At 37.0% G+C, this 72,089-nt stretch overlaps 1 pseudogene; it reads left to right on the top strand.

Moving 5' to 3' along the window:
• Positions 1-39,718: 39,718 nt before the first annotated feature.
• On the top strand, positions 39,719-67,328 carry LOC123939289 (annotated as a pseudogene).
• Positions 67,329-72,089: the final 4,761 nt, after the last annotated feature.

The following is a 72,089-nucleotide window of genomic DNA, read 5'->3' as shown; positions in this document are numbered from 1 at the left end:
TTTTCAGAAGCATGTAGCCTTTACACGCTGAAATCTTCTTCTTATTTTCATGTTCCCTGATTTCACTCGATGTGTTCGTTGGGCTTCTTTTCAAGTGTATTTGTTTGTGTTGGGCAAGAAGCCAGTGGTATTAGTGCATGGAAACCAGGTAGCTGTCAGAAGGACTGTGGCAGCATGTCTAATTTTGCTATATTAAACCTGTCACAAAGCGTTAAGTAAGAGATTATAGGAAGTATGCATAAAGCACATGGTTTATAAATTCATAAACTTGTAGTATTGGGAACAAGCTAAAACCACTCTCTTTTATCTTCTTTTCCATTTGGTTTCACCAATCTCTTTAAACCACTACCAGAAGAATGGGTGAAACTATAAAAATTTTTCATGACCACAAGAAAGCTCATTCCCAAGTAATAGCCATACCAAGAGTTAGTCAGAAATACTCGAGAAGCTAACAAGGATTTTCTTTTCAATCCACACAAATATCTATTTTGTATGCCATGAAAGTGTGTTGAATCCTTATAATTGCTGATGTCCAAATATATTTTTAATGTCTTAGAAATCATATTATTTTTATAGCTAGCAGTTTCTGTTGCAGAAACTAAAGGATATCCCAATAGTTTTTTCTTTGTTTGCTTGTTGCTGTTTTTTCATATTTTTGTTTTGTTTTGTTTTTAGAACAGAAACTCTTGAACTTTGAACTGAGTAGTACTTGCTAATTGTTTTTCTAAATGAGCACAGGCAGATTAAATGTTATGGTGCCTGAAGCATGTACCATTGGGATGACACTACTGAAAAAACAGAAAAAATAATTTAGTGGTTCAAAATCAGTTACAAGAATGAATATGTAATTAGAGTGTGAAAGAAATCACAAGTTACAAAGCCTAAAAAGCTGAAAACACCACAAACATCACAAAAACAACACACTATTCTTTGAAGTAGCTATCTCACATATCCTTGGTCATGTACTTCAGTACCTACTATGTGACAGGCTCTATACCAGGAACTTGGAATGGTTAAGACTCACCTTGTTTTCTCCAATTTTTTCAGAGGCTCTTTGTATCCTTGAAAGTCTAGCACAGAATAGGTACAAAGAAATATTTGTAAAATCAAAGTGGTCTAAGAAATGAATTAAGATTTTAAAAAGATGACTCTTCCTGTCCAGGAGGAAGGAATCTTATAAATTCATAGGTTCATCAAGGCCACAAAGAATAACTAAAACAGCCAAAGCATTTTTGAATTGGATTAATACATGACATTATGCATAATATGAGGAAGAATTTTTCCACACTGGGAAAGCAAAAGCTAATGAAGACATATTATCAAAGCCATTTAAAGTAATTTAGCCTCTGAAGAAAAGATGATGCAAGAAGGAAAATGATTGTGTGACCCCCTTTTCAATAATGTGTTTGCTCTTGAAAAATATGAATGAGGCCAGAGCCTCCATCCTCCACTTGGGAATCCTAAAAGCAAATGTCAGATATCGCAATTAGGAGCCACGATGCATCCAGAAGGCAGATATTGACACAGAATGTTCAAATGTGGAAAAGTAGTTAAAAGGTGGTCAGGTCAGTTGGAATGCAAGTAGGGGAAATTCACCATAGGCTGTCTGATGGGCAATAGGGAGAAGATCAAAGACAGAAATGGACCAAGGTCAGGTTTAGTAAAAACAGAAGAGGCAAAGCAAGCAGGTGAGGCATAGAAGGGGATGTAGAACCATGTAATCCTAAAGGTAGAGAGGTCTGTGCTGTCTGGTATGTATCTTTTAGCAAGTTAACATCTCTGGAGTGGTTCAAACTGGACTGGATTCAGGGAAGTTCAGTCCCAGAATTGTAGATGTCACACGGTCTTTAGTTTGGCAACATTTGTAAGTAATCGTTCCTCTTTGGGGTAGCTCAAGAATCTTCTAGAAGTCCAAAATGATGTGAATATTTCCAGGATTTCAGTCCATTACTGTTTAAGTCATTCCACTTCATCTCCTCTCCCAAGCTAAGGCACAGGACTCTCCATGTTCCCTTCCTTTACTGGGTGACTGCAGGGGTTCCTCAGATGCAGGACTTTGAGTTTCAAAATTAGGACTGTCTCATCAAACCAGGATGAGTTGATAACCCCAGCTGTGGTCCAGGTAATTTTGCAACTTAGCCCTAATTTCACAACAGAGTGGTGGTAGGGGCTAACTCATGCTCCCAACACTAAACTTCCAATCCAGAGCACCTTTCATTACAATTTGTCCTTAGAAGATATTAATTTAATCAATGTGCTGGAATTTATTTTCACATTTGCAGTTGCAATGTATATACAAAACCCTAGGTTGAAAACAAAAATATATTCTTTTAGGAAAGAAAGGTTTGGGATGCTAATATTGAGATTTTTGTTTTTATTTCACAATAGTATTGTGTGTGTGTGTGTGTGTGTGTGTGTGTGTGTGTGTTTAAATTATAATGCTCCGAATGGGGCAGGATGAAATTTATTACTAGATACTCAGACACCATAGAACAAAAATTTTCATTCTGATAACTAGTCAATTTTCTTGGAGTGGCACTTCCATGGAAATTGAGCCATCGAGCTACTGAGAAAAAAACAGTTTCTGAGCTCTAAAGCAAAGTAGATCTTATGAAACCCATAAATTAACATTTGGAATAAGATTAATGCATCATAATCTCACTCTATTTTACAAATTCGACTCTCTATTTCAAGAAAGAAATAACGAAGAGCGTCAAAAAGCCCATCTCACCTTAGAAATGCTAAGCTGATGGTATTATTTTATGCCAGCATTTACGACTCTATGTGTGTGATGCAGGGTGAAAGAAATGGAAGACACATGGATGGCAACTTGGACTTCTTAAGGGGTGAGAAGCAAATTATGCATTTTGAATCTGCTTGGATATGTGCAAATATCCAAGGGGCTCAGCATTTTGGGGATCTTAGCATTTCAAATGTGAACATTTTGTGTTGAGATTTCATTGAGTAGTTCTCTTACATTTCTTTGTCAATCTTGTTTATTGTTAGGGAAAAAAAATGCAATCCTGCACATTAAAACGTGCTGAAATATTTCGGAGAGAATAAGAGTTATGAAGTTATCATGAAATACTGACTGATAATCCACAGTCCAGTAAATGATGTATAGAAGCTATGGAGATTAAGGCATATATTCATCGTGTGTTGACTTCTAGGTCCTCAGCATAATATTAGGGAGGAGCATTGAGATGGACAATGGAGGACATGACTGCTCTCTGTTCATACTGAATGAGAGTTTGCTCCATTTGAGATGTTGTACTAAATGCTTTAATAATAATTATTTTATCTCATTCCCAGAATAACTCTATTAAGTGGTATTTCCCCATTTACAAAAGAGAATATGGAAGGTTAAAGAGTTTAAACACAAGCCAAGCCAGGATTCATTTGCAGGCCACACAGTCCAGTATTCTTTCTCTGAAAATGAATCCCTGACTGCCTCCTGTGGGGCTACATGTTTGTTAGCCTACACATCTCGTGCTGTGTGAACATGACATTTGCTAACCCTAGAGCTTGGAGAGAGATCATTTTAAATGATGAACACATTTAATAGAAACTTTAAAAGGCATCATAATGACTGGCTTGGAAAAAATATAGTTTTTTTTTTTTTTTTTGTTTTTTTGTTTTTTTTTTCCCCCTTTTATTAATTTTTTCAGCGTAACAGTATTCATTCTTTTTGCACAACACCCAGTGCTCCATGCAAAACGTGCCCTCCCCATCACCCACCACCTGTTCCCCCAACCTCCCACCCCTGATCCTTCAAAACCCTCAGGTTGTTTTTCAGAGTCCATAGTCTCTTATGGTTCGCCTCCCCTCCCCAATGTCCATAGCCCGCTCCCCCTCTCCCAATCCCACCTCCCCCCAGCAACCCCCAGTTTGTTTTGTGAGATTAAGAGAAGAATAAATGAAACAAGATGGGATTGGGAGGGAGACAAACCGAAAAAATATAGTTTTTAATCAAGATTAGTGAAAAAAAGAGGCCACAAAAGTATATTTATACTTGATTAGAATTTAGTGAAATAACAAATTTATATGAATGGAACCCAAACATGTAAAATATCAGTATTATAACACTATCACTTTAGAATGGTAGAATTATGAATGCCTTTTCTGAATTTTCTATAATGTGATATTGTTTTAATGACAATAAATTTTCAAAATTAAAAAAATGTAGGAACACATTAGAAACATAAAATGTAATGATTATTACAAGCAAAGCCCTATTAGAAATTAAACCTATAATAGAGTATTCAATTTCTGAAATGATATCTCTTTCAAGTGCCAGGTGAACCACAGAATTATGTGTTTTAGTCCAGAAATTAAAAAAAAACCAAAACCATTATCATTAGTCCCTTTCAGTCTCACCAGTGATGTATATTTAATTTGGGTTGTGGTCCATTCACACATGAAAAAGTAGGCCCTCTGTAAAGATTAATATTGAGTGACTGGCCATGTAACACATTTACCTTTTTTTCTAAAACATGCATCTACCACCTGTCTTCTTAGAAGAGGTCAAAGCCCAGAGCAGTTATTGTATCTGTGTGAGATTATTATTTCCTCCCAGAAAAAAAATTAATCAATTGTGTGTGTTTACTGTTTCATCTTTTCTCCCTCTCCTAACCTGGGAATCATAGAAGACTCTTTGTTAACATCTGTAATTTACCATGATTAATATTTCAAAGGAAATATCACCGGGCACCTTGTTAACTATGACTACTCAGGCTAATATGATTCTCTAATAACAAGTTGGCCACAAAAATAAGACCCTGGAGAAACATTTTGAGGTTTAAGTGATCCGTTAAACTAGATTAACAATTTGATTATCACACATTAGAAGTAGATGAGCTGGACAAGAAATTTAAACTGAGTTTATAGCGCAACAGATATTTCAAAACTTTACCCATCTATGTCATCTTTTGATAATATAATTAAAAATAACTAGCTGTCTGAGGAAGGAATGATTATCCTCATTTAAGGATGAAGAAACTGATGCTCAAGCAACTCAGGTACATCTAGCTTTGATGTAAAGGCTCTTACCTGCAGCTCGGTGTCGCCTCTAAAGCAGTCATTGTGGAACCTAGTGAAATTGTGTTGCCGTTACTCTAAATAGTGCTCTTATTTGAGTTGCTTTCATAGAACCTTAGGAGGAACACCAAAAATTAAATTCTGTTCCTATATAGGAAGGCCCACTTCTCTACGTTAGTCAGCTTTCCTCAAACCTTTGCCTACTTTCCAAAAATCGGGTCTACCCTTGGAGAACAAAGATCCTATCTCGGTAGATAGAGAAACTACTCTAAAGTCCAACCCAAAAGATAATGTTAAATATTTTGAATACTGTTAATAGTGTTAAAGTAGATGTACAGTCTCTAAAGGTGGACAATGATGGCAGTAAACACACTTGGGAGTTTCTGTTTGATTTGTGGAGTGGAGAGATGGTTGCCATAAATGCTTGTACAAGCTTCAGAAGCTTGAAGTTTTGGTGCTGGACCCCTTTGAGTATATAGATGTTAAGATTCCCTGTGATGAGGGATACACTGAGATTAGTCTTATTTGAAATCCTGTATGGAATACGCTAAATACATGATTTGTATTTAAACTAAATATGCACTTCAGTAACATTGCTGTTAACGTTCATCCCACGGATCATTCCGCTATGGATCCATTATCTGTACTATTGCCCTCTCTGCATTTCTCTATCTTGGGTCCAGAGATTTTATAAGATACTTAGGAAAAACCGAGTCGATATCCTAATGAACTTGCTTTTCAGAATATTTCTGGTACACCCCTGTGTAAAAACTTGTTTATGCATTAAGTACTAGAAGTGCTTAGGAAAGAAAACAAACACTATTAACTGAAATTGTTCTGAAGGAAGTTTTGAAGAACTTGGGGCTTAAATTGCACTTGGAAGGATTTGAAGAACTAGGAAATTTATGAATTACCAATAAAAGAGTTAACACAGTACCATGTATTTAAAACTGGGTGTGAATTTACAGAGATTTGTCTTTAATTTCTTCAATATTTATGCTATCCTCAAACTTCTGAACAAAAAAGTAAAGCTAAGATCTGTTTGACACAGTCTTCAGGGTCCAACTTAATTCTCAATGTCTTAGCAAGGATTTCTTCAATTAAAACAACTCTGATTGTCTTTCCTTCTCTAAAGGCCTAATGGGGCATCCTTTGAAACTCTCATTTTGGCATTCTATCAAATACCATTTTTTAAAAGAGCTTTTATTTGTTTATTTGAGAGAGAGAGCACATGTGCAAAGGAGCGGAGGGGCAGAGGGAGAAGGAGAAGCTGGCTCCCTGATGAGCAGGGAGTGGGTATGAGACTCCAGGGAGGGAGCGGGCTGTGGGACTTGACCTCAGGAACCTGAGATCATAACCTGAGACAAAGGAAGATGCTTAACTGAGTAAGCCAACCAGGTGCCCCTCAAACATCATCTTTAAAATGTCACTGGATTTTTAATTATGTTTTCCACCTCCTCAAGATAGACGGTTAAGTGTCCCGAGAAAGGTGGATGTATTACATACCTTTTTGGATTCCCCACAGAGCAGCTATTGGAAGACTAGGTTCTGAATATATACTCTGAATAGATGAGAACAGCCAATATAGTTGTTTTCTGACTATACTAAAGGTTTTGTGTACAGAAATGCAGGTGTGTAGATGTGCGTATGTGCATATTTGTGCATGTCTATTAAAATTTATGGTTTCCCAGTGTGACTTTTTAGCAGCAATTTAAATGCAGAAAACAAAAATAGAAGTTTGATTAACACCATGTATATAACCAATTATGTAAATATGTAAACCATCAGCTTTATGTATGCAATACTAAATGTCATTAGATTAATTCTAACATCATCGTATTCATTTACACTTCAGGTGTAAGTTAGATTTTTGTGTGTGTGCTTTATTATGTTTATCCTATCCCTGTAATAAGTTATAAAGTTATTAGGAACAAAAGTTGGTCTCCAATATATAAGTAAATTTTCAGAACATGCAACAACGTTTTCTACTTTCAAAGTATCCTAAAAGCATTCACTTAGCTGCTGTGATTATGAGGATTAAATAGAAAAGAGACTCCTGCTCCCTTCACCAGTGACAAAGTCAACCTGGAATCCACCCATGCTTTGCTTTTTTAAGCTGGAGTTTGCTGATTTATCAGTCTGTTTATTTTTAGTCTATCTAAGCAATAGTCACTTTCAGTGTAGCAGCATTCCCTCTTTCTCCTTGAATTATACCTTACAGTTCTTTAGTAGAGGTTATCAGCAGGAGGAATGTTGCTGAGAATTATTCTTCAGAATTAACTCAAGAAGTGATACTTTCCCACAGCTGGAAGGCAGACATCATGATGTCAATATGAAGAACTTCCTGAGTTAGGTTCTATTTCTGGCTTCACCATGAATTAGCATATGACCTTGGATAAGTCACTTTGCCTGTTTTAACCTAATTTTCCATAAAGTGAGGAGGTTAGATTGGATTGCTTTTGACAGCCTTTAGCGGTCTAAAACCCTATGAAGCTGGTTCACAGGTGAAATTGCTCCTTGAGGGAACCCAGACAGACTTAAAAGAAAATATTCAATATGCATGAAAAATCAGTATTGCTTTTTCTTTTTAAATGGCATAAGACCTGTTCTACCTCCTTTGGTTTTCATATTTTTTTTTTTGAAAATGATGAAGCCTGAGAGCTTTTCGGAAGGAAAGAGCTTATAGTTTTCCCCTATAACAATAAACAAGCAAACAAACAAAGTGCCTGAATCCACTAAGAACATGGCAGTCCACCACCCTAGAATTACCAGGTATATTGGAGAGAACGTAAATCCTCAGTTCATGCATTTACATGTAAGGATGAAGATAGAATTACCAGGTATATTGGAGAGAACGTAAATCCTCAGTTCATGTATTTACATGTAAGGATGAAGATTTAGTCTTTGCTTTTGTTACTAAAAATTAGAAATAACTATTGAAATGGTACAAAATTGTAGGACTGGGGATATCTCCAAAACTTCTCCTAAATACAACTATAAAACAAAATTTTATATTTAAAAAAGTGTGCTCAGACGTCAAGCTCTGTTACAAAGCTGGAATGATCAAGACAGTATGATACCGGCACAAAAACAGACACATAGATCAATGGAACAGAACAGAGAGCCCAGAAATGGACCCTTAACTCTGGTCAACTAATCTTCGACAAGGCAGGAAAGAATGTCGAGTGGAAAAAAGACAGTCTCTTCAACAAATGATGTTAGGAAAATTGAACAGCCACATGCACAAGAATGAAATTGGACCATTTCCTTACATCATACACAAAAATAGACTCAAAATAGATGAAAGACCCCAATGTGAGACAGGAGTCCATCAAAATCCTTGAGTAGAACACAGGCAGCAACCTCTTTGACCTCAGCTACAGCGACTTCTTCCTAGAAACATCATCAAAGGCAAGGGAAGCAAGGGCAAAAATGAACTATTGGGACTTCATCAAGATCAAAAGCTTTTGCACAGCAAAGGAAACAGTCAACAAAACCAAAAGACAACTGACAGAATGGGAGAAGATATTTGCAAACGACGTATCAGATAAACGGCTAGTATCCAAAATATATAAAGAACTTATCAAACTCAATACCCAAAGAACACAGAACCCAGTCAAGAAATGAACAGAAGACATGAACAGACATTTCTACAAAGAAGACATACAAATGGCCAAGAGACAAATAAAAATGTGCTCCACATCACTCAGCATCAGGGAAATACAAATCAAAACCACAATGAGATACCACCTCACACCAGTCAGAATGACTAAAATTAACCAGTCAGGAAACGACAGATGTTGGTGAGGATGCAGAGAAAGGGGAACCCTCCTACACTGTTGTTGGGAATGCAAGCTGGTGCAGCCACTCTGGAAAACAGCGTGGAAGTTCCTCAAAAAGTTGAAAATAGAGCTATCCTATGACCCAGTAATTGTACTACTGGGCAGTTACCCTAAAGATACAAATGTAGTGATCCAAAGGGGCCCATGCACCCGAATGTTTACAGCAGCAATGTCTACAATAGTCAAACTGTGGAAAGAACCTAGATGTCCATCAACAGATGAATGGATAAAGAAGAGGTGAGGTATATATATGATGGAATACTATGCGGCCATAAAAAACTCCCAAATCTTGCCATTTGCAATGACTTGGATGGAACTACAGGGTATAATGCTAAACCAAATAAATCAATCAGAGAAAGACAATTATCATATGATCTCACTGATATGAGGAATTTGAGAAACAAGACAGAGGATCATAGGGGAAGGGAGGGAAAAATGAAACAAGATGAAACTAGAAAGGGAGAAAACCCATAAGGGACCCTTAATCCCAGGAAACAAACTGAGGGTTGCTAGATGGGGGGTGTGGGAAGGATGGAGTGGCTGGGAGATGGACACTGGAGAAGGTACGTGTTATGGTGAGTGCTGTGAATTGTGCAAAGCTGATGAATCACAGACCTGCACCCCTGAAACAAATAATACATTATATATGAATTTTAAAAGTTAAAAAATAATTAATTTATAAAAAAGTGTGCTTATAATTAGGGCACATGTCCCAGTCTGACTGTCACAGTTTTGATTAAGTTTTACACTTGGGTAAAGCAAATGGGCTGCATCCAAGCTGTCACGCCGAATGTCATGCTATATCCCCAAAGAGGATGCTGCTATTTGACACACTGGAAACTTCTCCCGTGAGAAGGATGCTACTATATTGAGTTGCAATGTAATTCAACATTTTGGTTTGGTTTGGTTTGGGTTGGTTAACTACTCGATTCACCTCCCGGGTTGTCACCAACATCTCCGCTTCGTCAGTTTGGTTAGCTGCATATCGAGCAGGAAGAAAAAATGTCATCGGAATCATTTCGACCGCTGGGAAAACCGGAGCAACGCTGACTGTTAAAAGCTGTTAATTGCAGTTTACAAAAGAGAAATCCCTTATCTTTGAAAGTTCACTTGCTTGAGTGACTCATTCTTCCTGGGAGGGATTAATGCTTAATTAGAAAAAGATGCTAAACAATCTGATGTGCTTCCTGTACGAAAACCTTACCTTAGGTTTAAAGATTCTTAACAAGGTAACATGTTAATTATTTAATGACTGATTTGCGCTGAGAACTAGAGATATGTGTTAAAATCGCAGTGCTTATCACGTTTGGCACAGCTCCCAGAAATCAGTGCCCTGACTGTTCTAGGTTTTGGTGCCAAGCCTGTTTTTTGTTGTGGTTGGTGCTTGGTTTTGTTTTCCTACCTCTGGGTGTAAACATGTTTGTCAAAGTAACACGTTTGGGAGGGGTGCGGCCAGGACCAGGGTGCGTAAGCCTGGTGGTCAAGAAGGCGAGGGCGGGAAAGGAGCAGCCAAGACGGGGGAAAGGCAGCCAGGTTTGGAGTGCGACTGCCTTCTTTTTCCAGATGCCTGGAAATAGCTGTACTCCAACCTCACTGTGGGATACAAGGAAGGCAGAAGGGGTAGCATGTACCTTCAGAGGAAGGCAACACGGCATTGCAAGCCCAACTTCACACGTTGCTTGTCTGTCAGGGAGTTTTCTCCTTCGCAACAATACCCCAATGTTTTGGTAGGCAGACTCCAGCTCACTTAGTAAGTGAGAGGCACGGGTGGAATGCCAGGTATGTCTACAGAGCAAAGCAGTGCAGGCAGGCTGACGCCAGGAGAGAATAGGCAGGTACCTATTGAGTTACAGGATTTCTACAAATCTAATCCGCATGTAATGTGAGACTTATTACAGAGCCAGCCTCTGCTAGGGCTGCGAAGTCTGAGGATATGCACAGTCTCTGAAGCAATGATCCCAGTTAACCCATTGAAACCCAGCTTCCCTTGTCCAAAACCGAAGAGCCTCCTAGTGATGCTGTTTAAGGGGGATAGTGGTTACAAGACGCTTACTAATTATACGAGAAATACTCAAAAGTAAGATATTATTGAACTGCAACAGAGATATTTAATATGCCTGCAAACAGTGAACACACAACTACAGCCACAGTACCTAGGGCTATTTTAAGGTACTCTCTATTTAATATGTCTGACACTGGATAGTCCATACATTACTGATGATGGGTATCTACAATTTATGGAACATTTTTTCTCACGTGATAAATTTGTTATGAAAATTTTAAATAGCAAAATTATTTATTAGTATCTAAAAAGCATCTGCTTAAGGGAAACATTTTCTTCCTAAGTCATCTTCATTAATTATCATAATAAATTGGTGATAATTTGATTAAGGAAGGAAATCAGAATTGCTAATGCTACTAGGAAAGAGACCCAGGTACTAGAGTCTCAAATATTCATGATGTATGTTATAGACTTTTCTTGATCAGCAGCTAACGAACCTCCTTGGAAAGTGGGCAAAAGAAGTGAAAGCGTGGTTTCTATACCTAATATATGATCATAAAGAGTCTCTAAATCAGGCTTGAAAGATTAAAAATGACCAGTCTTCCAGCAATCCCATAATTACACAAAGAAAAGAAAATTAAGATAATAGTTCTTACCTTATCAATGTAATTGGGGTAAAATCCAACCTAACCCCCCAAATTCACATTATAAACTATTCTTAGGACTGGTTCATGAAGGGGCACCTGGGTGGCTCCATCAGTGAAGTGTCCAGTTCTTGATTTCGACACAGATCCTGGTCTCATGGGTCCTGAGATTGATTCCTGTGTCAGTCTCTGCGCCCAGAGGGGACTCTGCTCAAGATTCTCTTTCTCCTTGGCTCTCTGCCCCACCCCTCTTGTAGGCGCTTGTTCTCTCCCTCTCAAATAAATAAAATAAGTCTTTAGCCAAAGACACTGATTCGCTAATAAATAATGTTTAATCACAGAAATATTCTATGAGGGCATGGCTCCAAATGACCTTTATCTGGTTTTTACATATTGATACCCTCCCTCTCCACAGGTTCTTTATCTCAGTTACCATATTCAGATGCCAGGAATACACCTGCGACATCGACTCTCGAGTTTTACTTATTCACACAAAGATGCCAAAATCAAGGCTTTCAAGGTCTGTGCACTGATATGAGAATTCATATTTGCTGAGCATCTCTGTCGTCCACATATAACGATACTTTACGTACGTTAATTTATCTGTACATTTTTATGATTCCTACTTTTCGGATGAAGAGAAGGAAGCTCAGATCAACTAGCCAGTAAGAGACAGATGCAGAATTGAACCCAGGACTGGTGGATTCAAAGCACTTGTAGAGTGATCTACAATGGAATGGAAGGTGGGCGATAAGATAGCACTCCCCCAAAGAGGAGAAAGGTCTAAGAGTGAAAAGAACATTCGTATTGTGAACTGAAGCTCTGGGATGAAAAATGGCTCTGCTCCTTCCTTGTTTCTGAACTGACACAAACTGCTGAGTTTCTATGTGCCTAAATGGGCTCACGTTTGAGGAGGCATAGGGCAGCGTCATGGTTTCGCGAGGTCTGAAAAGACAAGTGACCACGAGCATAGAGATGTGTGGTGGTCGATACTAAGGTTAGCTTAGCTCTAACATACCACACAAGTCTCTCTGTGCCTTAAACCATGTGCTTTTCTATATATGCTCAGTGCACCGCCAAAGTGATTATTTTGAATGTGGTGGGAGAGAAAACGATAAAAAATGAGACTGTTCCACACTCCCCTCCCCCCGCCCCCCGCCCTCCTGAATTGTACAGCTCAGACAGAACGTACTGAAGGAGCTTGCCTCTGAACAATATTGGAAAGTTTGCTTTTAAGTTGATCTGTGACATTAAAGCCAACCCAGTCCTAAATTTGTTCACTCCCCTGTGCTGCTTATTTCTTTTAAGCTATTGCCAACTTTATCCCTGTTTAACCTTTGTGGTAGATAAGTAGATGCTATTAAATGTTGGACTACTGAGTAGGCCTCTTGAAAACAGCAGTCAGGTTTTGAAAAAAGCAGATAGAGCAATATTCCAAGCAGCTTTTTAAGAAGCATAAAACACTGATTACAACACGAAAGACTGATTAAAACACTGAATAAAACATTTGCAGAAATAGCATCATTTTGATGTTGCTCCTAATCCCCAAGTTATTAATATCTTTAATATTTGGTAAAAATAAGAATCCTCTAGTGAGAATGAATGATTTTACAGGGTGATTCTATCCTATATTAATTGCAGCTCTGACTTTGGTTTTAACACGGCATGGAACATTTTTCTTTTTTTTAGGCCAGATACATATTTGAAAAATGAAAATATCTCCATATTTAGGTACATATCCATATTTTTATAGGTTGCATTTAAAATTACTAATAAACGTGGCTTAGAAGACTTCCTTTCTACAATAAACAAAGCAGCATCAATGCTTGCAAATTAATTTTTCAAAGACATGCTCTAAAAATTTAAAAGCAAACATTAAACAGCTTAATAAGTAAGATCTAAATCTGAATTGTTCAAAATTCAATTTCTTAGTATATTTTCTGTGTGCACCTTAAAAATGTGTATGTTACTGTTACTGGGTGGGCGTTTTACAAATATTAAGATAGTGGGAAGCATTCAAATTTATCACATGCTTGTTGACATTTTGTCTACCCCTTCTATCAATTATTAAGGGCAATTTTGAAATCTATCACTGTACTTGTGGATTTATCTATTCATTCTTGCAGTTTTATCAGGTTTTTTAACATATCTTTTCAAACTCTCTTATTGGGCACATGACTGTTTCAGACGGTTATGAACTGATGCATTTTCATTACAAAATGAGCAGTTTAATCCTGGAAATATTCTTTGGTCTAAAATCTACTTTGTCATATACTGATATAGCTACTCTAAGCTTTCATTGTATTAGGGTGGACATAAGTATAATTTCTTTTACATCTTTTTTTTTTTTTTTGATCTATTTGTTTCCTTATATTTTAAGTGCTCTTCTTACAGGCGGCATACAGTTGGCCTTGATTTTGGTATTTAATCTGACAACACCTGTTGATCCATTGTTTAAACCACTTACGGTTATGGTTCGCCTCCCCTCCCCAATGTCCATAGCCCGCTCCCCCTCTCCCAATCCCACCTCCCCCCAGCAACCCCCAGTTTGTTTTGTGAGATTAAGAGTCATTTATGGTTTGTCTCCCTCCCAATCCCATCTTGTTTCATTTATTCTTCTCCTATCCCCCTACCCCCCCATGTTGCTTCTCCATGTCCTCATATCAGGGAGATCATATGATAGTTGTCCTTCTCCGATTGACTTATTTCACTAAGCATGATACGCTCTAGTTCCATCCACGTCGTCGCAAATGGCAAGATTTCATTTCTTTTGATGGCTGCATAGTATTCCATTGTGTATATATACCACATCTTCTTTATCCATTCATCTGTTGATGGACATCTAGGTTCTTTCCACAGTCTGGCTATTGTAGACACTGCTGCTATAAACATTCGGGTACACGTGCCCCTTCGGATCACTATAAGAGACTATGGACTCTGAAAAACAACCTGAGGGTTTTGAAGGGTCAGGGGTGGGAGGTTGGGGGAACAGGTGGTGGGTAATGGGGAGGGCACGTTTTGCATGGAGCACTGGGTGTTGTGCAAAAAGAATGAATACTGTTACGCTGAAAAAATAAATAAAATGAAAAAAAAAAAAAACTAAACCACTTACGGTTAATGTGATTACTAATATGGTTAGGTTGATATACATCATATTCCTATTAATTTAATACATCCCATCTCTTCTTTATTTCTTCTTTTCTCTTTATCTGGCTTCTCTTAGGCTGGGTATTTTGATGATGTCATTTTATCCTCTTGGTTTATTAATTATGGCTCTTTGTTAATTCCGTTAGGTTGTGTAGTGCCTATCTAACTTACAACAAGCTACATTCAAGTGATAATTTCCTACCTCGTGTATCCATCCTTTCCCAGTTTGTATGCTCTTTCTTATTTATATTATAAACTCTAGAATATATTTTTTGATTAGACAGTCAATTATATTTTAAAGTGATTTAAGTAATAAGAAAACAGTCATCTATTATATTTACCTGGAAACCGTTTCCAATATTCTTCATTTCTTTGTATAGCTCCGCAGAGGATTTCATCGAGAATTATTCATCTGTATTTCATCCCATATCATTTTCTTCTGCTCGAAGGACTCCTTGAACATTCCTTGCAGTGCAGTTTTGCCGGGGGTTCATTCTTTCAGCTTTTACTTGCCTGTGTTACCTTAGTATTTGAAAGATATTTTTGCTGAATAGAATTCTAAGTTGACAAATTTGTTTTTCAGTACTTCAAAGATGTTGTTGTACAATCTGCACATTTTCATTGTTTCCAATGAGAAAACTGCTTTCTTCTTTTCGTTCCTCTGTATATAATATATCTTTTTTTCCCTCCTCTGGCTGCTTTTAAGATGTTCTCTCTTCGATTATCGTTGCCTTAGTGTAGTTTTTTTGGTGTTTGTTGTGCTTGGAGTTCATTGTCTTAGATATATGGATTTATTGTTTTCATCAGATTTAGAATGATTTTGGCCATTATATATTTTTTTAAATTTTCCTTCCTCCCTCCCCATTTTCTTCAGGGACTCCAAGCACACTCAATATTAGGTGGCTTGAAGTTACACTTCAGGGCACTGAGGCTATGCTAATTTTTGAAATTTATTCTCTTTTCTTCTGTGTTTCATTTTGGATGGTTTCTATTGGCATGTTCATTAACCTTCTCTTCTGTAATACTCAATCTGCTGTTAATCACATCCAGTTTATTATTTTTTTAAATCTCACCCATTGTAGTTTTCATCTCAAAAATTTGATTTGGTTCTTTTTATATTTTCCATAATCTCTAGTTAACTTTTGAACATATAAAATGCAGTTAAAATCATGGTTCTAATGGTTTTTTCTGCTACCCACTTGATGTCTCATTTTATAATTTTTGAGGTAGGTGTGGCTCAGTGCTTGTTTTAGGGATAATTATCCTTCACTTCTCAGCAAGATCTTAGTGAGTACTTGCCCCAGAGCCCCTTGAATTATAAACTTTTCTAGGTTATATGGTAGAAACAGGCATTCTCCAGGCCCTGAGTGAGCTGTTTCCATCCTTGAAACTTTTTAGGTCGTTCTTTACTTGGGCCACAAGTAGTTTCTTTATATACATGTGTTGATCAGTATGATGCTAAATATTTAGGTAACCTCTCTAAGTTTCTCAGTTTCTTTTTCTGTCTAGTGTTCTCTCCAGTACTTGCCCTATGAACTCTTGTTCCCTTGGTCTTCCCAGATCCGCTCCTCTGTTCAATTCAGGGAGATCCCCAGACTCCACGTGGTTTCCCCTTCCCTGTAGTGCAGCCTTGAATCTCTCTGAAGATAAAAAGCTTAGATGATCTGTTGATGGACATCTAGGTTCTTTCCATAGTCTGGCTATTGTAGACATTGCTGCTATAAACATTCGGGTACACGTGCCCCTTCGGATCACTATGTTTGTATCTTTAGGGTAAATACCCAGTAGTGCAATTGCTGGGTCATAGGGTAGTTCTATTTTCAACATTTTGAGGAACCTCCATGCTGTTTTCCAGAGTGGTTGCACCAGCTTGCATTCCCACCAACAGTGGAGGAGGGTTCCCCTTTCTCCACATCCTCTCCAGCATCTGTCATTTCCTGACTTGTTAATTTTAGCCATTCTGACTGGTGTGAGGTGATATCTCATTGTGGTTTTGATTTGTATTTCCCTGATGCCGAGTGACGTGGAGCACTTTTTCATGTGTCTGTTGGCCATCTGGATGTCTTCTTTGCAGAAATGTCTGTTCATGTCCTCTGCCCATTTCTTGATTGGATTGTTTGTTCTTTGGGTGTTGAGTTTGCTAAGTTCCTTATAGATTTTGGATACTAGCCCTTTATCTGACAGATGAATGGATCAAGAAGATGTGGTATATATACACAATGGAATACTATGCAGCCATCAAAAGAAATGAAATCTTGCCATTTGCGACGACGTGGATGGAACTAGAGCGTATCATGCTTAGTGAAATAAGTCAATCGGAGAAAGACAACTATCATATGATCTCCCTGATATGAGGACATGGAGAAGCAACATGGGGGGGTAGGGGGATAGGAGAAGAATAAATGAAACAAGATGGGATTGGGAGGGAGACAAACCATAAATGACTCTTAATCTCACAAAACAAACTGGGGGTTGCTGGGGGGAGGTGGGATTGGGAGAGGGGGTGCGGGCTATGGACATTGGGGAGGGGAGGCGAACCATAAGAGACTATGGACTCTGAAAAACAACCTGAGGGTTTTGAAGGGTCAGGGGTGGGAGGTTGGGGGAACAGGTGGTGGGTGATGGGGAGGGCACGTTTTGCATGGAGCACTGGGTGTTGTGCAAAAAGAATGAATACTGTTACGCTGAAAAAAAAATAAATAAAAAGGGAAAAAAAAAAAAAAAAAAAAAAAAAAAAAGCTTAGATGATCATAAGGTTCACCTCACGCTCTCTCTCTTAAGGATTACTATAAGTTGTTTAGTGTCAGGTATCTTGAAAACCGCTGTTTTTTGTTTTGTTTTGTTTTTTTTTCCATTTTATTTATTTTTTCAGCGTAACAGTATTCATTCTTTTTGCACAACACCCAGTGCTCCATGCAAAACGTGCCCTCCCCATTACCCACCACCTGTTCCCCCAACCTCCCACCCCTGACCCTTCAAAACCCTCAGGTTGTTTTCCAGAGTCCATAGTCTCTTATGGTTCGCCTCCCCTTCCAATTTTTTTTTTTTTAATAAACATATAATGTATTTTTATCCCCAGGGGTACAGGTCTGTGAATCGCCAGGTTTACACGCTTCACAGCACTCACGATAGCACTTACCCTCCCCAATGTCCACAGCCCCCTCCCCCCTCCCAATCCCACCTCCCCCCAGCAACCCCCAGTTTGTTTTGTGAGATTAAGAGTCATTTATGGTTTGTCTCCCTCCCAATCCCATCTTGTTTCATTTATTCTTCTCCTATCCCCCTACCCCCCCATGTTGCTTCTCCATGTCCTCATATCAGGGAGATCATATGATAGTTGTCTTTCTCCGATTGACTTATTTCACTAAGCATGATACGCTCTAGTTCCATCCACGTCGTCGCAAATGGCATGATTTCATTTCTTTTGATGGCTGCATAGTATTCCATTGTGTATATATACCACATCTTCTTTATCCATTCATCTGTTGATGGACATCTAGGTTCTTTCCATAGTTTGGCTATTGTAGACATTGCTGCTATAAACATTCGGGTACACGTGCCCCTTCGGATCACTATGTTTGTATCTTTAGGGTAAATACCCAGTAGTGCAATTGCTGGGTCATAGGGTAGTTCTATTTTCAACATTTTGAGGAAAACCGCTGTTTTATTTCATGTGTTTTGTCTTTTTATTATTGTTGTTTCATTCTGGAAGTGAAGGCTAGTCGCTGTTTCTTCATTTTGGCCAGAAACAAGTAAAACTCAATTTCTAAACCAGAGAGAGAAATTTAGTAATTCTAGGTACTGGAAATGTTCTTACCAATTTTTAGTTTCTCACTGAATAGTTGAGGACATTAATGCACCAAAAAATAAGTAAAGTTTATAATATCATACAACAAGTTATAGTGACAGTATTAAGAATTAATGTTTTCTTATGCCTATATTCTAGAATTAATCTGTATGTGTTTTAGTCACAGACACATTTGAAAAGAATCACAAAAGTCATTTTTTTTCCATTCTCACTTCTTAATTTTCACATAATGAAACTGAGAACCAAAGAGGTTATCATATCGTGCAGAACCCAGAGGCTACTGTGGATCTGGACAAAGAAAGAGAACTAGTTTAACTAATTGTTTCTTCTGGTTCCTGATCTGCCCAAACTGAAAGCAGAACACTGAAGGTTAGCCATGGAAAGTGGCTCACTGTGCTGATTCCCCTTTAATCACAGTTCAAAACTAAAACAAAGAAAAACAAGAAACCTGCTTTGTAAAGAGAAAGCTCGAGAGAACTTTTAGCCTTAAGGGACTTAGAAAGTTAGAGTCTATGTGATCAATTAACAATGGCATTGCCCAAGACAGTCAATAGCTCTCCAAGGAAAGGCCCACATTAACCACATGGAAAGGTTAAGTATAGATGGCAGCTGAACAAGTGAATAAGAAATTTTTGGACAATGCTCATGCTCGAAAACTAGTCCTTTTCATAGCTTGCTATTCCTTCAATTCTTTCTTCTAGAATACCACAAATATAAAACAAACAAATGACCTCGAGGAGGTACTGATTCGTACTACAGATTAAATCTCTGATAGATAAACAATGGACGTTATCCTGCCTAAGGTATTTATAATTTAAAGAAATAATCTTGGGGACTCTAAGACATTGTTTTTGAAAGTATATGCCATGATCACTAATAAATGGTCATAGAATAAAACCTTTCTGAGTTGAGTATTTGACTTCTCAAAGTTAGGCAACTTTATTGTGATTTCACTCTTTAAGTCACTGATGGCCAAATACACATCTCTAAGAGAGCAAATTTCCCAAATTTGTTCATGGAACCATTGTTTCAATACTAGTATTCTATAAAAATATGCCGGAAAACGTTAGCCTAAGAAATAAATCCTATGGTTACATTTTTAGGTGTTATAGTAGTTCTGTGGGAAATTATTTTTGAGGCTAAGAACTATTTTTCCAGATATAATAGAGTTAACAACCTCAGTCCTTCCAAAGGTCACCTTCTGAATTTTCCAAAGTAATGTGCTGAATGCTCCCTTTCTAGGAGGTTTGCATAGAAACTATGCTCAAACAAGAGAAATTGACTGAAATTTTCTACTCATGATACTTCCCAAGCAGGAACCATTACCCTTTAATTACAGAACACTGAAATTGTATTTTGGGGAACAAAGAGGAAAAAAAACCTTAGATGGGTGGCATAAGGAGGAGGAATTAGGGGTTCATTTTCATTTCCTTCCAAACTAATTGCCTAAAGAGCTTTTTATTTCATCAGGAAGTACACTAACAAATGGCCTCCTTGACTTTTGCTAATCACTTTATTAATGCTTTAGCCAGATTTTAAAATATGCAGTAGTATTAATATCTGAGGAGAAAAACCTTTATTGTGCATAAATTACAAATTTACTCTCTCAATTGCAGTTGAGTTTTAATGTTTCCTTTCCAGAAAAGCCCTAGTGCATATTCTTCAGGGAGCAATTCTGCACTCTTAAGGGAATGAACTGAATGACCTAATAGGGCCTTCCATCTTTAATTTCTGTAATTCAGGAAAGCCTCATAAAACACAAGCTTCCTTTGTGAATTAACTTTTCTCTGAAAGTATTGAAACCACTTTCTTGCTTTCTTTGGAAGTACTTTAAAATGTTTAACAATATTAGAAATATTTACTAGACCCATATTGAAAAATATCAGCTAAGTTATACTTGATGCTTCAAGTATAATTCTTCTGAAAGACACAAAAATGGCACATGACCTCTTCATTTCTTTTCCAATTATAGGAAGCTTTCCACTCATAACACCAAGAAAATAATTTGGGGGAGAAAGAATCTAAAACAAAAATCAAATGAAACTAACAACAAATTATGGAATATTTTTATGCATAAAGGGTTAAAACATCATTGTTAAAAGAGCAAAGGCATTTATGAAAACTGAAAAGAGGTATTATATCCCTGTTTTAAACTTTCGAGTAAGTGTAATAAAAATATGTGATTATTTTTTATTGAAAATCATGTGTGCTAGAGAACATGAAAAATCTAGGAGATATATGAGTCTTGACTGTTTACTATAAATGTTTGCAATTTAAGAGGGAAAACAAAACCTACCATAATAGAATAATTAGCCACAACATAATGAGTCATGAACTTTAAGCGTATGAGGGTTCTGGTGGAGCTCTGATGGTGGCAGAATGCACAAAAAATGAGTTGGAAGGTCATTTGCAACTCCTATCTCTACCTCTCAGACCTTTTGGTCAAATATTCATCAAGATTAGAATTCTTTACCTTAGAATGCTAATTTTGGAAGGGCTTGGGTTTCCATGAAACACAATATCATATGCAAAATTGTGTGTGTGCCTGTGTGTTACCAAATTTTATGACTTATTCATAGGCTTTTGTGAACCTAGCATGTTTAAAGAGAGCAGCTATTGTCTTTCTTGGTTATAATTCTAAACTAGCATGAAAATTCATTTTAGTAACAAATTATAACATTCAAAATAAAATCTATATAGACAATATCAATAAATTGATTGTAGCCCCATTTTGTGACTTACTTGGTAGAAAATGTGAACTGATTTCCAATGACATATTGCAGAATAATTTTTAATATCATCTGATAGTGGTACAGCATGCATTAACTTTATTTTTAGCCTGTATCTTCCTAAAGTTCAGGTAATAAGCTACACCAAATAGACATCAATTTTGATATTGACTTTGGAAATGATATAATACCAGTGAATGACATTTCCAGATTTCAAAAATAATCAAGTCAATCAGCAGATGAATAGATAAACAAAATGTAACATATAGATAAAATAGAACATTATTCAACCATTAAAATTAATGAAGTTGTGATGCACAACATGGATGAAACTTGAAAACATTATGCCATGTGAAATAAGCCAGACACAAAAGGACACATATTGTATGATCTCATTTTTATAGAATAGGTAAATTCATAGAAACAACAAATACTTTAGAGGATACTCGGGACTGGAGAAAGGAAGAAATAGAAAGTTACTGCTCAATTGATACAGATTTTCATTTTGGGGTGAGGAAAGTATTCTAGAAATAATGATAGTGCTTGTATAGCTCTAAATATAATTAACACCACTGACTTCTTAAAATGGTTAAAATGACAAATTTTATATTATGTGTATTTTACCAAAAAAAGTTTAAAAATAATTGAGAACATTTTCTTGCTTTACTTTTCTTTTCAGGACTTTAAAGAGTTTAATGATCTCAACCTGAGAATCTAGAAGGTTACAAAACATTTATAAAAGCCACTTACTCTGCAGATAGTGACATTGAGAGTCGTTTGTTTAGATTAGTAGCCTATGTTTGGGAAAGAAAAGATGAAATGTTGAACAAAATATGAGTATTGATGAAAAATGAAACAGAAGACAAGCAAGCAAAAGACCTTTGATCCATATTAGCAGTGGACGAAAGCACCACAGTTTTACCATTTTCTGGGATATTGAGATCTTTGGTAGAAAGAGGAGAAATGAGGTTGATGGAGAAGAAAAGGCTCCAGGATGAGAATCAGAAGATCTACAATCTAGTTTTGATTCCATTGCTTTCTATATATGGTAATTCTGGAAGCTTACTTATCTGTCTTTTTTCTTTTGAAAAATGGAAGGGCTAGATGAATATTTTTAGGTCTCCTTCTAGTTGTAAAATTATGTAGGTGTCTAAGTTCAGGCATTGTAATTCAATGCTAGAACAATTATTGAAGCCAATTCTTTAAATTCAAATTTTGACAATTTTTATAATTATTGTTCTTATTTTATCATTATCAGTACTGTCTACATATTTGACATTGTCATTTGGATTTAACAAGTTAATTTGTGTGTGTGTGTGTGTGTGTGTATACATTTCACAATTTAAAATAAAAGATGCTCTCATGAAATGTTCTATCAACATACTCCTCTAAGAACGGTGTAGTATTTAAGCTTGGAGACTACAGAATATAACCAAACTATATACCATAAGCTCAATTTGTACTTCTGACCATGCTACTAATCAATCTGAAAAATAATTGTTGACTTCAAAGCTCAATGGCAATTAAGTTCTAATAAAGTTAAAGTTTCCCCTCTTGTTATATGTTATATAATTTTCTTGTTTTTCACAAAAGAACTACAAATAATATTCCTTTTGACTAGATCATCCATTTTGTGTAGCTACTATCTTCCATATTCTTTCATTTCCATCTAAAATCCTTCCCTGGAAACTTTTCAAAACTCTTCCAAATTGAACAGTTACAGAAGGTGGAAGCTAAGATGTGTTTTCAGGGGTAGGGCATGACAGTAGACAGCATATATTTTTTACGTATATGCATACAAAAGCGTACAACTTTTACAAAGGTCACGTGGTTTTGAGGTTGAATGTGGCAATGGCAAGAACAACAATCTCATAAAAATTCTTAACACAATTTTAAAAATTTGTTCTTTGAATATATATTGTTAATGTGTAAAATTGATTATTGCCATTTAAAATATTTTACATCTTTTAGATAAATTGCTTTGTTTAGATGTTGGATTCCCCCAACAATATTTCTAAAGGAAGGAAAAGGTGCCTTCTAATTATTATTTGATTCCATCCTAATATAGTAGTCATGAAATTACATGATAGGCATTATTTTTGTTGTTCCATCTTTTTTCCCTGTGCTATCTTTGCTTTCCCCAGCTTCTTATAGCTATTTCTTATGAGACCGCGTGGCAAAAATGAATTTGTAGTATATAAGGTATATTAGCAAACTCACAACAACTATGGGTTACAGCTTAATTTTGGGTCATGTAACAGCAATCCGAGGATCTAGGTTCTCCAACTTCCCAAAATCCACTGTGCTATCGAACATATCTGGGGTTAAGTATGCCTAAATGACCTCCAAGTCATGATTTAGCGTGGTATTGGGACCCAGATGACCCAGTTAATAATCTTCATTGATTTATGTCCCAGAATTTCTCCACCCTCTTTGAGACCAAAGTTTTGCCTTTACTACCCCTGGGGATTCTTGAACACCATTAACTCCTGCTAGACTCCTCCATCATTGATTCCATTACCTATCTTTCATCAAGAGCACCCTTGGGGTAATATGGGCAGATTCTCTATTGAATAAACACTAACATTTTTTCTTCCAAATTACAGTATTCAATTATATCCTTCACTATAACTCACTCAAAACTTTAACCCTCCTAGAATATATGGTAACTGGTGTAGAGTCATTGTTCATTCACTGTGCAATAAACAGATATACCTAACAATGTATGTACAGACCTTTAAATTTCTTCCAAAATTATGTTCTTTTGACGACACAAGAAAAGTGTGAATTATTGTTCTTATTGGGACAAAAAAGAGGTGCAAAACAACTTAGAATTAAAGAACTTAGCAATAGATATTTTAAAAGGTTAAAAAAAAATTAAAAGTTATTGCTTTAAACAACCCAGTAACATATTGGAAAAATGTTAGTCATCCAGACACAAAATGTCATCAAAGGGCCTTTCCATTTAGTAGATACATTGTTACAGGGAAACTACATTTCTAGGGACATTACCAACAAATGTTTCCCAGAAAAAAGACAAAGAAAGCCATTCATTTTTGAAATAAATATGGCTTCTCACTGGTCCTCTCCTGAGCCTTACATTAGATAATCAACAACTGTGTAAAATTTCAGATTTGTCTTAAAAATCATATGCCCTATGGTAATCAGCTTACAACATGGTTTATAAGCACTGAGAAGGGAGAAGGAAAAGGTAGAGAGAATGCATTTTCAGCTTGCTGTGAATACACTATGTCATTCCATTCAGCACTCGGATACAGCCTCATACTTCAAAGTGCAAAACCACAACCTGGGAAGTCTTTCAAATCCATTTTTATAAAGAGGAAGCACTTGCCAGGACACAGGAAGTACTCAACACAGTACTGGTAGTTTGTTGTGTTGTTTCAGCAAGCATTGCCAGAACTCTCCAAGAAAGTTTAGTAATGACAAATAATGGGAAATTTGAAATTTAAAATACTATCTTAGCCCAATTCCAATGAGCTATTTTTTCCCTGGAGGTTGATAGGTCTTCTGTCAAATATAAAATGAAAGATTCTTAGGAAAATGAGGGCATTCATGGGTATAAGATCAGATCCTGAGAAGTCTATGATGATCTGTGTTAAATTTCCTGTTTAGTTTCAACAGAATGGCTGGAATATTAGGTTTATGAGAAGTTTAAAATTGAGTTTTTGTGTTTTTGTCTAATTTCTAACTCTTCACAGACTTTGGAGAAATATCTTTGATAAAATTTTAAATAACTAAATCTAATATGGTTTTACTAGATGTTAACTTAACTAGTTTATGATTATCTTACTATTTAACAAAATTTGTAATTAACTATTGCATTCATTGTATCCTGTGTTCAGTGTTATTGGGAAACTTAAAAACTTAAAACTATGGGCTCCTTGTCCTCAAAATATAGACAGCCTTTCTACTTTTAAGGAAGAATTTTGATTTCTTTATGCAAAATCATCATATATTATTATTATTATTTAGTAGTATTAGTAGTAGCAGCAGCAGTAGTATTAGTATATTCTTAACAGTAAGGCCTAAGGAAGTAAGTTTATGTGCAAAATAAGGTTAAAGGGAAGATGAGGTTATTAGCATTCCATTGAGTTTAATGATGTAATTTTTGTCTTTTGCAACCCCTATAGTAAATGTAGCTTTTGTCCATACAACTGAGCATCAAAATTTGTGGGGCCAAAGTGATTGGCTTGTACTTTTTTTGAGAGAAGCCAAAGACTGCAGGTAATATAAATTAGGTAATCATTTTTTGTTGATTTTTTTTCTTATATATGATGGAATTTGGAAATGGTTCCAGAAATACTAAATTTATGAAATGTAGTTACAAAAGAGGAACGTCGTCTATTCAGAAAATAAATTAACATAGTAATGAAAAGTCTACACGGCTTAGCTGGAATATTAAGAGGGTTGAAATTAAAACCATCTGCATTTGCCTGAATTTTAGTAATTCTTTTATAACCGATTTCTTACTTGATACTTTCTTCCCATTCAACCTCTCATTGCAACTTGACCAATTCAGACCCATATTACTTCATACACAGACTACTGCACAAGGCCTAGTCTTTGTTACCTCGATCCATCTTGCACAGTATTGTTAGAGTAAACTTCTGCAACATCACCAATGTTCTTGTCACACTCTGACTCAAAAATATTCAATTGTTTTACCTATTAATTTGATTTCAATCTATCAAATATTTTTGAAAACTCTTTTAAAATAAGCCTCTACTTTAATTGGTCCATTCAACTTCTATCCCCTGAATGCTCTTTATATTTATATTACTCATCTTGATGTGCTTGTTTATAGTGGCCATTTGAATAATGCCTTTTACCCTATACATAACCAATAAAATGATAATTAAATTCATAGGAATAATAATAAAATATATATCTTTAATAATTCAACTCAAACATTGCTTTTTTTATGAGGAGTTCTATGATATGCTCAACTGGTACTAGTCTTTCCTGAACTCCTTTTAAGCACCTAATGCATATAGCATTCTTATGTGTTAATGATAACCTGAATCTCTGTCCTAGAAAATAGTTTAAAGGTGTTATTGTTCCTTCAACTGCCTCGGTATTGCTGCCCTGCATCTTAGGGTAAATGGAATGACAAAAACAGTTATCAAGGTAGTTGAGGCAGAGAGGGCATGTCAGAGATGTTCTCTCTGATTCAACAGCTGATCACAGACATGTTGAAATGTGCCCTGATTGCCCCACAGCTGAGCGATTATGGATTGTCTCCCTGATTCTTAATTTGATACAAACAAATAGAAAGCCAAGAAAATCCTCCAAGGATTTTTTTTAGAACCCTTAGGAATCTATAAAGACATTCAAAAGAGCTTAAAGTTAAATCCTTTCATAAGCAACTTACACGGACAACAAATTTTGCTCCAGCAAATCTCAGTGGAAAATGTTAAGCTTAGTCCTTAGAACCAAAAATGGTTTTGCGTTATGGTTGCTCATAAAATGGATTCAACGTAGGGAGACAACTAGGGAGGTACAAATTACCTCAAAATGGTTTGAAGTATTTATCTCAATTTAATAGCCATCAATTTAATAGCAAACTTGAAGAAGATTATTAGAGGGATTTTAGTAAAGAGACTATTTGCAGAGATCAGAGGTTTACAGCACCAACAAGGAATGGGGCAGCACCCCAGATGCAGCCATCTCAGAGATCCTTACCCATCTCCAGGCCTGAAGAGGTAAGTGGAGGGAGCTGTTACCATGACCTGGCAAGAACCACAGCTGTAACTGTAAGGAAGGAGGGACTGTCTCCCAGAAAGTGTGGCCTATAGAAGAATACAGTCACTGACAAATTGAGGACAAGCAAGAAGGAAATAATTTCCTTGACCTTTCCCTCTTTCCACCCACCATTTTGGGCGGAGAGAACCAAAACTGATGAAGATTATGGTGTTCAACCTTTGGGGCACAGGATAAAGTGAAGAACAGATCTGAAGGGACAGACAGAAAATATCCAATATATCCCCAGAAGCCATGCCAAATAGACACCAATTATCCCAGTCATCATATCACATCTGACTAATCACTTTAAGTTGAAAGGCCATAAGGCCCAATCTACTGAACCCATTTAAAATCTCCTCTGTGATATGGACACTCATAACCTACATACCTCTTTATACTAAGTTCTTTGTGTGAAGTCTTACGTTCAAAATGCAGGTTCTTCAAAGTTAGGATGCAGAATTTTGCTGGATAGCATCATAAAAATCTACCTGCCAGTACTATTCAGTGAACCACTCTTTAATTTACTAGTCTGTATGATTATTAGATTTCACAATTTTAGAGCTATGTTCCTATTGCTGTATTCTATTGTATACAGTTAAGAAAATGGATAGAAGTATTTTAATATTTTGGTAGCATTGATTGATTTACTAGACTTTGATTCTATGACTTTTGGGGGGAAGTATCTGTCCTTGAGCTCAATGGAATGAGCACTCTATGGGTTCCAGGCTTTCCATGAAGCTTTGAATACTTACACATGCATAAACTCATTCATTACATATTTACTCGTGGTCCATAATATGCTAAGCATTCTGCTAACTGCTGGATGAATGATAGTGTTGGAATAAAAAGGAATGAGGTTTTGACACATCCTTAAACAGCATGAAGTTTTCATATATTCAAGCTCTTTCTCTTGGACAAGATCCTACTAGTGCTTCCCAGTATGGACTTCTAACACTACCTGTGTTCATCCCTGTCTTCAACACACTGACCCACATGTTTTTCCTACACTGCATTCTCCAGTTCTAATAAAAGTTGTTTTTTATTAGTTGGAACATGCAAAGAAATTTATTTAGAAAAAGCATGAGCAGAACGTTTTATGAGTTTGCAATAAAATATTAATAAATAAATGCTACATAATATATTCTGCCCATTTCCTTCAATGAAGTTATGTCATACATCTATAACTCAGATTCCTTTAAAAATTTTTCTTAAGATTTTTATATTTTTAAATAAATGTATACTCCCTTTACCCATTTCCTTTACCCCCACACCTGTCAACAACCAATCTATTCTTTGTATCTATGGGTTTGCTTTTAGTTTTTTGTGTTTAGATTTTGCATATAAGAAGGATCATATGGTATTTGTCTTTCTTGTTTGACTTATTTCACTTAGCATAATGTCCTTAGATCCATCCATGTTGTGACAAATGTCAAGATTTTAGATTCTCTTATGGCTTAATTATATACACATATATAATTTCTTTGTCCATTCATCCATTGATGGACTATTAGATTTTCTCCATATCTTGGTTATTGTAAGTAATGCTACAAAAAACATGGAGTACATATATCTTTTTGAGTTAGTGAGGTCTTTCTTGGATAAACATCTAGAAGTGGAATTTATGGATCATATGAGAGTTCTATTTCTGATTTTTTAAAAAGATTTTTAATAAATATTCATCTGAGAGAGAAAGAAAGAGCACAAGATCGCGAACAGGTGGGAGGTTCAGCGGGAGAGGGAGAAGCAGACTCCTCACTGAGCAGGAACCCTGACACAGCACTCCATCTCAGGACCCTGGGATTGTGACCTGAGCCCAAGGCAGATGCTTAACCAACTGAGCCACTCAGGTTCCCCTATTTTTCATTTAAGGAAACTCCATACTGGTTTTCACAGTGGCTGAACCAATTTATGTTTCCACCAACAGTGCACAAGGGTTTCCTTCTTTTTCTTCACATCCTTGCCAGCACTTGTTATTTCTTGTTTGTTTGTTTTATTTTATAATAGTCTCTCTAACAGGTGTGAGGTGATACCTCATTGGGATTTTGATTTGCTGTTGATTAATGATGTTGAGTATCTTTTCATGTTCCTATTGATCATTTGTATATCTTCTTTGGAAAAATAACTATTCAGATCGTTTGCAGATTTTTTTTTAAAGATTTTATTTATTTATTTGACAGACAGAGATCACAAGTAGGCAGAGAGAGAGGAAGGGAAGCAAGCTCCCTGCTGAGCAGAGAGCCCCCTGCGGGTCTCGATCCTAGGACCCCAGGATCATGACCTGAGCCGAAGGCAGAGGCTTTAACCCACTGAGCCACCCAGGTGCCCCTCTTTTGCTGATTTTTTTTAAAAGATTTTATTTGTTTATTCGACAGATAGAGATCACAAGTAGGCAGAGAGGCAAGCAGAGAGAGAGAGAGGAGGAAACAGGCTTCCCGCTGAGCAGAGAGCCTGATGTGGAGCTCGATCCCATTAGTTGCCATTTCCTTTTGTTAGTGGTTTCCTTTGCTGTGCAGAAGCTTTTTAGTATGATGTAGTCTTATTCATTTTCGCCTTTTTTGCTTTTGCTTTTGGTGTCAGATTTTAAAAATTATAATACATAATCTATTCTTAATTGTCCAGTCTTTGCCTATAAACATATCACCTATGTACTTTAGTCACATTAAAACGGAGCTGAGGACAGTATAAAATACCTTTATGTGAACTCTAAGAAAGTCTGCCCTTATACTATAAAGGATGCTAAACTAAATTTTAATATGAATGAAGTTATTAGGAACATTTAAACCTAAAAAATTAAATATGAATATTACCAACTTCTGGTTTAGTCCAGTATTTTTTGGAATACATTGATAAAGACAACTATTAATTTTTGAAGTCAAAGTTCAACTCCATATTGAGTTTTCTTGCAATGGAACAAAAAATTTCAGCCGATTTCTATCTAGTTTATTTTGTTAATCCCAAGGATTTGTTTTAGCTAAGGAGTAATAAACCTTATATGGCAATGCAACTGTTTCAAATAGAGAAGTATCAAATTATCTAAACTCTAAATTTAGCAACTGGATGATTTGTTTGCATTTTGAATGGACAGTAAGGGAGAAAGAATAACACATTTCTTTTCATTTTACATTGATGGCTTATCTACATCGATTGCAGTTATGTATGCATCTAACATTTGCCAACTGCAAAATGACAGTGTTATATAGGAATTCAAATGATCAATGGTCTTTCCCCCCCCCAAAGTAACACTCTTTCCCTGACATTAAATGACCTTTATTAAATTCAGCAACTTCCCTCAGCATGATGAATGATTAAAAAAAACTCAGTTAATGGATGAGTTTCTTTGCAGCATAAATAAGACATGCATCTTTAAATCATTCAGTGGATTATTACAGCTTCCGGGAACAAGCCCAAGTTCCTTAGCATGCCACATAAGACCCTTCTCAAACTTGCCCTACATCCTTCCCTTTTCACTTCATACTCAAGTTATACTGAAATTCTATCCATCCCCTAAATCACCAAGTTCTCTCTCTTGCCTCCTCCTCCATGCCTTTACAATCATAGGTGTCTCTTTTTGGACTGCTTTTGTTCCCTCTCTAGCCCTTTCATCTGGACAACTCTTTGTCATCTAAGAACTAAATTTCAACATTACCTCCTCTTAAGAGTTTATTCTGACCATCTCAATTTCAAATGCATATTAGGAGGCATTCTTATGTTCTGCAACAACATGGAATACTTTTTAGTTTACAGCACTTTTTTTTTTTTTGAAGATTTTATTTATTTATTTGACAGAGAGAGACACAGTGAGAGAACTCAAGCAGGGGGAGTGGGAGAGGGAGAGCAGGAACCCTGATGTGGGGCTCGATCCCAGCACCCTGGGATCATGACCAGAGCCAAAGGCAGATGCTTAAGGACTGAGCCACGCAGGCGCCCCATTTATAGCACTTATAACAGCAAATTATAATGATCCTTTCATTTGTCCAGCGCCCCCAGTAGACTGTTTCTTGAAAATGGGGATTGCGTCTCATTTATTTTTCTTATTTTGTACTGAAAATATTTATCTATTATAATCTCCTGCTCCACCCCCCCCCCCAAGAAAACCCTTAATTGCCAGCATCTGAAGCAATGATGATGGTATGATTCTCTTGAAATTTTGGACACTTGAGTTTTACTTCATTGTCATTCTAATGAAGCAAATCTTCACTTAGAAAAAAACCACATCACAAAAGTTGGAAAAAAGTCGTAGTATCTCTGTCTTCTTTTTCTCATGCTAATGAGTTGTGTAAAAATGAGTGATATGTTCATTAAATTTTTGGTTTGGAGAGTTCTATGACACCAAACGACTAGATGGAGTTGATACCTATTTTGATGGAGTTTCTCGTATCGATGGAGTTTCTCATACTTTATTTATCTCCAAGTGAAAAGTGATAATTTATGTGAGGTAAACCACTTGACTTGACAGATGTTGAATTGATCTAAACAAGTACTTTTGTATTCTTTCCCATTTCCATATTGAATGTGTACATTCCTGATTATTAAACCACTCTAGCTCTAAAAATGGAATTTCACTCTTCAATATTGCAAGAAAGATCTTAAGAATTTTTATGCTTTTGGGAAGTTATTATTTCCAGATGCCAGGAATAGAGTAGATTAATTTCTTGTTCCTTGGAATATAATCTCTGTTAACTTTACAAATCTTCCTTTTAGGAACATTAAGGATGGTCTGCAGAAGAAATGTTTGAGGGACTCATAGACTTTTATCCTCTGCCAGCAGTGGAGGGGAAACAAACAAACAAACAAAAAACAAAAACCTTTGGGACTGCAGAATAACAGAATATCTCAGTTCAGGATAATAATCATCTGGAAGTTCTGACTGGGTGTCAGAATTCTCTGTGGGGTTTTTTAAAAGGCAGATATCTTCATTTTTCAGAACTGTTGAGTCAGAAATTCAGTGCTTGTGAAACTGGTTTTTCTGTGTTTTCTAAAATCTCCAAAGGCCACTTAAACTTAATGCTTACTTGAAAACCACGATATTATTTCATACTTTATATCACTTACAACTTACATATTGTATTCCCACAATTTTTTCTTTTAATCTTCACAGTACTGCTAAGAGATAAAGTATATCCTATTTCCTAAATGAACAGGCTGAATTTCAGAGATAGTTGGCAATACTGGGGATACTCAAAATCAGCATTTTTGACTCTAAGCCCCAACTGTCCCTCTATACAAGTATAAAAGTTACATATTTCCAACAGCTAAAACCAAAGTACCTGCTTATGTTTGTTTAGTTCTCTGAGACTTATCATTATGTTTCTCATTATGTAGAGATTATAAACTATTTTATTTCATTTTGGTGCAATATGAAGATACTCTCTAAATGTTTAATATTTTAAGTTATGAAATCAGAGATACAATAGTCATTTTTTTGGTCCTTTTTTTTTTTTTTGATGTTCAAATTCATTATCACCTAGTCATCACTACCAATGAGGATAATTAAGACTTTTTCAATAAAACAACTTAAAATGAACTCTAGGGGCACCTGGGTGGCTCTGTCAGTTGGCTGTCTGCTTTTGACTCGGGCACTGATCCTGGGGTGCTGGGATTGAGCCTTGCATCTGGCACCCTGCTCGGTGGGGAACCTGCTTCTCCCTCTGCCCCTCACCCTACTCATGCTCCCTCTCTCACTTTCTCAAATAAACAAAATCTTTTAAAAAATGGACTTGACTCCTTTCATTTCTAAATTTGAAATTATTTAAGATTTCTTGTTTTAGTTATTCCAAGAAGAAAAGTAAACGTATGATGTTTCAGTTTTTGGTTAAAATGATATTATAAACACGTTTAAGTTACAATATATAAGTATCATATATCTTAACTCCATAAACTTACATTTGGTAATTATAATAAACACTGCTCATATAAAGCACTCAAATTCAGCACAGTGGTTGGTTGTTCTTTAAGACATTATTTCTTGGAAAGAAAAAGATTATATTTATACTATAAAGAAAAATGAAAAAATATATCCTTTCCGTATAAGAGCCAACTTGAAAGGCAATAGTTGATGAGTGCTATGATACTGAGCAAAATTTTCCTGTTACGGAATGGTTTTAAATAGAATCTCTTTAAAGTTCATGGACTAATTCTTTCTTTGGTATGTGTTTGCTTCTATGTCAGGAGGAAGATGGAAGAAATGTTGAACATTGTAGCATCGCCATCTGAAAAAAAGCACACAAACTTTGATATACAAAACATGTCTATTTTTCTCAACACCGCCTTTAAAAATTCTCATCCTGAGAAATTTTGAGTACAATCATTCACTTACTTCTTAACTATTCTTTAGGGTGGATGCGTGAATGGCCTATGACAGTCAGTTTGTAACACTGTGAATGAAAGATTTAAGACCTTTAATCTCAAGAATACCACTTGGCGCCAGCAGACGCGCAGGACACTCCTTTACCTGTCCTCCCACTCTTTAAGCTATGTCCTGCAGTAAAGATGAATTCACTTACAGGCTATAGAGACATAATATTAGCTTCTAATCTGGAACAACAGGTATCAGATTCTGATTTCATTTAGGGATTTTCCTAGGAAATAAGGTATGTTATTAAAATATACTTAAACAATTTTTAGTGTGTGAGACAGAACTTTTAAAACATAGCTTTTCACCTAAATGTAGAGGGTTGTGTCTACTTTTCTTCAAAATATTATTTAATTGAAACGCCATAATTTCCTTACAATGAAATTAGAGAAATGATCATAATTACAAAATTTCAAATTATTTTTTTTTTCTGGCTTTCTCAAATGGCTGTTCCTTCACCATTTACTCAGTAAGTTTTCATTCAGAAGATAGTGAGTACAGCATTACTTAATACAAGAATATACGATCCACGGGGTGCCTAGGTGACTCAGTCGGTTGAGTGTAGGACTCTTGGTTTCATCTAAGGTCATGATTTCAGGGTGGTGAGATCAAGCCCTGTGTCAGGCTCCCCGCACAGCATGGCGTGCGCTTATCCCTCTCCCTCTTCCTCTGCTCCTCTCTGCTCCCTTGCTCATTCCTGCGTGAGCTCTGTCTCTCACAGATAAGTAAATAGTGGGGCGCCTGGGTGGCTCAGTGGGTTAAAGTCTCTGCCTTCGGCTCAGGTCATGATCCCAGGCTCCTGGGATCGAGCTCCAGATCGGGCTCTCTGCTCAGCAGGGGGCCTGCTTCTCCCTCTCTCTCTGCCTGCCTCTCTGCCTACTTGTGATCTCTGTCTGTCAAATAAATAAAATCTTTAAAAAAATAAAACAAACAAACAAATAAATAGATACATAAATCATCTTAAAAAATTTGGTAAGATCCATGAGGCAGGTAGGAATTTTTGATCACTCTCTTCACTGACCTATTTCCAGTACCTAAAACAGTAAGTTTCTTTGGGTGCACACAACAATTTGTTGAGTGAATGAATAAAATGCATATGTGTCTTCCATAGATAAGCATTTTCACTGTGAACATTAAGTAAGAAATGATCACAGAACTCAAGTTCACAGTCCCTTCTTCCCCAAATTCTCTGCCAAAACAAACCTCCATATCTCTAGGGAATCTATGGTCAGTCTGCACAGTAGTACTAGAAGTGAGTGGGATTCTGGAATACAATTTGGGATTGGAAAGCTCCATGCCCACTTTAATGTCCAATGTTGCCACTCTATAAAGCTAAGCACTTTCAGTAAATAGTTGCAGTAATTACTTATTTCACTTAATCTTTGAAGGTTTACTTTAATTAGAAACATAAAGATCCAATCCCAATTGGGAAACTAAAAAATATTTTACATGGTGTATTCAGTCAGATTAAGGCACTTTCTGAAATACATTTATAGTTCATTTGTTTTTCCATGTAAATGTAATTCTTACAGTTTTTTTCTTTTCAGAATTTTCTTGTCCAATTGGTGATCTGTTCAAGAAGGTTTTTTTCTTACAAATTAAAATAAATACTCATTATAAAAAGCTACTTTTTAGAAAACAAGCACACTTTATTAATTGATTTTTTAAAAATGAGCACACTTTAATATCAATGTACATAGATGAATAAACACTTTTGAAGTGTTTGTTATTGGCTTTCTTGGAAGACTTAACTCTCATTTTACATAGTAAATTATTATTTAATTTAGACCAGTGCCTTAGACCAGTTGCCTAAAAGAACAAATATACCTCACAGTTCATAATAGCAATTCTGGTGTGAGAGATTTAATGTGCTATCTGCAGATAGAATTATTCTCAAGTATGAACTTTCACATACATGGTAATGTGCATTTTCTCACATGGTGAAACTCACTGAGAAGTTTTGCTATATTTAATGCTCTTCAGAATCTTTCTCAGAGAAGCATATCTCTAAGGTGTTGAACTAATAAAATAACATCCCCACAATATGTTTGGGTCACTAAATTCTGAAAATTAGAGACTTCCTCACTCAGATCGAAGTAATGTTATTCCAATTGATTCTTTTTTTTTTTTTAAAGATTTATTTACTTGACAGATAGAGATCACAAGTAGGCAGAGAGGCAGGCAGAGAGAGAGAGAGGGGAGGAAGCAGGCTCCCAGCTAAGCAGAGAGCCCAATGTGGGGCTCGATCCCAGGACCCTGGGATCATGACCTGAGTTGAAGGCAGAGGCTTTAACCCGCTGAGCCACCCAGGCGCCCCTATTCCAATTGATTCTTAAGAACTTCAGGATGTTGAAAAATTAAGCAATAAATTTGTCTTTTGATATGTCTGGAAAACTAGAGGAGGATAAACCAGTACTTTGTCATTATTGTGGTTGAAATAGCCACCACTTAATTATTTAAGTAATGCTTTACAACTGAAGTCAGAGGAGAAAAAAAAAAGTTTTTCAATGCACTATTAGTGAAAATTGGATGTTTTTACCCATTTGAAGATTCCATTTCAAAATCACAGGTGCACTTTATTTTCTGGGTATAGGTCACCTAAAGATTTTATGTTAGTGTCCACAAATTATACATTAACAAAGTGTACACAGACATATTGTTGTTCTTGATTACTTGAAAAGTTCATCTACAGAGTTACAAAACCCCTTTTATCTATAAACATATAGGAACCTCTTGTTTTGAACTGAGGAGTTAATTTAGTTCTTCTGTGTATATTGTTTGCAACCTTTTGTCCAGCCTTCTGAAAATGTAAGCAAAACTGACTATTTACTCTGTACTAGGCTTATAATCTTTTGCATCCAAGAATAGGACTGCTGACACAGTCTGCTTACAAACTCTTTTCTGTGTGTGGTACTGTTTGATATGACCATATATGAACTATAGTCCAAACCATCTTGATTAACCAAATTTTCTAGCTTCTGGATAGCAGACATATGTTCCTTTTCACTATTTTCCTGGAGAGTTCAGGAATCAAAAGGACACTAGCAACTGAATATTCACATTAATAATAATTAAAAAAAAAAAAACCCTAAGGCTAATTGCCTAATTTTAAATTCAATTTTTAAAAAAATAGTCTGTTTTGATCCCTGGAGGGGCTAACAATCTCTCTCTCTTTTTTTTTAAAGATTTTATTTACTTGACAGAGAGAGAGATCACAAGTAGGCAGAGAGGCAGTCAGAGAAAGAGGGGGAAGCAGGATCCCTGCTGAGCAGAAAGCCCCAGGCAGAGCTCAATCCCAGGACCCTGAGATCATGACCTGAACCGAAGGCAGAGGCTTAACACACTGAGCCACCCAGGTGCCCCTCCCATTATTCTTAATGTAAAGTTTTCCTGCCTTATGTTTCCCCAACCTGTCTAATTTTAGTTATTTGACATTCTTCTGATGTGATGAACTCTGCTGAATTGAAATGTATGGAACATGATTTTATGTCCACATGTAATGACTTTTCTCCAAGTCCATCTGTTGCTACTAATAAAACATATTTGTGAACAAAATATATTAATAACAGCAGACATAAGTTTTCACAAACTTCCTATTGTTTCCACTTCTGATAATGGCAGGGCCTACCAGAGCTCCTGTAAGTTTAGATTTCCCCCAGAAACATTGGACACCCTAAAGTGCATTACTTGATCTCTCCAAAATGGCCTCTAACCCGAGCTTTACATTGAATGCTGACTACACTTGATTCTGTAATAGTCAAATAAACTCTACTTCACCTCTAGCAATAATGCAACCATTAACCATTTTGAAAAGAAATGTTTCCTTTCATAATCTACAGCATGCCATCCTTCCTGTTGATCTAGAAAAGATAGCAGTCATCTGTCAACAGGGGTCACGTTGAAGGCAGCACATGGGAGAAATTTTAGTGTTCCAGGGAAGGACTTGCTTCATTTAGAAGCCTGAAGAAAATGCAAATTCAGAATAACTTCATTTTTTAGCACACTCTAAATTCTTTTCTCTCTTGTCTCTGTAAGTGCTGGTCTTTTCTCCTCCCTCCTAGTTTCCTTTGGCTTTGCATAAGATTCTGGCTATCCAACATCCCCAGTATGAATCCCAGTTTTGACTTCCCTAAAGGTAATTTAAATTTGATAATTTAATTTATTTTTCCTTTTTGTAATCTCTACACCCAATGTGGGACTCAAACTCATAATGCCAAGATCAAAATCGCATTCTCTATCAGCTAAACCAGCCAGGTTCCCCTTTAGGGTAATTTACATTGAAGTGCAAATTTATGGATTCATTTCCAGTAGAAGGACATTTGGAACCTTAAAGAGGAATGTTCATTTCTAATACTTCAAATATATGAACAAAGATAGATGTTAGATAACTACCTGAATACCTAAATAGATGGATAGATACAAAATACATAAGACAAAAATCTTTTTGATGCTTTTCGTCTACTCCTTTTTTTGCCTCAAACTAGAGAGACATAGATCACAAGAATCAACAGTGGGTACTCCATTTAGGAAAGTTTGCCCATATCTTCCGAATAATTCATAATCATATAAATAAAAGTTGAAGGTTAGTTTGTGTGCTAATGTACAATACAGGCACCATATTGTGAATAATAAGTCTTTAAAGGCATGTTTTGTAATATGTTTTAAACAAAAATAAATAAAAACATGATTTTTAAAATTTTCTTATTAACTGTATATCTGACCTTAACCAACAATGCAGATTATTCATTGACTAGCTTCCACCTTTAGGCATATTCTGCATTAAAATTATAACTAGATCAATAAAAAAATCTTCATATGATTCAACATTCTCTTGCTGTGAATAACATTTGCTGTTCTCTTTGGAATACATCTGGATTTCTTAAGGGCACAATCCCATTGATACTGCAATATATAGCATGAAAACATAGTGCTGGTTTCTTTAATTTTTCTAACAGAGTATGACTTTCCAATTGTCTCTTCCTATCATCATCTGAGAATCTCTTATTTATGTTAATAGTGGGTGCTATTGTTGATAAGCTACTTGAAACAAATGAGTCAAACAAAAGGCATGAGTTCTGCAGATGGTGGAATAATTCAGTGGGATAATCTACATAAGCAGATTCATATTTTCATAGAAAACATTTTCATTTAATGTTTGGGTTTGATCACTAGCTTACTGAACATCCTTAATTTTTTTTTATCTAGTTCCCAACTCCTATTTAATTAAAAATTGTACTGTAATTAGTGATTAATCTTTTTCCAAGTAGCAACATGATTATATCATGCTGTGTTATATGGTACAGATTTCTACTGTTACAACGTTATTCAGATATATAGTTTTATGTCACCTGCTCCCCTAGTGAAATATCATTCAGAGTGAAGGAAAAGCAAACAATTCAACGTTAGCTTTTATTTTATTTATCTGCAGAGAAAGCACAAGTTTTCTGGTCTTGGGATGTAGTAGTTTAGAAGTCATCGCTCCATTCTAATAACAAGCAAGGAACTGAACAAGCAAAAATCAACATTTCCTAGTTCCATCAGAGAAATAAGGTCACCAAGCAAACCGTTACCCTCAAAATGGTAGAAACAGACAGGAAGATACAGAGATTCACAACATACCAGAGCAGAAATCCCAAAGCAGAAACTTTCATAGAAACTATTGCTGGGATAGAAAAACCTGAACCGTAATTTACGAATTGCTAAATACGTGAGAAAAATCTCTTACTTCTAGCTGCAGAAGAAGAAAATAAGCCACTTTGAAATAAACTAGAGCATTCTGTTCTTAACAAGGCCTGACCTTAGAAGAAATTGCTTTATGAAAATGTAAACTATTGGATTTTTTTTTTTTTTCAGAGCTTAACCTAAATGGAGGAAGGGAAATATCTAGCTGCAGTCCCTTCTAGCCACCCTCTTCCACATACGGACATCCTGGGCTGAGAAACACTAGTAGGGTTCACATCCAAAGGCACAGGCTCACCGAAAGACTGAGATCTAATCATATGATTATAGAATACTTCCTCTCCCCTTACACCTTATGGTCATATTACTAATGTCATATTTACTGTACTGCAGTCTTTTTACCTAGTTCTTCATGTCCACCTTTCAACAAAAAATTATAGGGCACAATAAAAAGCAAAAATAAAGTTTGAAGAGAGTGAACAAGGATCAGAATCAGAGTCAGATATAGCAAGAAGGTTGGAATTAATATACCAAGAATTTTTAAACTATGATTAATAGACTAAGAGCTTTAATGGAAAAGTAGACAATATGTAAGAACAGATAAATAACATAAAAGATAAAAATTCTAAGAAAGAATCAATAAGAAATGTTGGGTATCAAAAACACAGTAACAGAAATGAGGAATGCCTTTGATGGGCTCATTAGCAGACTAGACATGGCTAAGGGAAGAATCTCTGAGATGGAGGATATGACAACAGAAACTCCTCAAATTGAAAAACAGAAAGAAAAAAAGACTGGGAAAAAAAAACGTAAAGAATATTCAAGAGCTGTGGAACAACTACAAAAAGTGTAACATGAGGCGCCTGGGTGGCTCAGTGGGTTAAGAGCCTCTGCCTTTGGCTTAGATCATGATCTCAGGGTCCTGGGATTGAGCCCCACATGGGTCTCTCTGCTCAGTGGGGGACCTGCTTCCCTTCCTCTATCTCTGCCTGCCTCTCTGCCTACTTGTGATCTCTCTCTGTGTCAAATGAATAAATCTTTAAAAAAAAAAAAAGGTGTAACATACATGTAATAATACCAGAAGGAGAAGAAAGAAAGGAACACAAGCAATATTTGAAACAATAATGATGGAAAATTCCTCCAAATTAATGTTAGATGCCAACCCATAGATCCGGGAAGTTTACAGAACACCAATCCTACACCTAGACATGTCATATTCAAACTTCAGAAGAAATAAACAAAAGTCATAAAAGAAGACAATGGAAAAAAAAAAAAAACTCCAGAAACCATGAAAGCAAGAAGGAAGTAGAGTGAAATATTTAGAGTGTTTAAAGGAAAAAAATACCAACTTAGTATTTGCTACTCTGTGAAATTATCCTTCAGAACTTAAGGAGGAATACGGACTTTCTTAGACAACCAAGATTGAGCAAATTTGCTTCCAGTAGAGTTGCCTTGTGAGAAATCTCAAAAGAGAGAAGGAAGTAATATAAGTCAGAAACTCAGATCAACAAGAATAAAGGGAGTGCATCAGAGAAGTAATAAATGAAGGTTAAGCAAAATTTCTATTTGTAGGTGAAAGTTGGTTCAAAATAATGGCAAAATGTATAAATGTGTATATATATATATATATATATATATATATATATATATAGAATAAATGACAACAGATGACAGCAATAATACAAGGGGCAAAAAAGAATAATTAAGAATATTTTCTATTAAAAGTTACTTTCACTACCATGAAGTAGTATAATGTTATTTGAAAGTGTACCCAGACTAGGTATATTGCAAACTCTTAAGTAAAACCAAAACAAGTAAAAGAAGAAGTGTGAAAGACAAATATAGAAACAAAGAACAAGAATAATAAAAAAGAAAACAGTAGCAAATATGATAGATATTAATCCAGCTACATTAATAATTGCTTTAAATGTTAATGATCTGACTACATCACTTAAAAGACAGATTGTCAGGGAGTGCCTGGGTGGCTCAGTTGGTTAAGTGTCCAGCATTTGATTTCAGCTCAGGTCATGATCTCAGGGTCATGAGATCAAGCCCCATGTGGGGCTCTGTGCTGGGCATGTAAGCTGCTTAAGATTCATTCTCTCCTTCTTCCTCTGCCCCTCATTCCTCACTCCCACACACACACTTACTCCCTCTCTCAAAAAAAAAAAAAAAAAAAAATATATATATATATATAAAAGATTGTCAGAACGGACCAAAAAACAAGACCCAGTTATGTTTCTTACAAGAGACTTGCTTTAAATATAAAAACATATATAGATTAAAAGAATGGAATGGAAAAAGATAGACCATGCTAACACTAATCAAAATAAGCAGAGTAGATATATTAGTTCAGTCAGAATGGATTTAGGGCAAGAATAATTATCAGGGATGAAGAGAAGCTACACACAATGATAAAAAGGTTAAGACTCTAAGAAGGTATCATAATACATAATGTATAGACACCTAACAACAGAGTCAAAATATGTGAGGCAAAAGCTGATAGAACTGCAAAGAGAAATACATGAATTCACTATTATTGTTGGAGACTTTAACATCCCACTACCAGAAATGGACAGATGTGGCAGACAGAAAATCAGTAAGGACATAAATGAACTTAAGAGTGCCATAGATCAAGTGAATGTAATTGGCATCTATGAACTTCTTCATCCCACAACAGCAGAATTCTCCTCAGACTCACATGGAACATTTATCAAGATAGACTACATTCTGGGCCATAAAACATAACTAAATACATCAAAAAAAGAAAAAAAAAAAGAAACCATACAATGTCTGCTCTTAGATCACAATGAAAGTAACTAGAAATACTTGGTGATCAAACAACACACTTCTCTTTTTTTAAATTCAAGTATAATTAATGTACAGTGTTACATTAGATTCAAGCATACAGTATAACAATTCAGCAATCCTATACATTTCCCAGTACTCATCAAGATGAGAGTACTGTTAATCCCCTTTATTTATTTTACCCATCCATCTCCCCTCTGGCAACCAGGAGTTTGTTCTCTACAGCTTAAAGTCTGCTTTTTGGTGTGTCTCTTTTTTTCTTTGTTTATTCATTTTGTTTCTTAAATTATACATATGAGTGAAATAATATGGTATTTGTCTTTCTTTGACTGACTTACTTTACTTAGCATTCTACCCTCTAGGTCCATTCATATTGTTGCAAATGACAAGATTTCATTCTTTTTTAAGGCTATGTAATATTCCATCATGTTATATATCACATCTTCTTTAGTCATCTATGAATGGACACTTGAGTTGCTCCCATATCGTGGCTATAGTAAATAATGCTGCAAAAACATAGGGATGCATATATCTTTTAGAATTAAACAATACACTCCTAACTAACACATGGGTCAAAGAAGAAATTCCAAGAAAAATTTTTAAATATTTTGAACTAAGTGAAGATAAAAATATAAAACTTTTCAAAATTTGTGGGTTTCAAAGAAGCAGTATGAAAGAGAAATGTATACCATTAAATGCACATATTAGAAGTGGAAGATCTAAAATCAGTAATCTACGCTACTTAGGAAACTTAAAAAAAAAAAGAGCAATAAATCCAAAGTAAACAGAAGAAAAGAAATGATAAAAATTAGAACAGAAACCAATGAAATTGAAAACAGGAAATGAATAAAGCAAATAAACAAAATTAACAACCTGAGGGTTTTGAAGGGTCAGGGGTGGGAGGTTGGGGCAACCTGAGGGTTTTGAAGGGTCAGGGGTGGGAGGTTGGGGGAACAGGTGGTGGGTAATGGGGAGGGCACGTTTTGCATGGAGCACTGGGTGTTGTGCAAAAAGAATGAATACTGTTACGCTGAAAAAATAAATAAAATGGGGAAAAAATGGGTTTTTTGAAGTATCAGTAAAATTAATAAGCCTCTAGCAGGGAAACTAAGAAAAAAAAAAGAAAATACAAATCACTAATATAAGAAATAAAATAAGAGTCATCCCTACTGATTTCTAGGACACCAAAAAAATAATAGAGGAAAACTATGAACAATTCTATGCTCAGATTTGATAATCTAGATTAATGGACCAAATCCTTAGAAGATAAATTAACAACCCAATTAAGAAATAGAAAAGACCTGAACATATATCCAAAGAAGATATTCAGAGGGCAAGTACACTTTAGCAAAGATGATAAATATTATATGTCATCAAGGAGTTGAAAATAAAAAAAAAAAATGAGATATCAATATGCACTTCTTAGAATGGTCAAATCCAAAACATTTACAACAAATGCTGGCATGATTGTGAAGCAATAGGAAAGAATCAAAAACTTATGTCCACACAAAAATCTGCTCATGGGTGTTTATAGCAGCTTTATTAATAATTGCCAGAACTTGGAAGTAACCAAGATGACCCTGAAATGCACTTCATGGGTGAATGGATGAATTAACTGGTACATCCAAACAATGCAATGTTATCAGTGCTAAAATGAAATGAACTATCAAGCCATGAAAAGACTTGGAGGAAACTTTTTAAAAAAGATTTTATTTATTTATTTGACAGACAGAGATCACAAGTAGGCAGAGAGGCAGGAAGGGGGGGTGGGGCAGGGAGCAGGCTCCATGATGAGCAGAGAGCCCGATGTGGGGCTTGATGAGGGGCTCGATCCCAGGACCCTAGGACCATGACCTGAGCTGAAGGCAGAAGCTTAACCCACTGAGCCACCCAGGCACCCCTTGGAGGAAACTTAAATGCATATTACTAAATGACAGAAGCCAATGTGAAAAGATACCTGCTATATGATTCCAACTATGTGACGTTCTGGAAAAGGTAAAACTTTGGAAGCAGTAAAAGGATCAGTGATTGTCAGTTTTGGGTCGAGGGGGGGAGGAGGGATGAATAAATAAGGCACAGGATTTTTAGGGCAGGAAAACGCTACTGTGTGATACTGCAATGACGGATACATGCCATTAGACATTTGTCCAAGTTTCTAGACTGTACCAAGAATAAACCCTAATGTAAAGTACGAACTCTGGGTGATTATGATGTGTCAACGTGGGTATATCAATTGTGATAAGTGTACCACTGTAGTGAAGGAAATGGATAGTTGGGTGGTTTGTGTATGTGTGGGGACAGGAGGTATGAGGAAACTCATTGTACTTTCCCCTCAGTTTTGCTGTGAACCTAAAACTGCTTTTAAAAATAAATCCCAGTAATTTTTTATTAAAAGCACATCGAAGTTTTTGTGGACTACACATATCTGTTAATTTCCATAGAAAAAAATATGCATGCTGGTTAAAACCCTGCTTCTTGTAGATTTGTTCATTAATTCACTCAACAACATTTTCTTTGGTTGACAATCTTTTCATGCAATAACTTGAAACTCCTCTAACTTAATAGAAAAACTATCAACAGACTCTTTCCCCTACATTATTTTTTACATTACGTTGATGATTGCATATCTGGGAGAATCCCCAAGAATTTCCTGAGGCAGATGCTGAGCCACCCCAGGATGATGTGAATTAAATCTCAGGTCCCTGCTGCAGTAAACCACATTCAAGAATACTTCAAATCTTAACATGATGTGGAAAAGGTTTTAAACAGTAGCCTAGTAGCCTAACTCTGACCTAACCCTCTTGTCTTTTATGCTTCCCCTCCACACATTTTAATTATGTGCTTATGAGTTCGTTGCTGTCTTAGTTGCTTTGTCTTGCTGTAACAAATGGCCTTCGACTCGGTCACTTATAAACAACAGAAATTTGTTTCTCCCAGTTCCAGTGGCTGGAAATCCTCTGAGATCAGGGAGAAGACCAGTTTGGTCATGTTCTGGTGAGGATCCTTTTCCAGGTTGTAGATGGCCAACTTCTTGCATCTGAATGTGGTAGAGAGATCAGAGGGGAAGCAGGTCTTTTTTTACTCTTACAAGGGCAGTAATCTCATTCATGAAGACCACACCTCACCATCTCATCTAATCCTAATTACCTTTTAAAGGTCCCACTCCCTACCATCTCATTGTGGGGTAGGAATACAACATAGGAATTTTGTGGAAACAGACATTCAGTCCATAACACTCTTCAAAAAGTAAACATCAAAAAGCAAGATGGTTACTTTTGATTAGATAACCACTGTTATCTAAAGTGTATTTAAGATTTAGGAAATATTATTTTTATGGTTTTGTTTGTTGTCTTTTTTTTTTAAGGTTGCAGTGTTAAATCAGTAAAAGGCACAAAAGTACTTCATATTCTTGTGTGGGAAATGGGAATTAATAGAGAAATATATTGTGGAGGTGTCAAAAAAAGTTTTTACAATAGCCAGAATACGGAGGATACATTAAGCGAAATGAAATCTCACTACTATACCTGGAAGCAATAAGCTCTGACCTGTATCAGAGAGCAGTTGCTTGTATTTCAAGTGAGAAAGCTGGCCTTTGATCGCTATAGGAGGTACATCTCTGTACCTCAATAGGAGTATGTTTCAGCAGGAAGATTCAAAATGGTTATTGTTTGGACTTGATTAACAATTTCTTTATCTTCCTCCATTTCACTGGGAAGAACTATGATTCTCAAATTTTAATGTTTAATGTGCATTAGAATAGGCTAGAGGGTTTATTAAAATCAGATTTCTAGCTCCCAAACAGATCCTGGTTCAGTAGATCTAGGGTGGGGGCCTTCCTCTTCTAGCAAGTTCCCAGGGGATGCTGATATTCCTAGTCAAAAGAATGTATATTGAGAACCAGTGGATTTGAATATAATACTGGTTGAATGTACATGTATCCTCAGAATGTACCAAATTGTTATTTTTGACACCAACAGAGGCCATCTTTCCCACTTTATATAAACAGCCCTTCGGATATGAATTGATTTTAATTTATTTTTTAAATTTCTTTTCAGTGTTCCAGAATTCATTGTTTATGTACCACACTCAGTGCTCCATGCAATACCTGCCCTCCATCATACCCACCACCAGGCTCACCCAACTTCCCACCCCCCGCCCCTCCAAAACCCTCAGATTGTTTTTCAGAGTCCATAGTCTCTCATGGTTCATCTCCCCCTCCAATTTCCCCCAACTCTCTTCTCTCCATCTCCCCATGTCCTCTGTGTTATTTCTTATGCTCCACAAATAAGCAAAACCATATGATAATTGACTCTTTGCTTGACTTATTTCACTCAGCATAATCTCTTCCAGTCCCATCCATGTTGATACAAAAGTTGGGTATTCATCCTTTCTGATGGAGGCATAATACTCAATCCTGTATATGGACCACATCTTCCTTATCCATTGATACTTTTATTTTTAATGAGCTTGTCCCATAGGGTAGTAACTTTTGTAACAAGAAGAAATATACCAGAAGAAACCTGAATTTGAAGTAAGGAAGGTTGAGTCCCAGCTTTTTCACTTTTCTGTGTTCAGCAGCTTGGGCTGATCAATTACTATCAGAGGCTTGCTTTCTTTCTCTATAAAATGGGAATGATACCAGTCTCCCACAGCTGTTTTTGAGTGTTAAATGGGATGAGGCTATGTGAAAGTGTCTTGTAAACAGCAAAGTACTCTACAAATGTAACAGCTTATTATTATTGATCATAGTATTGATTTGAGAATGCCTTCCCACCTTCAAAAATTCTGACGTGGAAAAGACTCATCATAGTGGGTGAGTTTCATTGACAGACTACAGTAAGCAATCAATAAATATTTATAGACTAATTGATAAAATAAGACAGATTCAGATGCTGATATCTTACAATATATAGACAGATTAACTAAGAGAACTCTACTGTTCACTTGTAACAGCAGACTAAGAGAAATTGATTGAATGCAATTGAACAAGTATTTATTAAGTTCTTCCTCTGTATCGGGTTCTATGATTAACCATTCTCTGTTCATGTTTTAAGTTATTTCAAATACCAGACACCAAATAAATTCCCCACTTGAGACTCAATTACTTCTTTGAAAATGGGCCCAACAGAACCAAGAATTTAGCCCAGGCTACTCTGCTCTGAATTTGAATTTATTCAGTATAAATCCTCATACATCATACTAGTATAGTTAAATTTCTATCTCCAGCTTGGTGATCTAAACAAAGGATGTTAAAAAAAAAATTACAGAGCAATACAAATTTAGTATGATCTCATCTCTACATATTTTTAAAATCCATTATACATGGCATATCTGGAGAAATGGAAAACAGGAATGATACATACCAGTTAATGAAAGTTACCTTGGAGGGGAAGAATAGAGGGGAAATTTAACATTTTACTTTGTACATTTTTTATAGCCATGCACATTTATATAAGAATATTGTACTGAGAACAATTAAAAGTAAATGGTAATTTAAAATATTTTTATATATATATCAGTACACCTACAGAGAGCTCCTGCTTGGGAAGCATTCTCCCACATGATAGGTTTGTACTTCCCTTCAAAGATATCGACCCATGAATGAATCATTGGGCTTCCTGTCCTTGCTAAAATAGAATCCCAAACCAGTTCCTTTAACAGGTTATTTTTCTGTCAGCACTAATTCACGTGGTTCCTGTGCTTTGTGTGAAAATGTACCACTGCTGAGCCCTGGGCTTCCCTTTGAGCGGTCAGTGAGAGTGATGTCTAATCAAGAACAACTTTCCCTGCAGGATTCCTTCCTGTAATTTACTTCCCACTGATTCTCAGGGAGGTGATTCTGCAGTACAAATACATTCTCTGTTTAATCAGTTCCCTTGATTTCTTTCTGAAATCCATAAGAAGATAGCATTGCAATAACACCATCTCTCTGGGGCGGCTTTAGACACTTCCGGCATTTTGTCAACAAGCCATCTTGGAGCAGAACCCCGCACCAGGCACTAAAGCTGGGTAGAGGAGAGCAATGAAATAGAAAAGGACACCCTGTCTCCATGCCTAGAACATAAAACCAGGAGAAAGGAGTGAGAGATCTGGGTCTAAGGAGAGAAATCAGAATAGGGTGGAAGGCAGCTGTGAAAAGGAGCATAAGATTTAAGGGGGATGAAGGAAAGGGAAAGTCACCAGATCCCATTTTGTAGCAAAAAGAATGCTTTAAAGGTTTGAAGATCAATGAACCTAACTCTGAAATTTAAATTGTAATGTCAAATTGAAAAGATGACAAAAGCTTCTAAAGCCACCCTAGATATAAAACATTAATTACTCAGAGAAAACTTAAGTAGAACCTGCTTCCATGACGCTCTTGCCCAGCTCCGAGCTGCCTTAGCTAACGAACATATTCTACCACCGTCTTTTGTCTGAATGTCTGTCTCTACTCTGGACCACAAACTGTTCAGTGGCAGAAATTCAGATCTTTATCTCAGTTCTGCAACAATGGCTGCATTACCCAGACTTCATAAATATATTGAGTAAATACATGAGAATCTACATTGGGTTTTTTTTTTTGAAAAGTTAGTTCCTGAAACAATCTTATGCTGAAAGTTCACAGTTCCTCTAGAAAAATCTTGGATGCTCCTGTACTAGACCCTGTATTTTTTAGTTGCTATTATTTAGAATTCTGCATATTCTGTTCTCACAATTTCATTCATTCTTTTCCTTTATGTGGAATCTCTAGTATATCCCTTTTTTCTTTTCATTTTCCTTAGACTGACTTCCAAACTCACCTTCTTACTCATAAAAGTGTGCTTCTGTATTGTCAGCGCAATACAACTTGTTGGTCCTTTTATTTTGTTCTGCTTTATTTGAAAGCAAAATAAAATGAAATTGAAGGAAACTTGTCAAGGTAGCTGTTGAGAATGGAACTCTGAAAGAAGATTGCTGCCAACGTTTTTTTTTTTTTTTCTTTCTGAGCCTGAGAAAATCTCTGTGATTTTGTTTTCCTTTGTATGACTCCTTTTCTACACATTGCTTATCTCTGTGGCAATTAATAGAAAGAAGGGAGAGGCCATTTGAGGATGAACCTGGCAGCTTGCAGGTGATTCCAGGCACAGAGGAATTCCAGACCCACCCAGCCCCAGTAGAAAGAAGTAAAGAAACTAGAAGACTAGGAAGAGACAAGAAAAGAACAACTGAAGGTCATACCAGGCAAGAGATCAGGCATAATAAGCAAATGCCAGATGGAAGTCCAATTAATTCAGAATGGAATCTGGGGCAAGGAGAGAAAAGCCGCCAGAGTAAATGAATTAATTTCATAGAGAATTATAATGCCACACAGATCCAAGTTGATAATCTCAATGTCAGACTGCAATCAATCTTCAAACTTAAATCACACCTGGTGGAATTCTTTCTTGACAACCCCAAAGTGTTTTTCTGAACTCCTTTAGTTCTCAGGGTGTACATCTCCCAGTAGAGAGCAACCAATTGCTATTTTGAGTTCTGGTAACTTTTTATGTGTGGTCTGTGATCTCTTCTGCTGTATTATAAATTTCTTTCTTGAAATATCTATGTGGTTTATCTATTACACCATAAATATAAAATTACTACAATAATAACTTTCCTGATATGATCAGCTGATGATATCAAAAGTCCTCATATGAATAATATTGTTAGGCCATCTCAAGTCAAATTCAAAAGCTAAAACCTCTATCCTCTAGTACATTGCACGCTGAACAAAATTGGTAAGAACTGATGCCATGGCATTGTTACATGGAAGATGTTCATAATAAATATGTTGTCGATGAACCCTAGACCCTGAAGTCACTCTTCTAGTTTCTTCACACTTTTTTTTTTAAGAGAAAGAGAGAGTGCCCACATGTGTCACTGGGTTAGGGGGTGCGGGGGGAGCGGCAGAGGGAGAAGGAAAGAAAGAATCTTAAGCAGGCTCCCAGCCCATCACGGAGCCAATGTAGGGCTCAATCTCACCACCCTGAGATCATGATCTGAGTTAAAATCAGGAGTTGTATGCTTAACCAACTGAAGTGCCCAGAAGCCCCAATTCCTTCATGCTCTGAATAGTACATGAAGTTATTGTGTTCTCTTTTTTACTGTCTTTCCCCCCATATTAAACTCTAAGCTTTGTGTACACAAGGAGCATCTCTGTCTTGCTCACTGCCAAATCTTGAGGGCCTAGAGAAGTAGTCCTTAATATATATTCAATAAATATATATTAAATTGAAAAAGTGTTGTTGATTTTGACTGTACAATAGGAATTATGACCCTAGCAGAAGAAATTAGACAAGAGCCTGATTGATACAGAAAGATATCAAATAACGTAAAAGTAAATAAGCCATAGACCTATATACAAAAAAGCGAAATACTTTTAGAAAGGGAATCATACAGCTTCTCAAAGGCCAACATGAAGAGTCTAGCTTACTTTTTTCCCAGTCTTCATAAAATTCCCCTCAGTTGCATCGTTTTTATTGTGTTTTTTGCTTACCACCATGGATGTTCAAAACATCTTTATAATTAGGTTATGTATTTAGTTATGCTACTGAGACTATTATCCATAATAGAACATTTGTCTTGCCATTTGAAGTCCATCTTTCCACGTTATCTCCTTGACTAACACATTATAGGATTAAGTCACAAAGGACATTTCACTCACACACTGGTTTCTGTTCCCCACTTACATCAAGCATAAGAGTGCTAAGTCAATGGGCCCCACTGGGGATCAATATGGCACCATTTAGTTTAGATGGAGAAAATCCTGTCCTAAGCATTGGGAAACCAACCTGTGCATGCAGAGACGTATAAAAGAAAGTCTCTGTAGCCTTGTCAATAAAAGACAAATTAGAAACAACCTAACGTTTCATTACCTTGAAAATGGATGAATACATTGTGATACAGTCACACAAGGGAATATTTCACAGCAGTCAAAACACATTAATTACATCTATATCTATTAACATGGATGAATCTAAAAACATAATGTTTGGTTAAAAAAAAAAAAGAAAGAAAAAGAAAAGAAAAATTAGGTATAACCTGCTTTACAAATATAGGAAATCTTATCCACCAACTTCTTGGAAGAGAGGATTCTTCAAAGAGCTAGGCAGCCATTTATCAGATGGGGACTTGCCCAAAAGCACCATATTTTTACTTAAAACAAACAACAACAACAAAAACCCTCCCAGATATTGCTATTCACACTAACTGTCTCCACCAATCTGCTTACCTGTGTTTTCCATTAGGGAACAGAAAACTAAGCATCCTTTCATTAGAGTTTTTCTTCCTTAAGTAACATAGAAAGCAAGGTAAGAACAGAGAGAGAGAGGCATAGAAAATAAGAGAGAAACAGAGTAAAAGGCAGAGAGGTTAAGAAAATAAAAATCTCCAAACAGACTCAAATCTGTCACTGAGAAAACCTTGATAATTGTTTTTATGAAAGGAAAACACAGAAGCTTTTCATCTGCATGTTCCTGGTTAATTATTCAATTCTGCACTTCCTTCTGCTTATCCTGAAGCGATACTAAAAGGTAAGAACTGATTCTGATGAGTTGGTTAACCACCATTAATGTTCTTGATAATTGACTATTTAGGTGTGACACTTTATTTGAAAAGAAAAAGAGAAACTCTTTCTGGAACAAAGAAGTCGTTCTCAGGATTTTCAATGTTTTTAAAATAAATACATAGAATTTGAATAATTTAAGACCTTCAGTGTCAGGCTTTGAAAAACTTAAAAGCGTAAGTAAAAATACTTTGTGGATAGCCTACAAACAGTTTCCTCTGAAGTGGGATTATTAATTATTGAACTTGTCTGTACCAGATTAGTTATTTTGAGTTGTTTTGACTCAATTTTGCAGCCACATTCTCTGTGGCGATATTTAGTTCCCTTTAAACTCTATTTTACAATCATCTTGCTTCAATTTCATGAAGTTCAGATTTATCCTAAGCAATTTAGAGGACATTCACACATACTCAGTTCCCTAATGCAGCAGTCATCCTGTCTCCTGGCTCATTTTATTACAAAGGAACAGATGTGATGGAAAAGGTGATGGGAGGGGGTGGCTGCGAGGCAGGGCAATTGACTCTTTTTAAATTTCATATTTCAAATGGAAGGTAGCACACTCCATTTTTTGCATTAAAACAAAGGGGGTACATTTATAATAGCACCATAACATTTATGACTGGGAATGAGAACAGAACAAGTCAAACAGCTTCTCCAAATTATGCCCTCATTTTAGAAAATCAAAGGCCTCTAGAAGCCAGTCTCTTATCCCAATTTTCATTGCAATGACTCTCTTTGACTGATGATAATAGGACCATCCGAAAATGTGAAGTATGGCAAACTTTTTCTATGTAGAAACAGCTGATTCCATTTCTACAGAAGTCCTACTGCCCTAAAAGTCTTCCTTATATCAAGCTTCAACTGTTTCCCTGTAGTTTATACCCTTTAATTTCTATTTTCTCTTAGAAACAACCTTGTTTAAAACTCTTACTTCCAAGGGCTTCATAGCTGTCAAACTAACTCAAGACAACTTTCTGTTCTCTCTCTAATCTTCCTTATTTTAGGATCTTTATGGTTAACTTTTGTCAACAACTGCTCCTGGGACACAAGATGCAGAACCCCCATTACCTTGATTGCCCACTCTTTAGATCACTTTTGTCTGACATTCAGGATAGTGATGAAAATCCCCAAGTTTTAGAGTCAGAGAGAGCTTGTTTGAAATCTCAGCCACGCTGCATTTTCACTCTGACTGCACAGGATAATGTTGGTTGAGTTACCACTCCTTCGTTGAAATTCCTCTTCCAATTACCAGGAGCAACCCCATTTTTTCCCCTCCTGGAACAGCCTGAGACTTTAGAAACCTGCTAACCCTGGAATAAAAAGTACCTAGGAGTTTACATCCCCCTAGGTGAGCGTCCACAAATTACTGCTCAGTGTGGAGGTATGAAAGATTGAGCTCCCTCACTTCAGATTTGGGTAACGTTGAGGCTTACCTCACACTCCGGAGCTCCCCTGTGCTCATAGGCTAAAGTCACCTCTGAGACTCTGTCAAGTTTCTTCCTTTCTGGATCTCTCCACTTCCCCACTCTGCTTCTCCCATTTAACTCTTGGTTTCTCCTGGAAGTACTTTCTTAGTAAACCACTTGGCCTAGAATTCTTATCTCTGGTTCTGCTCTAGGGAAACCTAGATGAAGATGAGAAATTACTACAATCTCTAAACTCATTTTCTATCACTGGAAGTGGGATCGAGATTGCACCTATTTCTGGAATTAATGTAAGGATCAAATGCGAAAAAGCATATAGCATGATATAGTTTCTGACATGATACAAATGCTCACTAAAAGGTAACTTATCAGATTCTCTGGGCCAAGAATTGAACGTGACCTTCAAGCTGCAGAAAATTCAGGATAATAGGTAATCCAGTTTTCACTAATGAAGCCTAAGGATGCTGTCTTTCCTTGAGAGGGGATGAGACTGATGGCCACCATGGAATTAGAGCTCACTGCAAAGCTCACTGCTCAAGACTTGCGCACCGTGCCCAGGAACTGCTCAGAAGCCTTTGCTGGTTTCTTTTCTCTTGGCCTTGATTAGCAGTGAGCCAGAAAACCCTGATCACCAGCAGCACTATTTTGATGTCATCTCTGGGGCACCTAGAGGAAGGATGTTTCCAATATGAAACAGAGAAAGTTAAAATCTAGAATACTTGTCCCAAATGTTCATTTCAAAGAGCTCTCCAAAAGATCAGATGTGGTATAAATGTATATGCCAAAAAGTCTAGGAAAACTGAGGCTTTCCGGTCTTTGTTTGGCACATCAGACAGCATATTTGAGAGGTTCAACGCTGTGCAAACAATTATGAGATGAGATTGGTATTCCAGGGTTGCATTCACCCAGCTGCAGAGCTCAATCAGGGCTACACGCACAGCTGAAGGAAACTGGGCAACGGTTTTAATTAATTGGCAATTTTGAGCCTCTCATGCTAAAGCTGCCTTAATGATGGAAAAAGAAATGATATGGGAAGGCAACACAATTTGAAACATGCAGATTTCCAACTCTGAGCTTTTAAACAGCAACCTATCATTCACACAGTGATTATATGCTATAATATTTTCTAGTTATAAAAATCTTAAATAAATGAAAATCAGCTTAGAATTTTGCGTTCGCTAAAAGCTTTTTGGCTTCTAAAAAGGATTTAACTGGATTCTAACATTGTTTTGCACTTGAGTAACTACTACAACTATTCTATTTATTTGCATAATATACCTACTATGATTGCTAAGATGGAAACAGTGCTTTATGATTTATAAATTGTTATTTATATGTATTATAAATTTAAATGTATTATGTATTATAAATTGTTATCTCATTTAACCCTCAAAACAAAGATAAGGTAACAAAAAAAATATTACCATCAACCCTGTTAGAGAAGAAGACAATAAAGTCGTGAATGTTTTTAGTGGTGATGTGAATCGACTGACTCATAAATCATTTTTCCAAATTGCATTGTCAGCTCACCTCACATCAATTTATCTATCTATCTATCTTTTTACTTTGAGAGGAGGGTGAGGGACAGAAAGAGAGAGAGAGAGATTCTTAAGCAGGCTCCAGCCCAAAGCCCAAGGCCCATTGAGAGTCTTGGTCTCATGACTCTCAGATCATGAACCGAGATTAAATCAAGAGTCCCACCTTAACCAACTGAACCGCCCAGGTGCCTCACATCAAACTATCATGTAATCTTGCTGACTTCTCCAACAGAAAAAGAGATTATATTTTATCATGATCCAAATATCAAGGGAAATGAACCCATTTGTAAAGTATCATCTAGTTCAAGTCCTACTTAGTGGTAAAAAATAATCATCTTTCCTTCAACCCTGACCCAACTGGAATCCCAGCTTCTATCTTGCTTCTCCTGTTAGACAATGTGTGTTGGAGTCATGTCACTGTCACCCTCATATTCTTGATAAGCAAAGCCTAATTTTTGTTTGGTAATATGCTTCCTAGATAATAAATGAGTTTGCTTGGGAATGCACAATTACAGGGGAATTCTCATGCTTAGGTATTGCTTGGGAAGAGCTCACAAACTCGCTGAACATAGAAAAATAGATACAGGTACATGGAGAGCAAAAAAGTGCAAAACCAGATAAAACTAGACACAGGTTTAGTGAGGCTTTAATTAACAGAGAGCCGCAGTGTTATAGAGATGGTCCAGGAAGCTGTAGCTGATACAATGGCTGCATGGCTATCTCTGATTGCATGTATTACCAGTTTTGTACTCAGAGGCTCTGTGTGCGTACATTCCCAGCTGCCAGCTCCCTGGTGTCTCAGTCAGAGGGAAGCTGAGAATACTTGCACAGTTTTGCCCCTCCCCACCAACCAGGCCCAGACTAATCAATGCACCTGGATGAGACAGTTCAGAGATGTCACAACACCGTCTCTAGGCTCAAGGCTGAGCCCAAGTGACACTCTATGGGACTTCACTCCATACGGTGGCCATGCTTGCTCCCTTCTCACCATGGGTCCCCTTTCTTCCTCACCTGCCTACTTTTTCCTGCACTGTCTTAATAATTCACTTTCACAGAAATCCTTTTTTCTTTGTTTACTTTTGGAAAGTTCACTCTAAGGCAGAGAAGTCTGAAACTTATCTGGGCCTTAAATATGCTTTAGATTTGAGTGGTATGTTGAAAGTTCCTTCTCTGGAGGGAGAATGTTGTGAGCAAATGCTTGGGGAGTAGGGCTTTGTATGGTTTATGTAGGTGGGAGGAGGTGTGGTAAGAAGCCTTTCTGATGGATAACTCTGAGTGTGGTAAAGCCAGGGGACATAATTTTGGGTAGGTAGGAAAATAGGGTAGAATAAGATCAAATAAGTCCTAAAGGGAGAAAGAGGGGAACCCCACAGATATTTGAACTTACTATGATAGGGAGTGGGAAGACATTTTAAGTCCAAAGCAGAACATGAAGAAACCAGACTTTTCTAATTGCATTTTCTAAAACATGGTACAGAGCTCCCGTTTCTGTAAATTCCCTGTTGGGGGGAAAAATGTTCTCTGGTTAAATGATGTTTGAAAACACCTTATACATCTAGCTCATTGATGATTACCAAATGACCATAAGCTTATGAAAGCTGGGGTCAAGGATTAGTTTTGAGGGTTTTTTAAAAATATCTAATCTTTCCCAGATTGAGAACTACGCTGTAGTGTAGTGCTATTCAAAGCATGACCCACTGCTGGTAAAGAATCCTCTCGTGCTTTATCAAGCATTCCTAAACATGCTTGCCCACTGAACACTGTGGGGAAGTCATTCTCACTAATACAGTATAGAATAGGTTTTCCTGTGAATCTACTTTAGGAAATTCTGTTTTTAGGAAGCTCGGTGGAAACAGCAGAGACTGGATGGATGCCAAAAGCGTTGTTAGGGGCAAGACTGGACTTGTGGCCAGAGAAATGTAAAATAAACTAAGATTTGGAGATATCTGAAAAAGTCACTGGATATTGCAAATGGAGAGATTGGAAGACTAAAAAATCTGAATTTCCCAGCCCCACCAAAGTGGTGTAACACAAATGGGTCAGTGTAGTAGTATACATTCTCTCAGATTTCTGAGATATTTAATGGAAATTGAGATATATCTAATAGAGATACCTAATGGCTGATACCTAATGGGAAATAGGAAATTGGACAGCATTTTGAAGTGAAAAAAAATTTTAATTAAAAATTGAATGAGTCAGTCCAACTTGGCTATGTTATCCAACATGATGTTAGTAATATTAAAAGGTAATTTTATTGAATTTAAGTATTGAAACATTTTAAAAGCTTGCCTATAGTTTCAGTTAAGCTCAAGCAGCATAAGGACAGGTAGGCTGGGCAGGATTTTTTCAAATTTTAATGAGCCAATGAAACAACTGGAGATTTGGTTAAAATGCAGATTTCAATCTAATAGGTCTGCATAAGGACTGAAAATTTGCATTTCCAACAAGCTCCCACAGTGGTGTAAGCTTATAGTCCAAGGAGCACACTCTGAGGAGCAAGAGGGTCAAAGATAAAGTCCAGGGTATAATATAAATGTGAGACCCTAAATTAGAATTACACTAGAAATCATCTCCACTCTGTCAAGTATGGACAGTGTTCTTTCACCGTTCCATTTGTTCATTTACTTTATTAATTTTGTAAAACTGTATTCACTGCCAACTGAGGATATTAGAAAAGAATGAATGATAGGGAGAAAAGATGTGGGTAAAGGAAATTTTAAATGAGGTATAAAAACCGTGGGAAGCTCAAGGGAAGACTGATGGTATACTTTCCGAACGAGAGTTTGGTACAGGTGGGAGGTTCCCATGGCTAATTTACAAGTTAGGCAGGGGAAAAGGGACCGTTTTATCAAGATATATTTTTAACATTTATTTTTTCATTCTGAGTTCTTCTTTTTACTGTTAATTTTATACATGCTGTGGGCTGAGAAATATGAAAAAAGATTTCCTTTTAATAACAATGTTACCTAAAGCCAACCACACCAGTTTTTAACAGACTATTTCTGCTCTATTATGTTTTGTTATTTTAATAAGCTTTATTCTCTGAGGAAGTTTCCAACACCACTTCCTTCATTTTGTATGTCAGTACCTTCTCCATTCTAAAAGCATAAGCTTGCCTAAGAAAAAAGAGAAAAAACATTCTTGTAATCATTTGTATTCAAAGTACAATGGCAAAAGAGAAATAGTGATTTTCAGTGATTTTTAGATGTATCTTTGTTACTCTGTGGAAACAAAAGCAAGCGGATTTAAATATTAAACCTTTGTAATCCTGGGGTTTCTGAAATAGCAACGATGAAAACATAAGCTCTACCTTTTCATTTTTCATCAGATGGTTCTACTGACCATATCTGAATATTTTAACTCAGAGGTCCACCTTAAAATTAATAAAGAGTAATAAAAATAATTGTTCATTTTAAAATCCTCATGTCATTACAGGGTGTTATACATAAAACAAGTTCTCTTTTTACTTTTAAAATATGACTATACCTTTATGAGATATGCAATGTGTTTTTCAGAAGATTTATAGGTAAACTTTGTATTATATTATTAGCCAGCCATAGCTTCCTCTATGGATTAAAGAATTAAAATGTTAATGGGAAATTCATGGCTCAGGAATTAGAAAGCTTCCTTTTTCCTCTGAATGACTAAGTATATATTTGGCTCTTTTCAATATCGTGACCCAAAAAATTCATTAGATTTACATTAACAAAGTGAGCCGTGTATATTAATCTTCTCAGTGTAGAAAAAAGGTAAGAAAACTAACAACTCTTTAGTGTCTTTAGTGTCCCAAGTACTATCAAAGGTGTTTTCATTTAGTCATTTCATAAAATGTAACCAAAATGTAGGTCTGTAATTAAAAAAGAGAAAATTATAGGCTACCTTCAAATAATCAGAGTAAAACCACCCATAAGAAAAAATTCTAGTGCAAGGAATGTAATTTATTGTGACAGTAAATAACTTTTGTGTCCCTCATGTGCAATTTCACAATTGATTAGAGATCCAAAATACTGAAAAGGAAGTCCACAGAGGATGGGGGTCCACCAGATCCCCCTTCTAGGACTAGACCATTGACAATGGATCTGAGAATCTTTGGTTAACTGAAATCCTCATTTTTTTCTCAGAGATCACTGAATTTTATGCTTGCATGTCTTATATCCAAGGCAAAATAAGAAGACACAGAACTCTGCCTTAGCTGGAATGTTTAATACTCGACTTGAGTTTGCAAACCCATGTATTAATAAACACTTGACGTCAGAGCAGTTCAGTCTTTAAGGATTGAATTAATAGAGGAATTAATTCCTATGGCAAAATTTTGAAGTAGAGGAAGTTACCCAAATGTTATGAAAATACGTGGGAAATCAGGTATGAGAGTACTTGAACAAAAGTTAAACAGATAAAGCAAATGAAAAAGGGAATTTAAAAATTATATCCAGAATTGTATGAGTCAAAAATGTTATAGCCAAGAATCAGTGTACACACACCTTTCTGTTGCTTTCCATTGGGGATCACACTGAAACAACAACAGAAAGTCTTTAGAAGAATTTTTGGACAAAATCCCTTCGCACTACCTTACTTCAGTCTTGAGCACTTATAGTTTTGTTTTGATGACTTCTTAGCAAATTTACATTGAAATGGTTAAATTTCCATTTTAGCAGAAAATATGCATGCCGAAATGAGTTTGAAGTTTTTCATAATATACTGCTTACTATAACTGTAGATGGAAGAGGAAGAACCCATTTGTACTTACATTAGATTTTTCCCTTTTATGATTAGATTTTTAAATTTCTTTAAACTGTCTCTTGAACTTATTTAAACTGATTCATTCTTTTTCTGTGAAATATTACCTTACCCTCTACTCAATTGCTTTTTTGGGGTCTCATTTTAATGGCTAAAGTTATCTTTAATTTATTTCAGATATAAAATTTTAACTACTGCCAAAATTTGTTTTATGAAAGATGATATTTTCCAGCAATTTCAGAAAATACATTGAGATTTTGGATGTGTATAACAAGTACAATGTCCATAATTATTACACATGATTAGGAAAGAAGGACTAAAATAATACAGAAGCATCACCAATATACCACAGGAAGTCCTAAGATACACCCCATGCTTATAATTTCATTTAATCCTCATCACAACACTAAGAGGTGGGTTCTATTTTTACTATTCCAGGTAACCAATGACAAAAATTACTTTAGTTCATTTTTAAGAAAAATATTTTTTGTAAAAATTATACATCCTTGGGAGGAGTCAAGATGGCGGAGAAGTAGCAGGCTGAGACTACATCAGGTAACAGGAGATCAGCTCGATAGCTTATCTAAACATAGCAAACACCTACAAATCCAACGGGAGAGCGAAGAGAAGAAGAACAGCAACTCTAGAAACAGAAAATCAACCACTTTCTGAAAGGTAGGACTGGCGGAGAAGTGAATCTAAACCGACGGGAAGATAGACCGCGGGGGGAGGGGCCGGCTCCCGGCAAGCGGCGGAGCAACGGAGCACAAAATCAGGACTTTTAAAAGTCTGTTCCACTGAGGGACATTGCTCCAGGGGCTAAACCGGGGTGAAGCCCACGCGGGGCCAGCGTGGCCCCAGGCCCCGCAGGGTCACAGAAGGATCGGGGGTGTCGGAGTGTCGGAGAGCTCGCAGCTATTAGAACGGAGAAGCCGGCTGCCAAGACAAAGCCGAGGACTGAACTCTCAGCTCGGGGTTACCTTGAACTGGTCGCGGGCTGGGTGAGCTCGGAGCGCGGCTAGAGGCTGGGGATACGGGAGTGATTGGGTGCTGTCCTCTGGGGGCGCACTGAGGAGTGGGGCCCCAGGCTCTCGGCTCCTCCGGGCCGGAGACTGGGAGGCCGCCATTTTCATTCCCGTCCTCCGGAACTCTACGGAAAGCGTTCAGGGAACAGAAGCTCCCAAAAGCGAACCCGAGCCGATTACTTAGTCCGGCCGCCGGTAAGGGCGGTGCAATCCCGCCTCGGGCAAAGACACTTGAGAGTCACTACAACAGGCCCCTCCCCCAGAAGATCAACAAAATATCCAGCCAGGACGAAGTTCATCTATCAAGGAGAAAGCAGATTCAATTCCTAAGACAGCAGAGCAATTCCAGAGGAGGAGAAAGCAAAGCATGGAACTCATGGCTTTCTCCCCATGATTCTTTAGTCTTGCGGCTACTTCAATTTTTTTTTCTTTTTTCAATTTTTTATTTTTTTTTCTTTTTTCAATTTTTTTTTCTTTTTTCTTTTTTCTTCTTCTGCTAAATTTTTTTAAAAACTTTTACCCTTTTCTTTTTTAACGTTTTTTGACTAGTTCATCTAAATAAATATATTTTTTCTTTCTTTTTTATATTTTTTTATTTGTTTTATTTTTTAAATTTTTTTCTTTTTTTTTTTTTTCTTTTTTTTTTCAGAACCTGTTTTTTATCCCCTTCCCCCCCCCCCCCAATTTGGGGTCTCTTCTGATTTGGTTACAGCGCATTTTTCTGGGGTCTTTGCCACCCTATTAGTAGTTTATTTGCTCCTTCATATCCTCTTATCTGGACAAAATGACAAGGCGGAAAAAATCACCACAAACAAAAGAACAAGAGACAGTACCGAAGGCTAGGGACCTAATCAACACAGACATTGGTACTATGTCAGATCAAGAGTTCAGAATGACGATTCTGAACATTCTAGCCGGGCTCGAAAAAGGCATGGATGATATTAGAGAAACCCTCTCTGGAGATATTAAAGCCCTTTCTGGAGAAATTAAAGAACTAAAGTCTAACCAAGTTGAAATCAAAAAAGCTATTAATGAGGTGCAATCAAAAATGGAGGCTCTCACTGCTAGGATAAATGAGGCAGAAGAAAGAATTAGTGATATAGAAGACCAAATGACAGAGAATAAGGAAGCCGAGCAAAAGAGGGACAAACAGCTACTGGACCATGAGGGGAGAATTCGAGAGATAAGTGACACCATAAGACGAAACAACATTAGAATAATTGGGATTCCAGAAGAAGAAGAAACAGAGAGGGGAGCAGAGGGTCTATTGGAGAGAATCATTGGAGAGAATTTCCCTAATATGGCAAAGGGAACAAGCATTAAAATCCAGGAGATGCAGAGAACCCCCCTCAAAGTCAACAAGAATAGGTCCACACCCCGTCACCTAATAGTAAAATTTACAAGTCTTAGTGACAAAGAGAAAATCCTGAAAGCAGCCCGAGAAAAGAAATCAGTAACATACAATGGTAAAAATATTAGATTGGCGGCAGACTTATCCACAGAGACCTGGCAGGCCAGGAAGAGCTGGCATGATATATTCAGAGCACTCAACGAGAAAAACATGCAGCCAAGAATACTCTATCCAGCTAGGCTATCATTGAAAATAGAAGGAGAGATCAAAATCTTCCAGGACAAACAAAAACTGAAAGAATTTGCAAACACCAAACCAGGTCTCCAGGAAATATTGAAAGGGGTCCTCTAAGCAAAGAGAGAGCCTAAAAGTAGTAGATCAGAAAGGTACAGAGACAATATACAGTAACAGTCACCTTACAGGCTACTAATGGCACTAAATTCATATCTCTCAATAGTTACCCTGAATGTTAATGGGCTAAATGCCCCAATCAAAAGACACAGGGTATCAGAATGGATAAAAAAACAAAACCCATCAGTATGTTGCCTACAAGAAACTCATTTTAGACGCGAAGACACCTCCAGATTTAAAGTGAGGGGGTGGAAAACAATTTACCATGCTAATGGGCATCAGAAGAAAGCTGGGGTGGCAATCCTTATATCAGATCAATTAGATTTTAAGCCAAAGACTATAATAAGAGATGAGGAAGGACACTATATCCTACTCAAAGGGTCTGTCCAACAAGAAGATCTAACAATTTTCAATATCTATGCCCCTAACGTGGGAGCAGCCAACTATATCAACCAATTAATAACAAAATCAAAGAAACACATCAATAATAATACAATAATAGTAGGGGACTTGAACACTCCCCTCACTGAAATGGACAGATCATCCAAGCAAAAGATCAACAAGGAAATAAAGGCCTTAAATGACACACTGGACCAGATGGACATCACAGATATATTCAGAACATTTCATCCCAAAGCAACAGAATACACATTCTTCTCTAGTGCACATGGAACCTTCTCCAGAATAGATCACATCCTGGGTCACAAATCAGGTCTCAACCGGTATCAAAAGATTAGGATTATTCCCTGCATATTTTCAGACCACAATGCTCTGAAGCTAGAACTCAATCACAAGACGAAAGCTGGAAAGAACCCAAATACATGGAGACTAAACAGCATCCTTCTAAAGAATGAATGGGTCAACCAGGAAATTAAAGAAGAATTGAAAAAATTCATGGAAACAAATGATAATGAAAACACAACAGTTCAAAATCTGTGGGACACAGCAAAGGCAGTCCTGAGAGGAAAATATATAGCGGTACAAGCCTTTCTCAAGAAACAAGAAAGGTCTCAAGTACACAACCTAACCCTACGCGTAAAGGAGCTGGAGAAAGAACAAGAAAGAAACCCTAAACCCAGCAGGAGAAGAGAAATCATAAAGATCAGAGCAGAAATCAATGAAATAGAAACCAAAAAAACAATAGAAAAAATCAATGAAACTAGGAGCTGGTTCTTTGAAAGAATCAATAGGATTGATAAACCCCTGGCCAGACTCATCAAAAAGAAAAGAGAAAGGACCCAAATCAATAAAATCATGAATGAAAGAGGAGAGATCACAACTAACACCAAAGAAATACAGACAATTATAAGAACATACTATGAGCAACTCTACGCCAACAAATTGGCCAATCTGGAAGAAATGGATGCATTCCTAGAGACATATAAACTACCACAACTGAACCAGGAAGAAATAGAAAACCTGAACAGGCCCATAACCAGTAAGGAGATTGAAACAGTCATCAAAAACCTCCAAACAAACAAAAGCCCAGGGCCAGACGGCTTCCCAGGGGAATTCTACCAAACATTTAAAGAAGAACTCATTCCTATTCTCCTGAAACTGTTCCAAAAAATAGAAATGGAAGGAAAACTTCCAAACTCATTCTATGAGGCCAGCATCACCTTGATCCCAAAACCAGACAAGGATCCCACCAAAAAAGAGAACTACAGACCAATATCCTTGATGAACACAGACGCAAAAATTCTCGCCAAAATACTAGCCAATAGGATTCAACAGTACATTAAAAGGATTATTCACCACGATCAAGTGGGATTTATTCCAGGGCTGCAGGGTTGGTTCAACATCCGCAAATCAATCAATGTGATAGAACACATTAATAAAAGAAAGAACAAGAACCATATGATACTCTCAATAGATGCTGAAAAAGCATTTGACAAAGTACAGCATCCCTTCCTGATCAAAACTCTTCAAAGTGTAGGGATAGAGGGCACATACCTCAATATTATCAAAGCCATCTATGAAAAACCCACTGCAAATATCATTCTCAATGGAGAAAAACTGAAAGCTTTTCCATTAAGGTCAGGAACACGGCAGGGATGTCCATTATCACCACTGCTATTCAACATAGTATTAGAAGTCCTAGCCTCAGCAATCAGACAACAAAAAGAAATTAAAGGCATCCAAATTGGTAAAGAAGAAGTCAAACTATCACTCTTCGCAGATGATATGATACTATATGTGGAAAACCCAAAAGACTCCACTCCAAAACTGCTAGAACTTGTCCAGGAATTCAGTAAAGTGTCAGGATATAAAATCAATGCACAGAAATCAGTTGCATTTCTGTACACCAACAACAAGACTGAAGAAAGAGAAATTAAGGAGTCAATCCCATTCACAATTGTACCCAAAACTATAAGATACCTAGGAATAAACCTAACCAAAGAGACTAAGAATCTATACACAGAAAATTATAAAGTACTCATGAAAGAAATTGAGGAAGACACAAAAAAATGGAAAAATGTTCCATGCTCCTGGATTGGAAGAATAAATATTGTGAAAATGTCTATGCTACCTAAAGCAATCTACACATTTAATGCAATCCCTATCAAAATACCATCCATTTTTTTCAAAGAAATGGAACAAATAATCCTAAAATTTATATGGAACCAGAAAAGACCTCGAATAGCCAAAGGAATATTGAAGAACAAAGTCAAAGTTGGTGGCATCACAATTCCGGACTTCAAGCTCTATTACAAAGCTGTCATCATCAAGACAGCATGGTACTGGCACAAAAACAGACACATAGACCAGTGGAACAGAATAGAGAGCCCAGAAATCGACCCTCAACTCTATGGTCAACTAATCTTCGACAAAGCAGGAAAGAATGTCCAATGGAAAAAAGACAGCCTCTTCAATAAATGGTGCTGGGAAAATTGGACAGCCACATGCAGAAAAATGAAATTGGACCACTTCCTTACACCACACACGAAAATAGACTCCAAATGGATGAAGGACCTCAATGTGAGAAAGGAATCCATCAAAATCCTTGAGGAGAACGCAGGCAGCAACCTCTTCGACCTCAGCCGCAGCAACATCTTCCTAGGAACAACGGCAAAGGCAAGGGAAGCAAGGGCAAAAATGAACTATTGGGATTTCATCAAGATCAAAAGCTTTTGCACAGCAAAGGAAACAGTTAACAAAACCAAAAGACAGCTGACAGAATGGGAGAAGATATTTGCAAACGACATATCAGATAAAGGGCTAGTATCCAAAATCTATAAGGAACTTAGCAAACTCAACATCCAAAGAACAAACAATCCAATCAAGAAATGGGCAGAGGACATGAACAGACATTTCTGCAAAGAAGACATCCAGATGGCCAACAGACACATGAAAAAGTGCTCCACGTCACTCGGCATCAGGGAAATACAAATCAAAACCACAATGAGATATCACCTCACACCAGTCAGAATGGCTAAAATTAACAAGTCAGGAAATGACAGATGCTGGAGAGGATGTGGAGAAAGGGGAACCCTCCTCCACTGTTGGTGGGAATGCAAGCTGGTCCAACCACTCTGGAAAACAGCATGGAGGTTCCTCAAAATGTTGAAAATAGAACTACCCTATGACCCAGCAATTGCACTACTGGGTATTTACCCTAAAGATACTAACATAGTGATCCGAAGGGGCACGTGTACCCGAATGTTTATAGCAGCAATGTCTACAATAGCCAGACTATGGAAAGAACCTAGATGTCCATCAACAGATGAATGGATCAAGAAGATGTGGTATATATACACAATGGAATACTATGCAGCCATCAAAAGAAATGAAATCTTGCCATTTGCGACGACGTGGATGGAACTAGAGCGTATCATGCTTAGTGAAATAAGTCAATCGGAGAAAGACAACTATCATATGATCTCCCTGATATGAGGACATGGAGAAGCAACATGGGGGGGGAGGGGGATAGGAGAAGAATAAATGAAACAAGATGGGATTGGGAGGGAGACAAACCATAAATGACTCTTAATCTCACAAAACAAACTGGGGGTTGCTGGGGGGAGGTGGGATTGGGAGAGGGGGAGCGGGCTATGGACATTGGGGAGGGGAGGCGAACCATAAGAGACTATGGACTCTGAAAAACAACCTGAGGGTTTTGAAGGGTCAGGGGTGGGAGGTTGGGGGAACAGGTGGTGGGTGATGGGGAGGGCACGTTTTGCATGGAGCACTGGGTGTTGTGCAAAAAGAATGAATACTGTTACGCTGAAAAAATTAATAAAAGGGGGAAAAAAAATTATACGTCCTTTCTATATGAAAAGAAATTTGATCAATTTATAAAAGGACAAAGAAGAAGGCAAAATATCTCCAAAAACTCATCACACAAGAAAAAAAAATTATTAGTGTTTGGCTGAAAAATATTTCAGATGTGTCTTTCTGCATGTGTATGAACACAAGGGTGTTTCTACATATTATGGCCACAAAGATTGACAGATAAGCAATATGAGGACAGACAGATGAATAGATAATAGAGATCAATATATAGAGTGGTGAAAAATAACAGATAGAAATCCAGCTAATGGTTTGAAAAACAATTTATTTTTCTTTCTTCTCTTTCCACGTACACGATCAACAAAAGGCATCAGTGTATGATAGAGGTGGTAAAATTAGGATGCCTGAAAAAATGCAAAGAAAAGATACTATTTAATATCTGATATTCAAAACAGGATTTTAAGGAGACTTCAGGCTCGAAATTCGTACATCATTAGGAGGAAAAAGAATATTTTATGTTCTTTTCTCTTCCCTTTAGTTTATCAAGAGCCAGTCTACAAGGAGTAGCCCATAAAGTCTTCAAAATGTGACTTCCACACAGGAAGAAGTCCTAGGTCACCTGCATTTTGCCAACTGCAGTGGTCAATTCTCAATTAGCCTGTGACATAAAGGGTAAAAGATGGGGTCTGGCTCAGTCCCTGCTGTAGTGGCTGACAAGAGGTCAGCGGGCTGGGGCAGACCAAGGGGCAGGCAGGTGCTTGCAGAGCCATGGCCTGGCCACGGGTGCAGGCCAGGTCCATAAACAAGACCACTGAGGACCATGCACAGCCCGGCCACCTGGTCGACCGCCTGAAGCAGCTGAGTGGGCTCAGGTTCTTTACTGGAAGCTGGATGCTGACACATCGAATGATCCGGGATTAGGAGAGATCCAAAAAGGGAGTAACTACTCCTGGACAGATATAACAACTATATGCAAGAATAAACATCCAAATTATGAAGAAAAGATTAAGATGTTCAGTGAGGAGTATTTGCACCTGGATGGCGATCAGCAAGGTCTTGGCCGACAGCGGGTACTTTGATGTGGAGGAGATCCGCATTTTCCTCGAACAAGGGGACATGATCACCCTTCCTGCAGGGATTTATCACCACTTCACGCTGGATGAAAAGAACTCCGTGGAGGCCACATAGCTATTTGTGGGAGAAGTGGCGTGGATGGCATACAACCTGCCAACTGACCACTTCGGGACTCAGGGACAGTACCTAGAATTTTTGGCACAGAGCAGTAGTGCTCCCAGGATCTAGCCCACCCTTCGCCCTTGCGAATGTCCTGAATGTGATCACAGCAGAGAGCCTGTCCTTTCTTCTTGCCTTTATATTGTAGACCAGGGGCTAGGAGAGCTTTCCTTGCAAGATTATTTGATCAGGCTGTGTTTTAATGAAAGAAACTTTATTATAAAAGTGATTTTTACATGGAAGCAGCTGTGGGAATGTGGACAAACTATAGTCATTTGAACTAATTCACGGTCAGCGTTCAGCAGTCCTGTGTTAGCACATGCTTTCGACTTTAACCTGAAGGAGAGTCTTGTCTCCAAATGTGAGCCCCTTTTGGGACTTGTCTCTTCAACTGTAAGCAGATGTCAGTCAGGGACATGTCTGCGTTGTAAGAAGATACCATCATAGATGACAGGACTGGCCAGATAGAAGACACTTTTCCCCCAAAACTGGGTACGGAGTTCTGTGGGGAGCAAGGTCTCATACTAGTGGGGGAGTGGGGGGATACTTGGAATTGCTACACCACTTTTTTCTCCAAAATAAGGTAGCTGTCTTAATTTTATACTCTTGGTTTGGAGTCCTTATAATCAGGTACATATGGTTCATTAAAATCTCCCCGTTTAGATCCATTAAAAAGGGAGTGGTGGTAAAGGATGCTTAACTACTTCATAAGTTTATCATTATAATTACTTCACCTGTACAGAGTTTTTTTTTTAATTTCTTGGAAATTGTTTTCATTTTTGTTATCATGTATATTTTACCTCATATTTTTACATAACCCATGCTGTCTTTTAAAGTATCTATATTTATATTACAAGACATGTATTATTACTTATTTTTTTTACTAGTATGATGCTAATAATAATTCAAATAATAGTGATGATTGCTTGATTAATAATGCTTTGGGTCAGCATAGAATTTTAACTTTTCTTCTTCCTTTTTTAATATGAAGCCTCTCATTTTATTTGATTTGATTTTATTTTTTCAGTGTACCAAGATTCATTGTTTATGCACCACACCCAGTGCTCCATGCAATACGTGCCCTCCTTAATACCCACCTCCAGGCTCACCCATCCCCCCATCCCTCTCCCCTCCAAAACCCTCAGTTTGTTTCTCAGAGTCCGCAGTCTTTCATGGTTCATCTCCCCCTGAATTTTAACTTTTCAACCGTTTATAAATGCTTTTTCACAAAAGGCCTTAACTATAAATATAACAAATTTAAAAAATGTGAATTCCCATCTAATGAAGGAAAAAAAAATGAGTCACAAAGAGTGAAAATAACTTTCCTCAGGTCAAACTGCTGGTAGCTGGTTGGCAGCTAAGAACAAATTAGATCAGTTCTCGAAATTCTCAGCCTAGTATTACTCTCATTTAACATCCCTTTGAAGTTATCTCTGGACAAATTTCTTCACTTTAGGATCTAGGTAGAAAAGATCACTTAAGGTATCTGCATGGCAAGATCTATCAGAGCCAGTAGTAATGTGGTCCTCCTTCGAGGTAGGAGGACCTCCTTTGTCATTGGTAAGTCCTGCCCATACTTTAATTTTCTTCTGTCTAAGCCCACACACTGATACACTGACCTGACCTGGAAATACAAGGACATTTTCCGGTTACTGTGGCTTTGAGATAATCTGTCTCTGTCAAGTTGGTCATTGCTCAGGCAGTCAGTCTGTCATAACTTTGTCCAATCCAATAACAAAAACTGGATTTGGAAGAAATCAATGTATTTGAATATTTTTAAGTGAGTAAGGGCATCCTTTTAAAAAATATGCTTTCTAAGCTGAGAATTAAAATGCAAAACAGTGAGTAGATGCTGAAGATTAGATACGAAGAAATAGTTTAGGAGTCCAGAAGCCCTAACTTCACCAGATACTGACTCACTGACTCACTTCATACTTAGAACAAGGATTTTCATTTTTAAAAATCTCTATTCTTTTAGTTTGTCTGTAAGATTAAAAAGAAAAATGAGAAGAATGGAAGAGACTCAGCTATTAAATCAGAAATTCAGACTAAAAATTCAAAACTATGTAAAATGAAAACATTTTTATAACATTTCAGAACTTAAGTTCAAACCACTACAGGATCTTATTTATAGACTCTGTCTTTGCTGAATTTATTTAATCATATATGTAGTCAAATTAATCACACATTCTGAAATAGTCAATGAAAAGTGAATTCAGAATCTCAACACCAATCCCTGATAGACTTATTCTCATAAAACATAAAATCCTTGAAATATTCCTTGTCCAACAAATGACTATGAAACAATGGGGGACACTTAGAGGAAGGAGCTTAGTGTCAAACTAACGAACAGGAAATGAAAGCACCTGCTGTAATTGTAGAGCGTGCTCCTTTGTCATCATAACACATTATCAACTTTAAACCAGGGCTCAGGCTGGTTTCATATATATTACTCTTGACCCTACCTCATGTTTTGTTGCATTTGAAAATGCTTTTCCACTTTAAACTTCTGAATATCAGGCTGAGGAAGTCTGGCTTAAGAGCACTTATTAAGAGCATTTCACACCTATTTTATTAAATTTAAACTGTGTTGAAATCATTGGAGTGTCTCAGCTAGGTTTCCCTTGAACTTATTACCTTACTAAGAACATAGAGGTCTTTCCCAAAGGCAGGATCTCTTTCGAAAGTACCATCTCATATCAGCTTATTAGCTATGATGGCCACTTCAATTGGTTGGCAACATTAGGAGAATAGAGGTCTTGAGTGTATACTAAAAAGTTTTTGAAGACTTAATAATTCTATAATATGGGTTTTGTAGTGTTTTGTTTTTTTGACCTTCTTCTTGGTCTTCCATTCTCGGGATCTAAAAAGGCATTAGCCTAATGTCTAAAACTCTCCAGAAGTATTTACATTTCTTTTTGTGAAAACTGGTAGAAGAAAGAAGACAACCTCTCCTGGAGTGATAATGGACAACTGTTCATCCACTCTAAGTTCTTCTGCTGGGGATACTAGAGCGTTTAGCATCTTCACTCCAATTTCATTCAAGCCACTCAAAATAATAGGACATTTGTACTTATGCCACCACTCTAAAAACTTTAGAGGCTACGTTACCACATAAAGTTTCTGGTTTAATTGATAGCATGAAGCCTGAAGATTTTCTCTGAATGTTTATACTTTCCTACTGCTCCCTAATTTAAGCTATCCAAAAATGAGCTGTTCAGCTACTCTTTTTTTTTTTTAAAGATTTTATTTATTTATTTGACAGAGAGAGATCACAAGTAGGCAGAGAGGCAGGCAGAGGGAGAGAGGGAAGCAGGCTCCCCACTGAGCATAGAGCCCAATGTGGGACTCGATCCCAGGACCCTGAGATCATGACCTGAGCTGAAGGCAGCGGCTTAATCCACTGAGCCACCCAGGCACCCCTGTTCAGCTACTCTTATGACAAAAGTCATCGTCATAACAAAATTATCTACATATTTCTGAATTTGAAAATTTAAAGCTGGACTCAGTTTTACGAAGATAAACAGATCATTCTGATATTTTGAGTCCTAGCATTTTTTGTTTGTTTGTTTTTGAGTCTCAGTCTTTCTCCCACAGAAGTTACTCAAGATCCAGTAGGGAAAATAAAAATCTCAGTAGGTAGTTCAACCAAAAGAACTTAATATAAATGGCATAAATAGATGTTGGATGGTGTAAGAGGGATGGTGGTCAAAGTAAGCAGCTTCTTAGGAAGAACCAAGAGAGGGACGGGGCTTGAGTTGAGTTCACAGAACTCAGCCGTTCGTAGGAGGAACCTCGTGGACTCAGGTCTGTGAGGAGAGATGCCGGTGTACCAGAGGTGTGTGGGGGCTGGCCAAGGATTGAGCCCCCTGAGGAGGTGCACTTTCAGGTGCTTCTGGTATCTATTAGGAATCACAATCAAGCTGGTTCTTGGAATGCCAAAACAGCTGGAGATCACAATCAACTCCTATTGCCAGGGTGAAGGAGTTGTCTGGGGAGACCCTGACAGTAACAGCGAGTAAATACAGGCTCCCCTCCTATCTACCCTCCTGCTTTCCAATTTCCTTCCAGTTCCCCATTGGCAAAAACTAACCGGGAGCCAGCTGGCAAAAGAAAACTGTTGTTTTCAGAGTTCTAATCCCAGCCTTGCAAAGCAGAGTATAGAAAGGTGGATTTCAAGCTGAGAGAAAATCTTATCACTGCTGTCATGTCTACTCATCATCCTTCGAGCCTCCACTAGGAGAGCCTTCCCTGACCCCCCAGGTAGGGCTCAGTATGTTCCCCCTTCCTTTGTTCACATATGGTTTGATTAGAGGCAAAGATGTAATCACAAGAATCTCTTTCAGTCTCTCTCTTACACACACAAGAATAGGTGAGCAATAAGCTCATTAAGAATTAAGTAAATAGGGACGCCTGAGTGGCTCAGTGGGTTAAGCCACTGCCTTTGGTTCAGGCCATGATCCCAAGGTCCTGGGATTGAGCCCCGCATCAGACTTCTTGCTCAGCAGGGAGCCTGCTTTTCTCTCTGCCTCTGCCTGCCACTCTGCCTGCTTATGCTCTCTCTCTCTCAGATAAATAAATAAATAAATAAAATCTTAAAAAAAGGAATCAAATAAATAGCTAATAAAGTAAGAAAATATTTTTCACCTAAGTCCAAAAAAAAAAAAAAAAAAATCAGTAAAGCCATCTGTGATCAAGGATTTAATAATAAGCAGCTGCTAAGTGTAAACTGGTGGTTTATCATATTGTTGTTATAATCTATTGTCTGAAAGTCCCCACAAGAATATGAACCTCTAATGCTTCATCACTGGAGAGCTGTTTAATGAAGAT

Source organism: Meles meles, chromosome 3 (genome assembly GCF_922984935.1).
Source record: "Meles meles chromosome 3, mMelMel3.1 paternal haplotype, whole genome shotgun sequence".
In the NCBI taxonomy this organism is placed as follows: domain Eukaryota; kingdom Metazoa; phylum Chordata; class Mammalia; order Carnivora; family Mustelidae; genus Meles; species Meles meles.
This window is presented reverse-complemented; position numbering and strand designations above follow the sequence as displayed.